At 48.7% G+C, this 72,089-nt stretch overlaps 1 protein-coding gene and 1 non-coding gene across 2 annotated transcripts; one reads left to right on the top strand and one right to left on the bottom strand.

The window, feature by feature from the left end:
- Positions 1 to 376: 376 nt before the first annotated feature.
- Positions 377 to 469, bottom strand: TRNAI-UAU (transfer RNA isoleucine (anticodon UAU)). The gene is given in 2 exon segments: positions 377 to 412; positions 432 to 469. It is a non-coding gene; the product is annotated as a tRNA-Ile (tRNA).
- A 13,274-nt stretch (positions 470 to 13,743) lies between these two features.
- Positions 13,744 to 39,918, top strand: SLC15A5 (solute carrier family 15 member 5). The gene is made up of 9 exons (XM_075603007.1): positions 13,744 to 14,250; positions 17,796 to 18,018; positions 22,266 to 22,435; positions 28,305 to 28,525; positions 30,937 to 31,123; positions 34,740 to 34,928; positions 37,202 to 37,333; positions 38,176 to 38,284; positions 39,558 to 39,918. The coding sequence occupies exons 1-9, from the start codon at positions 13,764 to 13,766 to the stop codon at positions 39,703 to 39,705; spliced, it is 1,866 nt and encodes a 621-aa protein (XP_075459122.1). The 5' UTR covers positions 13,744 to 13,763; the 3' UTR covers positions 39,706 to 39,918.
- The last annotated feature ends 32,171 nt before the right edge of the window (positions 39,919 to 72,089 follow it).

Raw genomic sequence — 72,089 nt, forward strand, 5'->3', positions numbered from 1 at the left:
ACAATATAAGTAAACTCAATGTCTTATAAAGAAATTGATACAGATTGTGTTGAATAAAGGTGTACCCCACTAGTTGATTAATTAAGCTATCCCTATCACATAAGAGATGAGGACACATAAACGTGTTGATTGCATAAACATAGGAAAAGCTGGTATAACCTTCATGAAGTAATAGATATAATACAGAACAGAGAACATGTCACAAAGATATAAAAACTACAATGTATATGAGAATAAACAAGGATATACATCCAATTGGTTTGGCAAAAAAAGTGTTTTAAAAGAAAAGAAAAGAAGGGAAGAATGAAAGAAAGATAAAACAAGTCCTGTTGGTATGATCTGTGAACTGTAAACGTAACCACGAGAGGATAAGGTATGCTCCAGGTGAGGCTTGAACTTACAACCTCGGCATAGTTTAGCACATACTGACATATAAGTACCGCGCGCTAACCGATTGCGCCACTGGAGCACATACAAAATCATCTCTTAGAAAGCAAATAATATAAAATGATCATATCAATAGAATATATTATTTGATCATTTGTATATGTTATTATATGATGTGATTCCACAGTTCAAAGGTAACACTGAAACCTCAAAAAAGTCTTGTAATTTGAAAGATTAATCAAACTTAGCCGACTATGCCTGTGACTTCCAGGATTCGGCAGCACACGGAGGGGGAGGGGGATCCCTTATCACTGTAGATGAGCGGTCTGGATTTCCTTAGCCAGCGGGACTTTCAGCCTTGAAGTGGGTCTGCACTAGGAGGTAAGAAGATTTATTGCAACACTGTCCCTCCAGGACCTCACATGGCTCCCCCACGGACGTCCAATCTTTCCTACCCATGATCCTTCCTCCATAACCTCAGTGGAGTGAACGCACTCCAGAGCAGGACAGTGCTGTGTTTCATTGATAACTAACTCATCGAGGATTTTGAGCACTTACCGAACAATTTAGCAAGGTTGCTATTCAGAAAGCTCAGGTGACCTGCCACACTCGGACGGGAAGTGCATCTCCCCGAGCTTCAGCTCAAACACTCCAAAAACATCTTCCATTTTTTTTTAAAGGATGTGACATCATCTTAAAGGGATGATGTCACATCCTTTTTTTTTAAAATGGCTGCCATCACATGGTATTTCAACCAATCAGATTGTGAGATATATAACACGTGGTACACCCCCAATCCAATTGGTTGAAGTACCATGTGAAGGCTGCCATTTTTTTAAAAGGCTGTTACATCATCCCTTTAAGATGATGTCACATCCTTTAAAAAAAATTGAAGATGTCACATGGTACTTCAACCAATCTGATTGGGGATGTACCATGTGATGCCTCACATGATATATCTCACAATCCGATTGGTTCCTGTACCATGTGGTGGCAGCCATTTTGTTTGAAGGATGTGACATACCTCCCTTGAAGATGATGTCACATCCTTAAAAAAATTTAAAAATAACTCTTTCACATGGTACAGCATCCAATCGGAGTGGGGCCGTACCACCTGACCCTCAAATGTGAAGTCACAAGCCGTGCGGCGGGAACATGACAAACAGTGCGGCGGGAACATGACAAACCGTGCGGCCGGAACATGCCAAACCGTGCGGCGGGAACACGCCAAACCGTGCGGCGGGAACATGCCAAACCGTGCGGCGGGAACATGCCAAACCGTGCGGCGGGAACACGCCAAACCGTGCGGCGGGAACATGCCAAACCGTGCGGCGGGAACATGCCAAACCGTGCGGCGGGAACATGCCAAACCGTTCAGCGGGAACACGCCAAACCGTGCGGCGGGAACATGCCAAACCGTGCGGCGGGAACATGCCAAACCGTGCGGCGGGAACATGCCAAACCGTGCGGCGGGAACATGCCAAACCGTGCGGCGGGAACACGCCAAACCGTGCGGCGGGAACATGACAAACCGTGCGGCGGGAACATGCCAAACCGTGCGGCGGGAACATGCCAAACCGTGCGGCGGGAACATGCCAAACCGTGCGGCGGGAACACGCCAAACCGTGCGGCGGGAACACGCCAAACCGTGCGGCGGGAACATGCCAAACCGTGCGGCGGGAACATGCCAAACCGTGCGGCGGGAACACGCCAAACCGTGCGGCGGGAACATGCCAAACCGTGCGGCGGGAACATGCCAAACCGTGCGGCGGGAACATGACAAACCGTGCGGCGGGAACATGCCAAACCGTGCAGCGGGAACATGCCAAACGGTGCGGCGGGAACATGCCAAACCGTGCGGCGGGAACATGCCAAACCGTTCTGCGGGAACATGCCAAACCGTGCGGCGGGAACATGCCAAATCGTGCGGCGGGAACATGCCAAACCGTGCGGCGGGAACGTGACAAACCGTGCGGCGGGAACATGCCAAACCGTGCGGCGGGAACATGCCAAACCGTGCGGCGGGAACATGCCAAACCGTGCGGCGGGAACATGCCAAACCGTGAGGGGGGAAAATGCCAAACCGTGCGGAGGGAACATGCCAAACCGTGCGGCGGGAACATGCCAAACCGTGCGGCGGGAACATGCCAAACCGTGGGGGGGGAAAATGCCAAACCGTGCGGCGGGAACATGCCAAACCGTGCGGCGGGAACACGCCAAACCGTGCGGCGGGAACATGCCAAACCGTGCGGCGGGAACATGCCAAACCGTGCGGCGGGAACATGCCAAACCGTGGGGGGGGAACATGCCAAACCGTGCGGCGGGAACATGCCAAACCGTGCGGCGGGAACACGCCAAACCGTGCGGCGGGAACATGCCAAACCGTGCGGCGGGAACATGCCAAACCGTGCGGCGGGAACACGGCAAACCGGGAACATGCCAAACCGTGCGGCGGGAACATGCCAAACCGTGCGGCGGGAACATGCCAAACCGGGAACATGCCAAACGGTGCGGCGGGAACATGCCAAACCGTGCGGCGGGAACATGCCAAACCGGGAACATGCCAAACCGTGCGGCGGGAACATGCCAAACCGTGCGGCGGGAACATGCCAAACCGTGCGGCGGGAACATGCCAAACCGGGAACATGCCAAACCGTGCGGCGGGAACATGCCAAACCGTGCGGCGGGAACATGCCAAACCGTGCGGCGGGAACATGACAAACCGTGCGGCGGGAACATGCCAAACCGTGCGGCGGGAACATGCCAAACTGTGCGGCGGGAACATGCCAAACCGTGCGGCGGGAACACGCCAAACCGTGCGGCGGGAACACGCCAAACCGTGCGGCGGGAACATGCCAAACCGTGCGGCGGGAACATGCCAAACCGTGCGGCGGGAACATGCCAAACCGTTCGGCGGGAACATGACAAACCGTGGGGGGGGAACGTGACAAACCGTGCGGCGGGAACATGCCAAACCGTGCGGCGGGAACATGCCAAACCGTGCGGCGGGAACATGCCAAACCGTGCGGCGGGAACATGCCAAACCGTGCGGCGGGAACATGCCAAACCGTGCGGCGGGAACACGCCAAACCGTGCGGCGGGAACATGCCAAACCGTTCGGCGGGAACATGCCAAACCGTGCGGCGGGAACACGGCAAACCGGGAACATGCCAAACCGTGCGGCGGGAACATGCCAAACTGTGCGGCGGGAACATGCCAAACCGTGCGGCGGGAACAAGCCAAACCGTGCGGCGGGAACATGCCAAACCGTGCGGCGGGAACACGCCAAACCGTGCGGCGGGAACATGCCAAACCGTGCGGCGGGAACACGCCAAACCGTGCGGCGGGAACATGCCAAACCGTGCGGCGGGAACACGCCAAACCGTGCGGCGGGAACACGCCAAACCGTGCGGCGGGAACATGCCAAATCGTGCGGCGGGAACACGCCAAACCGTGCGGCGGGAACATGCCAAACCGTGCGGCGGGAACACGCCAAACCGTGCGGCGGGAACATGCCAAACCGTGCGGCGGGAACACGCCAAACCGTGCGGCGGGAACATGCCAAACCGTGCGGCGGGAACATGCCAAACCGTGCGGCGGGAACATGACAAACCATTCGGCGGGAACATGCCAAACCGTGCGGCGGGAACATGCCAAACCGTGCGGCGGGAACACGCCAAACCGTGCGGCGGGAACATGCCAAACCGTGCGGCGGGAACAAGACAAACCGTGCGGCGGGAACATGCCAAACCGTGCGGCGGGAACATGCCAAACCGTTCGGCGGGAACATGCCAAACCGTCGGTGGGAACAAGACAAACCGTGCGGCGGGAAAACGCCAAACCGTGCAGCGGGAACACGCCAAACCGTGCGGCGGGAACATGCCAAACCGTGCGGCGGGAACATGCCAAACCGTGCGGCGGGAACACGCCAAACCATGCGGCGGGAACATGACAAACCGTGCGGCGGGAACATGACAAACCGTGCGGCGGGAACATGCCAAACCGTGCGGCGGGAACATGCCAAACCGTGCGGCGGGAACATGCCAAACCGTTCGGCGGGAACATGCCAAACCGTGGGGGGGGAACGTGACAAACCGTGCGGCGGGAACATGACAAACCGTGCGGCGGGAACATGCCAAACCGTGGGGGGGGAACATGCCAAATCGTGCGGCGGGAACATGCCAAACCGTGCGGCGGGAACATGCCAAACCGTGCGGCGGGAACATGCCAAACCGTGCGGGGGGAAAGTGCCAAACCGTGCGGCGGGAACACGCCAAACCGTGCGGCGGGAACATGCCAAACCGTGCGGCGGGAACATGCCAAACCGTGCGGCGGGAACACGCCAAACCATGCGGCGGGAACATGACAAACCGTGCGGCGGGAACATGACAAACCGTGCGGCGGGAACATGCCAAACCGTGCGGCGGGAACATGCCAAACCGTGCGGCGGGAACATGCCAAACCGTTCGGCGGGAACATGCCAAACCGTGGGGGGGGAACGTGACAAACCGTGCGGCGGGAACATGACAAACCGTGCGGCGGGAACATGCCAAACCGTGGGGGGGGAACATGCCAAATCGTGCGGCGGGAACATGCCAAACCGTGCGGCGGGAACATGCCAAACCGTGCGGCGGGAACATGCCAAACCGTGCGGGGGGAACGTGCCAAACCGTGCGGCGGGAACACGCCAAACCGTGCGGCGGGAACACGCCAAACCGTGCGGCGGGAACACGCCAAACCGTGCGGCGGGAACACGCCAAACCGTGCGGCGGGAATACGCCAAACCGTGCGGCGGGAACATGCCAAACCGTGCAGCGGGAACATGCCAAACCGTGCGGCGGGAACATGCCAAACCGTGCGGCTGGAACACGCCAAACCGTGCGGCGGGAATACGCCAAACCGTGCGGCGGGAACATGCCAAACCGTGCGGCGGGAACACGCCAAACCGTGCGGCGGGAACATGACACAAACCGTGCGGCGGGAACATGACACAAACCGTGCGGCGGGAACATGCCAAACCGTGCGGCGGGAACACGCCAAACCGTGCGGCGGGAACATGACACAAACCGTGCGGCGGGAACATGCCAAACCGTGCGGCGGGAACATGCCAAACCGTGCGGCGGGAACATGCCAAACCGTGCGGCGGGAACATGCCAAACCGTGCGGCGGGAACATGCCAAACCGTGCGGCGGGAACATGCCAAACCGTGCGGCGGGAACGTGACAAACCGTGCGGCGGGAACATGCCAAACCGTGCGGCGGGAACATGCCAAACCGTGGGGGGGGAACATGCCAAACCGTGCGGCGGGAACATGCCAAACCGTGCGGCGGGAACACGCCAAACCGTGCGGCGGGAACATGCCAAACCGTGCGGCGGGAACATGCCAAACCGTGCGGCGGGAACACGGCAAACCGGGAACATGCCAAACCATGCGGCGGGAACATGCCAAACCGTGCGGCGGGAACATGCCAAACCGTGCGGCGGGAACATGCCAAACCGTGCGGCGGGAACATGCCAAACCGTGCGGCGGGAACATGCCAAACCGTGCGGCGGGAACATGCCAAACCGTGCGGCGGGAACATGCCAAACCGTGCGGCGGGAACATGCCAAACCGTGCGGCGGGAACATGCCAAACCGGGAACATGCCAAACGGTGCGGCGGGAACATGCCAAACGGTGCGGCGGGAACATGCCAAACCGGGAACATGCCAAACCGTGCGGCGGGAACATGCCAAACCGGGAACACGCCAAACCGTGCGGCGGGAACATGCCAAACCGTGCGGCGGGAACATGCCAAACCGGGAACATGCCAAACCGTGCGGCGGGAACATGCCAAACCGTGCGGCGGGAACATGCCAAACCGTGCGGCGGGAACATGACAAACCGTGCGGCGGGAACACGCCAAACCGTGCGGCGGGAACATGCCAAACTGTGCGGCGGGAACATGCCAAACCGTGCGGCGGGAACATGCCAAACCGTGCGGCGGGAACATGCCAAACCGTGCGGCGGGAACATGCCAAACAGTGCGGCGGGAACACGCCAAACCGTGCGGCGGGAACATGCCAAACCGTGCGGCGGGAACATGCCAAACCGTGCGGCGGGAACACGCCAAACCGTGCGGCGGGAACACGCCAAACCGTGCGGCGGGAACACGCCAAACCGTGCGGCGGGAACATGCCAAACCGTGCGGCGGGAACATGCCAAATCGTGCGGCGGGAACACGCCAAACCGTGCGGCGGGAACACGCCAAACCGTGCGGCGGGAACATGCCAAACCGTGCGGCGGGAACACGCCAAACCGTGCGGCGGGAACATGCCAAACCGTGCGGCGGGAACATGCCAAACCGTTCGGCGGGAACATGCCAAACCGTGCGGCGGGAACACGCCAAACCGTGCGGCGGGAACACGCCAAACCGTGCGGCGGGAATACGCCAAACCGTGCGGCGGGAACACGCCAAACCGTGCGGCGGGAACATGCCAAACCGTGCGGCGGGAACACGCCAAACCGTGCGGCGGGAACATGACACAAACCGTGCGGCGGGAACATGCCAAACCGTGCGGCGGGAACACGCCAAACCGTGCGGCGGGAACATGCCAAACCGTGCGGCGGGAACACGCCAAACCGTGCGGCGGGAACATGCCAAACCGTGCGGCGGGAACATGCCAAACCGTGCGGCGGGAACATGCCAAACCGGGAACATGCCAAACCGTGCGGTGGGAACATGCCAAACCGTGCGGCGGGAACACGCCAAACCGTGCGGCGGGAACATGCCAAACCGTGCGGCGGGAACATGCCAAACCGTGCGGCGGGAACATGACAAACCGTGCGGCGGGAACACGCCAAACCGTGCGGCGGGAACACGCCAAACCGTGCGGCGGGAACACGCCAAACCGTGCGGCGGGAACATGCCAAACCGTGCGGCGGGAACATGACAAACTGTTCGGCGGGAACATGCCAAACCGTGCGGCGGGAACATGCCAAACCGTGCGGCGGGAACATGCCAAACCGTGCAGCGGGAACACGCCAAACCGTGCGGCGGGAACATGCCAAACCGAGCGGTGGGAACATGCCAAACCGTGCGGCGGGAACATGCCAAACCGTGCGGCGGGAACATGCCAAACCGTGCGGCGGGAACACGCCAAACCGTGCGGCGGGAACATGCCAAACCGTGCGGCGGGAACATGCCAAACCGTGCGGCGGGAACATGCCAAACCGTGGGGGGGGAACATGCCAAATCGTGCGGCGGGAACATGACAAATCGTGCGGCGGGAACATGACAAACTGTGCGGCAGGAACATGCCAAACCGTGCGGCGGGAACACGCTATACCGTGCGGCGGGAACATGCCAAACCATGCGGCGGGAACATGCCAAACCGGGAACATGCCAAACCGTGCGGTGGGAACATGCCAAACCGTGCGGCGGGAACATGCCAAACCGTGGGGGGGGAACATGCCAAATCGTGCGGCGGGAACATGACAAACCGTGCGGCGGGAACACGCCAAACCGTGCGGCGGGAACACGCCAAACCGTGCGGCGGGAACATGCCAAACCGTGCGGCGGGAACATGCCAAACCGTGCGGCGGGAACATGACAAACCGTGCGGCGGGAACATGCCAAACCATGCGGCGGGAACATGCCAAACCGTGCGGCGGGAACATGCCAAACCGTGCGGCGGGAACATGCCAAACCGTGCGGCGGGAACATGCCAAACCGTGCGGCGGGAACATGCCAAACCGTGCGGCGGGAACATGCCAAACCGTGGGGTGGGAACATGCCAAACCGTGCGGCGGGAACATGCCAAACCGTGCGGCGGGAACATGACAAACCGTGCGGCGGGAACACGCCAAACCGTGCGGCGGGAACATGCCAAACCGTGCGGCGGGAACATGCCAAACCGTGCGGCGGGAACATGCCAAACCGTGCGGCGGGAACATGCCAAACCGGGAACATGCCAAACCGTGCGGTGGGAACATGCCAAACCGTGCGGCGGGAACATGCCAAACCGTGCGGCGGGAACATGACACAAACCGTGCGGCGGGAACATGCCAAACCGTGCGGCGGGAACATGCCAAACCGTGCGGCGGGAACATGACACAAACCGTGCGGCGGGAACATGCCAAACCGTGCGGCGGGAACATGACACAAACCGTGCGGCGGGAACATGCCAAACCGTGCGGCGGGAACATGCCAAACCGTGCGGCGGGAACACGCCAAACCGTGCGGCGGGAACATGACAAACCGTGCGGCGGGAACACGCCAAACCGTGCGGCGGGAACATGACACAAACCGTGCGGCGGGAACATGCCAAACCGTGCGGCGGGAACATGACACAAACCGTGCGGCGGGAACATGCCAAACCGTGCGGCGGGAACATGCCAAACCGTGCGGCGGGAACACGCCAAACCGTGCGGCGGGAACATGCCAAACCATGCGGCGGGAACATGCCAAACCGTGCGGCGGGAACATGCCAAACCGTGCGGCGGGAACATGCCAAACCGTGCGGCGGGAACATGCCAAACCGTGGGGTGGGAACATGCCAAACCGTGCGGCGGGAACACGCCAAACCGTGCGGCGGGAACATGACAAACCGTGCGGCGGGAACACGCCAAACCGTGCGGCGGGAACATGCCAAACCGTGCGGCGGGAACATGCCAAACCGTGCGGCGGGAACATGCCAAACCGGGAACATGCCAAACCGTGCGGTGGGAACATGCCAAACCGTGCGGCGGGAACATGCCAAACCGTGCGGCGGGAACATGACACAAACCGTGCGGCGGGAACATGCCAAACCGTGCGGCGGGAACATGCCAAACCGTGCGGCGGGAACATGACACAAACCGTGCGGCGGGAACATGCCAAACCGTGCGGCGGGAACATGACACAAACCGTGCGGTGGGAACATGCCAAACCGTGCGGCGGGAACATGCCAAACCGTGCGGCGGGAACACGCCAAACCGTGCGGCGGGAACATGACAAACCGTGCGGCGGGAACACGCCAAACCGTGCGGCGGGAACATGACACAAACCGTGCGGCGGGAACATGCCAAACCGTGCGGCGGGAACATGACACAAACCGTGCGGCGGGAACATGCCAAACCGTGCGGCGGGAACATGCCAAACCGTGCGGCGGGAACATGCCAAACCGTGCGGCGGGAACATGCCAAACCGTGCGGCGGGAACATGCCAAACCGTGCGGCGGGAACATGCCAAACCGTGCGGCGGGAACATGCCAAACCGTGCGGCGGGAACATGCCAAACCGTGGGGGGGGGAACATGCCAAACCGTGCGGCGGGAACATGCCAAACCGTGCGGCGGGAACATGCCAAACCGTGCGGCGGGAACACGCCAAACCGTGCGGGGGGAACGTGCCAAACCGTGCGGCGGGAACGTGCCAAACCGTGCGGCGGGAACACGCCAAACCGTGCGGCGGGAACATGACAAACCGTGCGGCGGGAACACGCCAAACCGTGCGGCGGGAACATGCCAAACCGTGCGGCGGGAACATGACAAACCGTGCGGCGGGAACACGCCAAACCGTGCGGCGGGAACATGCCAAACCGTGCGGCGGGAACATGCCAAACCGTGCGGCGGGAACATGCCAAACCGTGCGGCGGGAACATGCCAAACCGGGAACATGCCAAACCGTGCGGCGGGAACATGCCAAACCGTGCGGCGGGAACATGCCAAACCGTGCGGCGGGAACATGACACAAACCGTGCGGCGGGAACATGCCAAACCGTGCGGCGGGAACATGCCAAACCGTGCGGCGGGAACATGACACAAACCGTGCGGCGGGAACATGCCAAACCGTGCGGCGGGAACATGACACAAACCGTGCGGCGGGAACATGCCAAACCGTGCGGCGGGAACATGCCAAACCGTGCGGCGGGAACACGCCAAACCGTGCGGCGGGAACATGACAAACCGTGCGGCGGGAACACGTCAAACCGTGCGGCGGGAACATGACACAAACCGTGCGGCGGGAACATGCCAAACCGTGCGGCGGGAACATGCCAAACCGTGCGGCGGGAACACGCCAAACCGTGCGGCGGGAACATGCCAAACCATGCGGCGGGAACATGCCAAACCGTGCGGCGGGAACATGCCAAACCGTGCGGCGGGAACATGCCAAACCGTGCGGCGGGAACATGCCAAACCGTGGGGTGGGAACATGCCAAACCGTGCGGCGGGAACACGCCAAACCGTGCGGCGGGAACATGACAAACCGTGCGGCGGGAACACGCCAAACCGTGCGGCGGGAACATGCCAAACCGTGCGGCGGGAACATGCCAAACCGTGCGGCGGGAACATGCCAAACCGTGCGGCGGGAACATGCCAAACCGGGAACATGCCAAACCGTGCGGTGGGAACATGCCAAACCGTGCGGCGGGAACATGCCAAACCGTGCGGCGGGAACATGACACAAACCGTGCGGCGGGAACATGCCAAACCGTGCGGCGGGAACATGCCAAACCGTGCGGCGGGAACATGACACAAACCGTGCGGCGGGAACATGCCAAACCGTGCGGCGGGAACATGACACAAACCGTGCGGCGGGAACATGCCAAACCGTGCGGCGGGAACATGCCAAACCGTGCGGCGGGAACACGCCAAACCTTGCGGCGGGAACATGACAAACCGTGCGGCGGGAACACGCCAAACCGTGCGGCGGGAACATGACACAAACCGTGCGGCGGGAACATGCCAAACCGTGCGGCGGGAACATGACACAAACCGTGCGGCGGGAACATGCCAAACCGTGCGGCGGGAACATGCCAAACCGTGCGGCGGGAACATGCCAAACCGTGCGGCGGGAACATGCCAAACCGTGCGGCGGGAACATGCCAAACCGTGCGGCGGGAACATGCCAAACCGTGCGGCGGGAACATGCCAAACCGTGCGGCGGGAACATGCCAAACCGTGCGGCGGGAACATGCCAAACCGTGGGGGGGGAACATGCCAAACCGTGCGGCGGGAACATGCCAAACCGTGCGGCGGGAACATGCCAAACCGTGCGGCGGGAACACGCCAAACCGTGCGGGGGGAACGTGCCAAACCGTGCGGCGGGAACGTGCCAAACCGTGCGGCGGGAACACGCCAAACCGTGCGGCGGGAACATGACAAACCGTGCGGCGGGAACACGCCAAACCGTGCGGCGGGAACATGCCAAACCGTGCGGCGGGAACATGACAAACCGTGCGGCGGGAACACGCCAAATCGTGCGGCGGGAACACGCCAAACCGTGCGGCGGGAACATGCCAAACCGTGCGGCGGGAACACGCCAAACCGTGCGGCGGGAACATGCCAAACCGTGCGGCGGGATCATGCAAACCGTGCGGCGGGAACACGCCAAACCGTGCGGTGGGAACACGCCAAACCGTGCAGCGGGAACATGCCAAACCGTGCGGCGGGAACATGCCAAACCGTGCGGCGGGAACATGCCAAACCGTGCGGCGGGAACATGCCAAACCGTTCGGCGGGAACATGCCAAACCGTGCGGCGGGAACACGCCAAACCGTGCGGCGGGAACACGCCAAACCGGGAACATGCCAAACCGTGCGGCGGGAACATGCCAAACCGTGCGGCGGGAACATGCCAAACCGTGCCGCGGGAACATGCCAAACCGTGCGGCGGGAACATGCCAAACCGTGCGTCGGGAACATGCCAAACCGTGCGGCGGGAACATGCCAAACCGTGCGGCGGGAACATGCCAAACCGTGCGGCGGGAACATGACAAACCGTTCGGCGGGAACATGCCAAACCGTGCGGCGGGAACACGCCAAACCGTGCGGCGGGAACATGCCAAACCGTGCGGCGGGAACATGCCAAACCGTGCGGCGGGAACATGCCAAACCGTGCGGCGGGAACACGCCAAACCATGCGGCGGGAACATGCCAAACCGTGCGGCGGGAACACGCCAAACCGTGCGGCGGGAACACGCCAAACCGGGAACATGCCAAACCGTGCGGCGGGAACATGACAAACCGTTCGGCGGGAACATGCCAAACCGTGCGGCGGGAACACGCCAAACCGTGCGGCGGGAACATGCCAAACCGTGCGGCGGGAACATGCCAAACCGTGCGGCGGGAACATGCCAAACCGTGCGGCGGGAACACGCCAAACCATGCGGCGGGAACATGCCAAACCGTGCGGCGGGAACACGCCAAACCGTGCGGCGGGAACACGCCAAACCGGGAACATGCCAAACCGTTCGAGATAGCAGCAAATTTATCAAACATACTAGAATAGGCCCCAATGTATCTTATGTCCACCAAATCAAAGACCATTGAAGTACATTGCAAACAATTATTAATTATTCCTATATTAATACTGATAAGAGAAACTTGTAGAAACTCAAATATGCTCCTATATATGATGACCCGAGGCTATACAAACTCCCTGCAATCTAATGTCTGTTTGTAAAGCACGGTGTATATAAGTGTAGGGACATCCACCTTTAAGACACATTTGCTTAAAGAAGCATATGAATAGCACTGTGGATATTCTGAACACATGATACATAAAGCTTGGCCCCCTGCAGAGGCACTTACCAGATCTCCCTCCTACTGTCTCTGTACGTTCTCCCTACCTACCAATTAGACTGTAAGCTCCTCGGGGCAGGGACTCCTCTTCCGAAATGTTACTTTTATGCCTGTAGCACTTACTCCCATGATCTGTTATTTATATTATCTGTTATTTATTTGATTACCACGTGTATTACTACTGTGAAGCGCTATGTACATTAATGGCGCTATATAAATAAAGACATACAATACAATACATCCACAAGTCTGCACACTTTTGCCAACAGCATTGCACAGCGTGATGCCTATTGCTGACGTATGATGTTCTGCTCACATGACACTGGAGCTCTTGGTGGTAAGAATGGTCTGGAGCAGTTTTGACTACTAAGTTAAAGAGGAACACGGTTACATTTTGATCAGAGACCGCTGCTTTCAAACAGCCTGCTTAGGTACGGGTAAAATACCCAAGTGTATGATTGTAACCTTTTCTTCATCATTTGTGTCTAGTCCACAACTTGGGCCTAGAAAACGACTAATTTGTGTTATATTTAATGCTGATGGGCTATTGAGAGTGAGGCTGTCGTTAATATTAAATGCTTTTAAACATATCTTGGCTTATAAAACCAACATTAAAAAGGTTTCACACGTACTTATTTTAATTTACTACAACTTCTAGATATATTTCTAAATGTGTCTGCAAATGATTGCTCTATTTTGTTAGCCCAACTAATTAAACACACGAGTTGTATTTAGGTTACTTAAGACTGAATACTGTTATGTCTTAAATACTTTGAACAAAAATCTATTTCAGCCGCACCGATGTGTGACTTGCGGTGGGAAATAGTATCAGTGATGTGTGGAATTCATGGCAGGAATTCTCATGCCTTGATAACTGCATTGGAAAAGGCAACACAATCACAAGTGAAATGCTCACAGATACAATGCTACTGCTTGAGGACATTTAAAATGCCTGGGATGGACCTAAAATACTTTCCAACACAGCAACTTTTGGACCAGTCTGTTGAAAGAGAAAGTACAAAATATTTCAGGGAAGACACACATCCAACGTCATCTGGATCCCACTCCAGGAAAAAACTACAAGTAGGGATCTGCCTGCTGCTGGTCGAGCTCTGTGAGAGATTCACCTTCTTCGGCACAGTCTGCAATATGATCCTGTTTTGCACAATCAAACTTGGTTATCAGAACTACCAGGCTGCTATTGTGAATTTGTCTTTCGTCGGTACATCTACATTAATGCCTGTGCTGGTGGGCTGGTTTGCTGAATTCTACATGGGAAGAACCAAAGTGGTATATATCTGTACATTGCTGCATTTTGTAGGTATGTGTTTAGTTTTTCTGATGTTGAGAAGATGACACACACTTTAAAATGGTAAATTACTATTCGCACCACTAACCAGAAAAGAGTCATTTAAATGGAAAAAATCTGTTGCTTTGTTCTCTTCTTAATGTTGGTCTGATGTTATGTATGAAGAAGACTTCTGTTAGGTGTCCTGATGTTAGGTATGAAGAAGACTTCTGTTAGGTGTCCTGATGTTATGTATGAAGAAGGATTCTGTTAGGTGTCCTGATGTTATGTATGAAGAAGACTTCTGTTAGGTGTCCTGATGTTATGTATGAAGAAGGATTCTGTTAGGTGTCCGGATGTTATGTATGAAGAAGACATCTATTAGGTGTCCTGATGTTATGTATGAAGAAGGCTTCTGTTAGGTGTCCTGATGTTATGTATGAAGAAGACTTCTGTTAGGTGTCCGGATGTTATGTATGAAGAAGACTTCTGTTAGGTGTCCTGATGTTATGTATGAAGAATACTTCTGTTAGGTGTCCGGATGTTATGTATGAAGAAGACATCTGTTAGGTATCCTGCTGTTATGTATGAAGAAGACATCTTTTAGGTATCTAGATGTGCTATATTTAAGAGTTTTTCTCCCATGTTAACAAGAACTCAGCTATGGGGACCACTCATATTCCAAAAATAAACCGATTATAGTTGCAAACTGTGGAGTGTTATTTTGAATAATGTCTATTTAAAGATATTTCTGGCAAAACAGATTTTCTATACAGCTAACTGCAATAATTAGTTGACAACTATTGTAAAGATCTAACAATAATATGGCTCAGTGAGTAAAGAGTGAAAACAATGACCTGAGTGTGAATCCGGGGACGTGAGGAGGGATGGGGGAGCCTGGTTCAACTCCCAGCACCAGCTCCTTGTGACCTTGGACAAGTCACTTTATCTCCCTGTGCCTCTGGCTTCAAAAATTGATTGTAAGCTCATCTGTGCAGGAATGGGACTGTAAAAATCCTATGTGCTGCATACCGCGCACTATGCTGTCATTGTGACGCGCTTCGTGTCCCATTGGGAGAAAAGCGCTACATGAAATAAAGTTAATATTATTTATCTTTAGTCTTCCAGAAGTCTGTATTCTGCTCAAATGGATATTAAGTCACGTCTATTATTCAAGAAATAACACAAACTATATTAGTAGGGATGGGATTTTTGTGGGATTATTTCTGGATATTCATATTTGTGCATATCTTGATACCCATTCTGGGGACTGTGCCTTATCTGTCTACCCCATTCAGCAATCTTTTACGGTCATTTCGATTTATCACAACGGCTGCATGGATTTTTATATATCACCATCCTGGCTCAAAACCGTGCGCCGTTTAGTATAATTGACTCATGACCTGTGTATTTTTTGTATACATCGTCAACACTAGCCAAAAGAATATATATATTTATTCTGCTAAAATACATTTAGAATTGACCCCCTAAGGCACTTTGGGGTATGGGCATCGGGTGTGGAACGGGTTTCCGCATTCAAGTCAATAGGAGTTAAAGGGCAGATCGGGTGCGATCCCCGATACCAATGCTTGATGCATGGGCCCCTTTGTGGGGCATATTACTAGCATGTTCCAGAGGCAACACTGGGGCAAAAGCAAGGTAAAAGAATTGGGCCGGATTTATCAAACTAAAAACTTCAGTTATTCTTTATATGATTCCTTGTCTCTTATAAATATGGAGCTGGTTAGAATTTTTTGCGCAAAATCCGTGATTGTGCAGAAACTGCCACAATGACTTATTATCATTTATTTGCAAGGCGCCAGCATATTGTGCAGTGCAGGACACATGGATATAAATGACATAACAAGTGAGGACGCGCATGCACAAACATACAGGAGGTACTGGCTAGAGACGGGGGAACCGATCCAAATCCCTTTCCTGGAATTTTCCGAGTTTGCCATTCAAAATCCGTTCCCGCGGTGTAAAATCTGCCGATGGATTGTTACAGCTTCAATCCGCACTGATTAATCGCCATTGGATACAATCCGCTGACTGATTTTAAGAATCCAGTCCGAGGATTTGGCGATCTGCGTCTGGATGGCTGAATCTGCGGATTGGATTCTTAAAATCCGTCAGCGGATCGCGGAATCCGCGGATGGATTGACGGTGTAAAAAATATATCTTCAAAAGGCGAATCACCATTTTTGAGACTGATCGGCAGAAATTCGAGGATCAAAGGAACCGGACGATCCAAATCCGCCAAAAAAAAACTCCCATCTCTAGTAATGAGCGCCCTGATCCTGAGAGCTTACAATCTAAAGGGAATAAGGGGCAATGTTGAAACAAAAGGTAAAGTGGCTGCTCGTTGTGGCACGGAGTATGGTCCAGACTCACAGCTGATCCCATTAAGATTTGGGGGAGAGGATGTATGGGGGTGTTAGTGTGGAGATTGGTCCAGATACACAGTTTGTCCCAATAGTGCTGGAGGGGGCGAGATGGATGTTAGGGGTAAGGCGAGTTGGCTTCCATGAAAAGGTGAGTTTTCAGGGAGTTTTTTTTTTTTCAATTTTTTTTTTTTATTGTTTTAGAGAGACATAACAAATATATAGTCTTGGAATACATGTGATGTTTTAACAGTGTCACTTGTCCATACAACAAAGGGCATTAACAGTCGTCATCATTACTGAAATAAAATAGTTGCTATAACACTGTTTTTGAATAAGTGTGGTCTGTCTTCCTATTTCCGGTTGTGTTAGGGAAGCAGCCGCTTCCGTGTGCGTCTCTCATGAGCTTAACAAAGGAAAGAGAAGAACGTAGAAAAGAAGAAAAAGAAGGGTGGCCTGATGGTGCGCAGTGCTGGGGGAGAGTCTGATGGTGCGCGGTGCTGGGGGAGAGTCTGATGGTGCGCAGAGTTGGGGGAGAGTCTGATGGTGCGCGGTGCTGGGGGAGAGTCTGATGGTGCGCGATGCTGGGGGAGAGTCTGATGGTGCGCAGTGTTGGGGGAGAGACTGATGGTGGGGAATTCCAGAGAGAGGGGGCAGCGTGGGAGAAGTCTTGTAGGCAGGAGTGAGAGGAGGTAAGAAGGCAGGGGGAGAGGCGGATGTCGTGGGCAGAACGTAGAGGGATGTATTTGGTTATGAGGGCTGAGATGTAAGGTGAGACTGTGTCATTGAGAGCTTTGTAAGTCAGAACTTGGGTTTTAAATGGACTTCTAGAGGATCTGGGAAGCCAGTTTTGGGATTTGCACAGTACAGCAGCAGAAGTGGAGCGGTGACTGAGGTAGATAAGTCTGGCAGTATTATTTTGGATGGATTGGAGTTGGGACAGCAGGCAAGGGAAATACCAAGTACTGTAGGAGAAGGTTGCAGTAGTCAAGGTGGGACAGGATGATGCAATCCCTCTGATCAGGACATTTCCCTGGTAGAGGGAATATGGAGAGATACAATTAGTGATGTTGTAATAGTCTAGTAAAAATAACTCCCCTCCTCTTATGCTTACAAGGAAAACCCCTTTAAAGTCTAAATGTCTTTTTATGCAATATTTGTAACATGATTTCTCCTTCTTTGTACTTCCCTCAGGAACTGCAATGCTGCCGGTTGTCGCCTTTCCTTTTGAAGATTTTTATATAGACACACACCATATTGCTCACACTCTTGCCAAGAGGGAACAGACCCTACTTTTCTATATTGGGTTACTGCTGGCTTCTCTGGGAACCGGGGGAATCAGGGCCATCGTGTGCCCGTTAAGTGCCTATCGTCTTCAAGGTTACAGGCAAAAGGAGCTGACGTCATTTTTCAACTGGTTAGTAGATCAGTAAAGACAAATTGTTTGGGTTTCATGTGCCAGTAACGCAGAGATGTTCATAAAGGTCCTAATCGTCAGCCTTTCCAAACTCTTTAATTAAAATCGGCACCGAGTCAGAAATAAGGATTATAATGTTTTAGTTCTTGTGGCATTGTTTAAAGCAACCATTAGAATTGACCTACTGTAACTCTTTTAATAGTTTCAATTAATTGCTAGCGGGAAATAAGTGTTCTATTATTGTGTTAATTAGGTTATTCTTTTACGGAATTACACAAATTAGGATATGACTTCATTATTTTTTTTGCATTAAAGCGTATTTTTGAAATATGAATATATTTCTAGTTCAATAACAAAAGCCAATTGTCTGGGCAGCCATCAGTGTATAACTTTCTGCCCTGCTGTTAATTACATAAAACAATTATTAAATAATGAATGCAGGAATCGTTTTAGAAGTAACTCTTTTTAAAATCTAAAGGGAATTACATAAAGAGACTTTCATGATTTAATACAATAAAATAAATGAGATTCTCACAAAATCCTTCCAAGGTTAATTGAAAAAAAAAAAAACTGTTTACTCCTACACATGGCTCGGCCTGAACTCGTTAAACTAGAATAAAGGTACTGTAGTGTTTCCATACCACATGTTCCAGATGCAGAACACTGTTATATAACCCTGGGATGCACAAACGTTTTCCTCTGCGTCCCCCTGCCTGCTCTTCCCACCTGCTCGCGCTCCCTCCCCCTCCTTACCTTGTCTCCAGCGTTCTGACGTCACGGCGACATGTGACGTCACGTTGCTTTGGCAACACAGCAGCATGTGACCCCATGTCATCATTTGACGCGGTGTTGCCATGGCGCCGGAGAAAAGCGAAGGGAATATACAGAGGTCTTGTGCACGGTTCGCGGCATTTCATTTAAAGGCTTTGGGGAAGCGTACGGGGCCTCTGTAAGCACCGTGCCCCCGCCCCCAGAAAACCTTGTGCCCCCCAGGTTGTGCGCCCTCAATATAATCCATACTTTAGGAATATAGATCCGTTTCAATGATACAGGCAATGTTTTTACAAATGCAAAAATCCACATAACTGGTATAGAATGTTTCTTTAATGACCAGTGTGCAGCGTTCTAAGTGTAAGCTCCTTGCACCAGCTTTGTTAGTGTTGCTATTTTTTTGTTCTCCTTCCATCCCATTGTAATGTGGAATACGTAATAATAATAATAATAATAATAATAATAATAATAATAATAATAATAAGGGGCAATCCAAGTTGGTGTGTTTTTTGCCATTTTTTTTGCAAATGTTTTAAATAGCCGGGGGTCTCTGGAGCTGGACCCCATTAATTTCAGCTCGGGGGACCCCCTGCTTCCGGAGATACTTATCTGTACATTAGGTGCCGGTCGCCGCTCTCCTTGGCTGCCAGGGATCACACTGCGCCGTGATGTCATCGGTGCGGCGGCTTCCTATTGGCCCATGTGGTGGGAGCTTTAAACTTTAAAGCCCGGCTTGCTGAGCCCGAACAGCTACCGGCACCTACTTTGGAAGTAAGTATCTCTGGAATCAGGGGGACCCCGGAGCTGAAATTAACGGGGTTCCGCTCCGGAGACCCCCTGCTGCAATGCCATATAAAGAAATATTGAGAGGGTTTTTTGCTTTTGTTTTGGATTGCTCCTTAAAACTCTTCCCTAGAAATAAAACAACAAACGTTGATTACTTTATCGCTACTGAAGGGTGAATTCTATATGCTCCAAAGCAGCCAGAGAAAAGCCTCGTTTATTCAGTGAGGATTCTCTTCCGAACAGGGCCGGAACGGCTGCTTCGGTGCATATAGAATTCACCCCTAAATATCACTATAATATTGATGCTCAGGTTTGGGTCTTTCAGATTTGATTTTTCTAAAATGTTTCTTAAAAAGTGTGGTTATAATCTAATCTAACGTCGCTTTAAGATATTTACAGAATGTTCATTATAACCCTAGTTAATGTTTTTATTATTTAAGTCAGCATTAAATATATAAAATAAATGCAGCAGCTCCTTACATTATGTATCCGTCACATTCCTATTATACCTCACAACAGGAGCAGTCTCCCGGAGACTCTCACAGCCGCCACCAGTCTCCGTTCTTTCAAAACTAAAGCTGGCTCGCATTTTAATCTGGTCTGTAACTGTTATATATATTACTGTATCTCTAACTGTGCATGCAATGTCTTGTATATAATGTATAACCCTGCTCACTTAATATACCTCTGTATTTGTAGCCATGTGCCCAGGACATAGGTGAAAACGAGAGGTAACTTTCACTGTATTACTTCCTGGTAACACATTTTATAAATAAATGTAAGGTGCCGATCGTTCAGTTCTCCCGTGATCGATCAGCACAGATCCTGCATCCTAGGACACCCAAAGTGCCTGACAATTTCTAAACAGAGAGGAGAACTCTGGAAAGCTTGTCATAATATCAATTATTAGTCCAAATAAAAAAAGGTACCACCTGATACTGAAGTACTCAGTTACTCTGCGCTATCACCTAATACTGAAGTACTCAGTTACTCTGCACTATCACCTAATACTGAAGTACTCCGTTACTCTGCATTATCACCTAATACTGAAGTACTCCGTTACTCTGCACTATCACCTAATACTGAAGTACTCCGTTACTCTGCACTATCACTTAATACTGAAGTACTCCGTTACTCTGCACTATCACTTAATACTGAAGTACTCCGTTACTCTGCACTATCACCTAATACTGAAGTACTCCGTTACTCTGCACTATCACCTAATACTGAAGTACTTCGTTACTCTGCACTATCACTTAATACTGAAGTACTCCGTTACTCTGCACTATCACTTAATACTGAAGTACTCCGTTACTCTGCACTATCACCTAATACTGAAGTACTCCGTTACTCTGCACTATCACCTAATACTGAAGTACTCCGTTACTCTGCACTATCACTTAATACTGAAGTACTCCGTTACTCTGCACTATCACCTAATACTGAAGTACTCCGTTACTCTGCACTATCACCTAATACTGAAGTACTCCGTTACTCTGCACTATCACTTAATACTGAAGTACTCAGTTACTCTGCACTATCACCTAATTCTGAAGTACTCAGTTACTCTGCACTATCACCTAATTCGGAAGTACTGTTACTCTGCACTATCACCTAATTCTGAAGTACTCAGTTACTCTGCACTATCACCTAATACTGAAGTACTCCGTTACTCTGCATTATCACCTAATACTGAAGTACTCCGTTACTCTGCACTATCACCTAATTCTGAAGTACTGTTAGTCTGCAGCATCGCAAGAGAGGGAGTTGAATGGATTCCTAAATGGCTTCTATAGCATCCTAAGGAAGCCTAGTACATGGAAATCCATTAAAACGGTTATAAAGACGAGTGCGAGGGGAAATGCAATCAGTATTATCTAATACCACGCAAGTGATTTATTAAATAAAACACATACAGGAATTTGAATGAAATGCTGCTTTAAGGTGCAGGGATTACATGGCAATGCGAGGAAGCCCCTATACAGTACCTATTCCATATACAGTACTGTGACGTTCCCCTCTTCTCCAGCACAAGAAGGTTGGCTTCACAGGTCACTGTGTAGAGCAGGGGCGGCCAATTTCAGTCCTCAAGGGTTACCAACAGGTCAGGTTTTCAGGATATCCCTGCTTCAGCACAGGTGGCTCAATCAGTAGCTCACTGCTTCAGCACTTCAACTGAGCCACTGATTGAGCCACGTGTGCTAAAGCAGGGATATCCTGAAAACTTGACCTGTTGGTGGCCCTTGAGGACGGCGTTGGCTACCCCTAGTGTAGAGGTTTTTAGGAGATTTATCTATGAAATCCCCTGCCGTGCCATGTAAGAGGACCGGCTCACCTTCCCTGCGCTGATAGCGTTCACGTGCTCGCGACCGTCCTCACAGTGGTGCGAGCGGAAGCGGAAACGCTTTCACCGCGGGGCCGGAGCGGAGAGCGCAGCCTCCCCCTAGAAAAGGAGCGTTACGTCCCCGACCCACGCGGTGCATTACAAAGACCCCTGGCATGCCAGCCGGGAGGTCATGAGAGCAGTGAAAGGGTTAACCATTCTCTATGCAAAACCATCACGTGTTTGTAAACTGAAGGGAAACTTCCGGAACTCCATCCTTCGGGGACCCTCGTCATTTGCTTGTGTTAAAGACAATACGCCTCTCTCTATATTGTGCATGTAATGAATCCCTCATTGTTTGCTGTAGGTTTTATTGGCTGGTGAACCTGAATTCCTTGGTGGTGTTTGTGGGCATTGCTTACATCCAGCAATCTGTGGCAAAGAACCTGGGATTCCTGATTCCATTCATGTCAGTGGTGATGGCGTTAGTGACAATCCACATGGTGCGCAATGAACTCATATACCAACCGAAGAAAGGTAAGACGTACAGAGGGAACGGATGGAAACACTGGTACAGTATGTATCGGTTTCAAATAAACTTTTACAGTAAAGTGTCTCTATATGTTTTCAACCCCTACATTAATTCACCACCCAGCGCTGTAAACAATAGGTACATTCCTAATTAAAAGGATTTCACCTAGCTCCTGTTATTCACATTTCATTGTGCAAAAGTAGCCAGCCAGAAAACATGCTTTTGTAAAGAATCTTATTGGCTTCCCAAGACAAATCTAACAATGCTAATAGCAAAGAATTGACTGGTAAATTCATATTGGATCTTACAGGTTGCTGTAATCAATGCATAAAATCACTTTTTTTTTTTTATTGTGAGTTATCAATGAATTTTCGCACCGCGTAGATCAGGTTTGCTGGAGGATAAGCTTCCGTCTGCTTCTAACTGGTCATCCAGTCTTTAGTAACTCCAGCTTCCCAGGTTGTATCGCTTTGTATGTGGAGTCAACCAACTCACATTCAGCCTGACATAGAATTAAACGTACTCACAGGAAATCAATCTACTTAGTCCCCGGGCTGCCCTGTGCCCTGTTCTGGGGACAACACTGAATGTGGCCACTCCAAGGGGCGGAGATTCCTCGTGAAACAAATGCAGAGAAGTCGTCCCAAGTTTCCCAAACAAGCAAAGTGCTGGATGGGGGGGGGACTCCAGTACTCAAGACCACCTCCCCCCCACAACTGGTCAGTTTTTCAGGATATCCCCGCTTCAGCACAGGTGGCTTAATCAGTGGTTAAGTCAAAGACTGCATACCCTGTGCTGAAGCAGGGACATCCTGAAGACCTGATCTGTTGGTGGCCCTTGAGGACTGCAGTTGCCCGCCCCTCTAGCCACTGGTCAATGCCACATGGTTAATGTCCACACTATTGCGTACGTGTCCGCTTAAATTGTTTGTCCTCCAAACAGTAGCAGCACGTACAGTATTGCCATTGTAACAGTGACACCATGTACTCCGCAGCCCGGCCCTCACACACGGGCTTGTCCTAATGAAGTTACTGCTTTCCGAGCAGCAGTAATCACACTCTGGGAACAGAAACGAGTAAAGTGCAGATTAACCCTGCCGCAGGAACAGGGCACCCTGAGCCGGCCACGCGTGGAACTGCTTACAACTAAAAGGGAACTCTTACATAATGATCCAGAGAGGGAGTGATTGAAATCTAAATGATGGCGAGACCCTCATTTGGTGGCTGCAGTCCCTGTTTTGTCTTGGTTCGAGTCATAAACAGCTTGTTAGATGATAATTAGACTTTCTCTCACGGCAGGACTCCTGCCAGCGGGAGTTATTCCCCAAAAACCTGTGATAATGCAGGCAGCTCAAGGATTAAAAGGCAATTATGCTTTATGCTTTGTTTCACATGCTTTTAGGCTCACAGTTGGCAAATGCATGTTGTAATATGTTTTTTCACAGCCTATAATAAATATTTAGTAAGAAGGAAAAATGTGCTATATGAAAGACATGATTAGTAATGTATATGACACAGAAAGTGACTTTTTGTTTGTTGGCTATTTACTGTACTCTTCATAACAGAAAAGTCTCAATTCTTTCTCTTTTTTTGGTTACTTTTTTTGCCAGAATTTCAATGCTTGTGGAGCAAAGATACAATTCCAAAGAATGTTTTTGCGTCTTTCACAGGTTTACAAGCCTGCTTATTCATGTCATACAGTGGTTAAACAGCAGTCTCTGGTGATTGCTATATATTTTTTATTTTTATGTATCTATACATATATAGTTATATTTACTTACATTCAGATATATCTTCCTGCCTTATCCAACACTGTTTTTATTTTTAACCTCTGAGGCTCCGTTCAGGAGATATAAGCACTTGAAATGTTTTGTGTGCGAGAGGAGGACATGGAGCTCTTCTCTGTGCCCAGTGCAGTCTAAAGATCGGAAAAACATAAGAAAAAAGAACCCCTAATATAATGCCCTCTGCCACACTATGTAATATCGCTCTCGTTGTTCGTGCCTGAACGAAACGCGCGTCGGTTAGTGATGACGTTACCGTCATCAGGTCTATAGCGACTGAACGCAGGTTGCGGTACGATGCTAGTGAGCTGTATGACGTATACTGTAGAGACCTTTGCAACAGAGCTCGCTAACAAAGTTGTGGGCCCACGAGGCAACCGCTAGCAGCTAGGCTAGTATCCATATGGAGTATCACTAGGAGGGGCTCTGTCTGTTACCTACTGTTACTTGAGACAGGGTAACATAAGTATTAATATGCAGTGGCATTTGAGTATTGCAAGCATTGGCTACTCTTGTACCTCCGTTACGGATGTAACACATCAGACCGGGGATATTTGCTACTGTCACTTGTCACATAGTTTGGGGGAATTGTATTTACCCTGTTAGGTTGCACTCAGCACTCAGCTGTACGAGTCTCGGTCGCTCTCCCCAGAGCCGTGTTTAACACTAACGTGGCTACGTTGTTTAGACTGTGATTCAATCTGGTAGCTACTGCATACAGACTAACACTATTAGTTCATTACTTAATTGGCTGTGCAGTGTCCACCAATAGTGATATCGCTGTCACTTTATTCACATGAAACCTGCAGCCTTTCTTTGTTTCTTTGCAGTTTTTATTGTGTTGTGAAGGGGCTGCGGTATAGCAATAGAATTGCCATTTAGATCTACAGGGCGTATCCCCACAGCACTTATTCACTTTGTATATAAGCACTTACTGATTCACTGTATAACTGTATAGTCACTTACAGTGGTATATCATGGAATTAGGATTATCATTCAGATAATCCATTATACTGCCAATTACAGTATTGTATTTGTTACTAAAGTCCCTCGTGTCATATTGAGGGGACATTTATATGTAGCCAGGTCCCCCCTTGCGCACTCACCCCCTCCTTCTGATACGCGAGCCGCGCGTTGTTTGTAGTTGCGGCCGGTTGCCGGGGACGCGAGCGGGCCGGTTGCCGGGGACGCGAGCGGGCCGGTTGCCGGGGATGCGATCGCGTTGCTGGGGTTTCAGCGGTCCGTGGAGCAGGGCGCCACCATTGAAAGACAGCTCGCGCATGCGCAGTTAGAGCAGGTGCGGGAGAACGCCAGTCAGCTCGTGCATGCGCAGAGGTAAGCCCGCGAAGCCCTAGCCTACCAGGGAAGGTATTGGCCAGGGACTACAGATCCCATGAGCCTTAGGGAACCCCATGTGACGCCAGGGAGCCAATAGGGCTGCAGGAGCTCCCTGCTTGCAGGGAATGGATACATTTCGCGGGGTTTTTGCACACAGCAGCTGGTGACTGGAGCAGCTAGGGGAAGGAGGTAGGGTGCAGGAGTCAGTGACTCTCTGCACTAGGCCAGTAATTCCCCTAGGCCCCAGATAGCCCTGAGTCACACTAGTTGAGTGTTGTAGGGACAGGCCCTAGGTTAGGGACACTGCCCCATTAGCTATTCGCTAGTTAGGGATCCAGCGGACGCTGTGTTTCCCGCAGTGACTGCGGCCTGCTGGCAGCAGACAGATCCTCGCCAAGGTACCGACGGAGCGGAGCTGCGGTGATATTATCCACGCCGGAATTCACCCCACGCGTAGGAGGATATCCCGGCGGATCCAACCCCAGTGGTATAGCAGCACCCGTGGCTGGAGCCCGGGCAGGTAACCCACAAACGCACGTGCACCAACAAGGCCTATCACCAGACATAGTGGCTGCGCAGTCACACACACACATTGGTTTATCACTTGAGAGTGCGAGACATTGGGCTGGGGTTACTGGACACAGGGTGGGATCACTCTTTGGAAGTTGAGCATCCGCCGTGACGCATAAGGTTAGCGTCCGCCGTGACGCATATGGTGTTAGTGTCCGCCGTGGCGCTTAAGGTGTTAGCGTCCGCCGTGACGCATAAAGTGTGGGCACCCGCCGTGGTGCACGTTAACGTTAGCGTTAGCGTCCTGCGAGACGCCGTAGTCAGGTTGCCCTTAGCGAGGGATACCTGTTGCTATGTGTTGATGTTACCCGTTCTCTGTGCATGTTAGTAAAGGCATTAGTTATTATCCAATCTGTAGTATGTGGTTATTGTGTATTGTCCTGCGAGGAACCACTCCCCCTATAGTGGGAGCCATCGCAGGTGGAGGCGCTGTACCGAGTAAGTTGTTGTCCATAGCATTGTATTGCCCCAGTTTCCCTTAGCGGAAGCTCAGCCCTCCTGTGAACCGACAGGTACCGCACCACACACATATGGTAACGTTGCACGTTTCTCCGCTCCCACAGCACAATCTGCGATTGGGGGGGGGGGAAACCCGTTACATATACTTCTCATATCAGCTCAGGTTGCAAACGCTTATTAGGTTTTAAATACTTTTCATGTGTTTAATTAAAAATATAATATATTTGTATCAGTGTGGATGCAGTTTTGCCTTTACAAGCGCTCCATCTTTTCCCAGTGAACCACCACGTTTACAACTAGAGCGACAATACATAGTGAGGAAGAGCGCAATATATTAGGGATTATTTTTTCTTATGTTTTGCCAATGTATTTCACCCCTAGATGCACCCCTCCAGATATCGCGTACCCAGGCTGAGCAGGGGTTATTCCTTTGTTTGTGTACTGCAGTCTAAAGGTCGCCATGGATACTATAGATTAAGAAAATTATTATTTTTAACACTAAAAATCACATCTTTTTTTTAAAGAGAAGGACAAGCCCAGGAGCGGGATACTAACAGTATATGAGTTAAACCCCTATAGGCTTCTGGGGAGGATCACTGCTTTGAGATTCAGAGATACGGATCCCGGTACTGATATATGTAAATGCACACCCCATGGAAAAGCCACTTTTAGCTTCCTATACACTTTATTACATGGATTCCCTCAAGCTTTTGCCTAAAATATTAAAGTATTAAAAGCACATGGGAAAGTTGTTTTGTTTGTTATATGATTGAAAGCGGGTGCTAAGCGTGTAGCGGTTTCCATCCCCGGGGATTCTTGCCAGTGTAGACACCAGGTCGAAAGTTCCCTCCAGGGGCTCACTACGGTCCCCAAATCACGAGGCATCCACGAGATAATAAGAAGCAGCAGCAATAATATCAGTTGCGGATTCCAAGCGATCGACACAGGTAGCCATACTGTTTCCTCCGTGACGAGCACCTGCACATTCACCGGTAATTATCTCAGGACCCGGGGGGTCACCGGCGCTGAATATTACGTGTTCCCTCCCCCGGATGCCACCATTGCTTCCAATTATGTTAGCAAATAATTTTGCATATTTATTGCTGTTTAAATATATGTTGCAGCGGCGGAGATGCAGAATATGTTGCAGCGTCGGAGATATGTTGCAGCGGCGCAGCTGCCAGAGACAGCTGTTTGAGCTCGGTCACTGATCTGTATTATAACAATTGTGCCAGTAGAATGGGGCAGTGTGCTCGGCCCTTTACTATGAAGTAACAATTACGTAAAGTTGTCGGAAATTTGCTATGATCTCCTCTATTTATTTGAATACAGGAATTATCTACAATTTCCATAAAACCTGTATATTTTCTTTTCTTTGCATACATGAAATGCAGTGCCCGGGGAGAAATGACAGGGAAAGTGTGCATGCGTTTTGCTCACAAACTCCAACATTTTGCAAGTTTATTGAAAAAAAATTGGAAAATAAATCGTGTTTTGATTCGAATTTCGCTCAGGTTAGAAAATTCCTTGTGATGTTCGACTCAAACGTCCGAACGAATTTAGAAATAAAGATTGTAAACCCACGAATCCGGCCCATCTTTCCTAGTATTATACGTTTCAATTTTGAGTAGAATGTGGTAATTGATTGCACTAATTTAGCCACTTGAGACCTCTCAGAAAACGGTGCCTGCTCCTATCCTGACATACTGATTTCTGTTTTGCAGGACGCTCTCTGCTTATAACTTTCGGTGTGATTACAAATGCAGTAAGAATGTGTTGCATTCATTATCGTCACCTCGGAGGACGTGTCACCACCTGGCTCGACCGTGCCAAAGAAAATAACGGTGGTTGGTACAGTGAGGCCCACGTAGAGAACGTGAAGGCTCTCGTCAGGCTCTTCCCATTCTTTACTTTCCAGTTTCTTTATAGAACCTGCATCACACAGGTGCGTAACCAGCGCCTCCGTGCGTAACCAGCGCCTCCGTGCGTAACCGGCGCCTCCGTGCGTAACCGGCGCCTCCGTGCGTAACCGGCGCCTCCGTGCGTAACCGGCGCCTCCGTGCGTAACCAGCGCCTCCGTGCGTAACCAGCGCCGCCGTGCGTAACCAGCGCCTCCGTGCGTAACCAGCGCCTCCGTGCGTAACCAGCGCCTCCTGTCTTTGCTTTAGCTTGAACTTTTGATTTTACATATTTCTTAATTCCCTTGTGGTTTCTAAGGGCGACAAGTTAGTAGGAACTTAGGGGCTGGTTCTATAATCAGGCTGAAGATAATAATTCACTTGAATGGGAGATTTCAGTTGATAGCTTCGTGGACTTTACAGAATCAGCCCCTAATGGTTAAATATATTGCGTTATTGAGGTCAGGAAGACCTCAATAGACCATAGAAAATTCAATGGCAAATTAAAATAATTTGTATAATTTATTTAGCTCAGGACTATTTATTAACTACCTATATCAGGTGTAGCCAACTCCAGTCCTCAAGAGCCAACAACAGGTCAGGTTTTCAGGATATCCCTGCTTCAGCACAGGTAGTGCAGAGACATCTGGTTGGCGGTGATAAATGTTCACATATGCCTATATTTTACTAACCCTTGTGAGTGATATTCTTCCCCCTCCCTTTCCTGTCCCATCAATAAATGTACTTTTTTACGCTATGGGGCGTGCGCTCTCTCTTCTCTTTTTTTCTATATATATATATATATATATATATATATATATATATATATATATACACACACACACACACACACACACATATATATATATATATATATATATATATATATATATATATATATATATATATATATAATCAAAGGCTCCTTACCAGGCAGACCAGAGAATCCAGGGAATCCTAAAAACAGGACCTTTATCAAGGGAGTGCTATAAAGGTCCTGTTTTTAGGACCGAAACGTTGGTGTTTTGTGCCTGCTTCACTAATACAATTCTTTTTGCTAACAAGTGTGCTGTCTCTTCCTTGCTGTGCCTGCTTTGGATTCCCTGGATTCTCTGGTCTGCCTGGTAAGGAGCCTTTGATTGTATTCATTCATATGGGACTGTCCTCATCTGTATTTGTGTGCCATCTGCTCTGTTACCTATATATATATATATATATATATATATATATATACAGTGGTCGACAAATCACCAAAAAATCTACTCGCCTAACAAAAAAATCTACTCGCCACCTAGTACCACACGTGTGCTGCTTGGGCCAATAGGAGCTCGCCACGATGTTAAATCCACTCTCCCGTAGCGTGCAAATGTATAGGTTTGTCGAACACTGTATATATATATATATATATATATATATAGTGTGTGATATTTTTATTACTGGTTGTATGGTGTCCAATGAGGAGTCATCCCGCCCACACTGGGATCCCTCATATTTATTTATAAAATGTTTTACCAGGAAGTAATACATTGGGAGTTACCTCTCGTTCTCACGTATGTCCTGGGCATAGAACATAGGTGGAGGCGCTGCACGGAGAGATAGAGCTCACCCCAGGCTCCCAGAAGCGGAGGCTCAGGCCTCCTGTGAGCGTCCAGGTACAGCAGCATGCGTAGTCGCCCGTGGTTTTCCTTTGGGGAAAGGGGGCTACAGAAAGAATGAAAAACGTACAAGAGAAAGCCATTAACAATCTCATGTTAACGAATAAGCTCCAATGAGTTCAGAAGATATACAAACTCTGGGCCTCATCATACATACCGTCGTTTTGAAAAGGAGAATATACATGTTCTGTTTTCAATAGCAAACGTCTCTAGAATGCAAAGTGCAGAAACTCTGCCGTTTCCTCCTACTCCCAAAAAGAGTCGTTTGTGATTCGTGTAAAAAATAATAATATCAACTATATTCATCTTCGCTATCACAGCGATTTGTGAACTTGGCTGCAGGAGATTGTAGACGTGTTGCGGGGGCGTGGCAGGGCCTGGCGGACGCGTCACGAAGCTGGTTCGCCCTCATTGGCTGAACCAGCTCACGTGCGCACACGTCCCGCGGCAGCCGCCTGAAAACACAGGTTTTCTTGTATGCCGAGAACGCTGCCGCTTCAACGCGCTCCTTTGCCGGCAGTTGCGCAGGCAGAGGGGTAGCTCCCATTACACAATGCAGCGCAGTGCTTGCCGTGCGCGCACGCAGTGACGCCGGCGCCACAATCCCAGCCTAAGGTAGCTCAGCTGGTTTCAGGATAGAGCCTTTGCTCCTCCTGCTTGTATTCACGACACACTGTAGCAAAGCTAGCTGGGGCTAACATTAGGGGGGAGGGATAGTAATACTGTGTTATTCTAATGCTGTGTGTAGCACTGCAATTTACTTGTACATGTGTATATATATATATTTATGTTTTCAATTGCAGATTCCATCGGGATATTTCATTCAATCCATGAATTCCAACTTGAGTTTCAATGGGTTCCTTCTTCCAATTGCTGCAATGAAAATGATAACAATAATCCCCGTCTTAATCATTGCTCCTGGCGTGGAGTGTATCAACACATACCTCTTTACCAGAATAGGCTACGGGCTGTCCCCATGTGCTTCAATAAGTAAGTTATTCTACCGGATTTGTTAGACGCTGGCACATTTGGCAACAGCCATAATTAATGCGACCAGCGACAGGTGTGATCTAATAAACATTTACATTTAAATGAACATTCATATGAGTTACTGCAGAAAACTGTGATAAAGGGAATGGCCGCAGAAAGTCAATCCCAGAACAAACACCTTCATGTAATCTGTGGATGCAAAGCAGTTTGTGACCTCTACTACTGGGCCAACATAATTAGTGACAATTCCACGCAACTTTTATGTAGAATTTTGCTGGCACAGGTCCCTGCCCCATAGAGCTTACAATCTATGTTCTGGGAGCCTGAGGCACAGGGAGATACAGTGACATGCCCCAGGCCCCACGGAGCGGACACTGGGATTAGAACCAGGCTCCCACGATTCACACTCCGTGTCACCGAGCAGTTCCTCCATCACGACACTTCTCATACACCTGCTTTCAGGATGTAACGTCTGTACACCAGAGAGGATTTTAGTAGTTTGTATGAATAGTGGGTCTTCACATTTTTGGGGTGAGTGAAGATTTACCTTGGAAAGCCTTTGCACCGCATGCAGAAGGACGTGTGTGATTGTAACAGGTATCCAAATTGGAGGCCACAAACATCTTAGATTTGGGCAGTTAGACCCAGATTTACCCAAATGTGCTAAGCCATCGTTGACCTTCTCCAGTCCGACAGGATAGGATATCCCAGGTTCAGCATAGGTGGTGCAGTCTTAAACTGAGCCACCGATTGAGTCATCTGTGCTGAAGCAGGAACAGATTGAGCTGAACCAGGGATATCCTGAAAACCTGACTTGTTGGGGGTTTTGAGGACTGGAGTTGAGAATCGCTGTGCTAAGCAATAAGCATAGCATACCTTAATATTTATTCGTGTCTGAGTTTTAGGCACCTATTTAATAAAGCTATATATATATATATATTATATATATATAAAATTACATTTTAAGTTATGGTGGGTGAAAAAGGCAACAAAAAACCTCCACCGTAAGCATACAGCCAATAAAGAATATCACTTGTGAGCACATTCACATGTCTTAGACAGGTCTGCAACCCTGCCTTTCACCATTATCACCTAGCATACAGTGCTCCCACTGCAGAAAGGGATTCTGTGAAATGACATGCAAATGAGCACACAATGTATCACCTTTTGCCTGGAATATCCATACACATGAAGCCCATATACATACATATTATTTAGGTTATGGTGGGTGAAGAGGTGACTGAAAACCTTCCACCTTATAGTATATAGCAAATAAAAAGATTACTTGTGAGCACATTCACATGTCTTAGACAGGTCTGCAACCCAGAATCCCTTGCTGTAGTGGGAGCACTGTATGCTAGATGATAATGGTGAAAGGCAGGGTTGCAGACCTGTCTAAAACATGTGAATGTGCTCACAAGTAATCTTTTTATTTGCTATATATATATATATATATATATAATATCAAATACAAATATATATATTATATATATATATATATATATATATATATATATATATATATATATATCAAATACAAACATCCCTTGTGAGCACATTCACATGTTTTAGACAGGTCTACATATATAGGTCTATATATATATATATATATATATATATATATATATATATATATATATATATATATATATATATATATGTATATATATATATATATATATATATATATATATATATATTTTTGCTGGCACTGCACTGCTGCACGGAAAGTTCTACTCAAGTCAATCATACTTTACTAAATACCATTAAGGTAATATAAGACACAGCCTCGTTTAGTAAACCTGTCCATATTACGTATTTGTCAAGGCCAATTAGGGTCATCAATTAATAAATAATTTTCAGCCACCCTGGAAAAAATATGCACTGCGTCCGGCATTCAAACCAATTTTCTAAATACAGTGCATTATTTCTTTACATAATGTGGTCTTTTTCTTTGCAAAATAAATGTTTATATTATAATTAATATTTCTTCTTCTAGTAGCATTAATTGAATTTAACACCCCATGGCATTCAGCCGTTATGACTGAAACAGAAACGTGTAATCTGACTACAGTTAACCTAATTAATATTGTTTCTGAGTCGCACAAAAAAAACAGAAGTGAGATACACAGCAGGTATTAATTATCCTGGTTCTTAAATAACAATAATATGGAAATTAAAAATCTCCCTAGAGGGACTAAAGACATTAAACTAACACAAGCGAAGATGAAAAGATATGCAGTGCTGCTTTACAGAACAAAACACTGGGTTAGAACATAGCAAATCTTACCCAGCGCATCACATCTAAGACAGATATTGTACATTACCGATAGCCCGGTTCATGCACTTCTATATGTATTTATATCCGGGAACATAAAAAGTGCATCAACCATCTAATAAAACAGTTTTCTCTTGGGACAGTGCAACTAATATAACTATTATGCATCCATTAGCAACCTAAATAACCGAATACTTTCTCCTTTCAGCCTTAGAAAGACATGCGGTTACCCGCACTGCACTGTGGGAGTTATTGCATTATTGCTTTACGTGTGTGATTCAGTGAGATAGCACAGTTACTATAGAACAGTTACTATGTAATAGTTACTACAGCACAGTAACTATGTAATAGTTACTATGTAACATTTACTATAGCAGTTACTATGTAACATTTACTGTAGCAGTTACTATGTAACATTTACTATAGCACAGTTACTAAGTAACAATTACTATGTAACATTTACTATAGCACAGTAACTATGAAACAGTTACTATGTAACATTTACTATAGCAGTTACTATGTAACATTTACTATAGCACAGTTACTAAGTAACAATTACTAAGTAACATTTACTATAGCACAGTAACTATGTAACAGTTACTATGTACCCAATCCATTACTCTGGAGAAGATTTGAACGGAGCGGAAATTTCCTCCAGCACGGGGAAGATGGCTTCACAGCACTGCAGCACGGAGCCAAAAGAATTGCATACATAGACCAGTGGATGGCCCTTATTCAATATGCCGTGAAGCCGCTTCTTCATGTTGGGAGGTCTCTTAGCTCCTTTCAAATGAAGGAGCTCAGAAGCTTCTCTGACACAGAGAACAAGCCTCCTCCCAGCACATTGAAAAGGCCCAAATCTTCAAGCTTTTGTGTCTGAAGATACTCTGCAGTCATTTCTTTATTGATACGTTTATCTGTAGATGTGACAATATAAATGGGAAATGCTGCACACAATGAATATATTAAACAATGATACACATACCGGTGTCCTGGTCCAGGGATCTGTGTATTCCCATTAATATGGATGAATTGAAGACGCAGGGCACTGAGGATTTGAACAAAGCTAATTTATTGCCAGTGACAATAAATCCACTGGCAATAAATTAGCTTTGTTCAAATCCGCAGTGCCCTGCGTCTTCAATTCAGCCACCTCCGTAGACGTGAACATCTCAATCAAATCCGAACGCACTTTATTCACAGTTTATACCACTGAATAGCCAAACCCTTTTATCTTCTTTTTTTTAATGAAAAATAATCTGAAACAACAATGTGAGATATGATTTTAAATGAATATTATTGTGTGTCCACTGATATATAACCATGTTTCCTGTTTAGTTTCTGGCCACCTCTGCGCTGCTCTGTCTTTGCTGGTAGCTGGCTTCTATGAAATCCGCAGGAAGGAGTTCCCCATGGTGGAACAGACTCTTTCTGGAAAAGTGATTCTGGTTTCGTCCATGCCTTGTTTCCAACTAGCACCGCAGTACGTTCTGCTCGGAATGGCAGAAGCCATGGTGGCGCCTTCTTGTAAGAGTTCTTTAACCCGCTCATTGTATGCACAATCAGAAACATGTATGTATGTTTTGTATGTAACTCTAAGGTGATGTGCTCTGAAAATCCTATACTCTGTTCATTCACGAGTGTTGGATTCATTGGCATGGTTCAGAGAGGGATCCAAATATGCCCATATAACCAATTGCACCAAATATGCCCATGTAACCAACTGCACCAAATATGCCCATATAACCAACTGCACCAAATATGCCCATATAACCAACTGCACCAAATATGCCCATATAACCAACTGCACCAAATATGCCCATATAACCAACTGCACCAAATATACCCATATAACAAACTGCACCAAATATACCCATATAACCAACTGCACCAAATATACCCATATAACCAACTGCACCAAATATACCCATATAACCAACTGCACCAAATATGCCCATATAACCAACTGCACCAAATATGCCCATATAACCAACTGCACCAAATATGCCCATATAACCAACTGCACCAAATATGCCCATATAACAACTGCACCAAATATACCCATATAACAAACTGCACCAAATATACCCATATAACCAACTGCACCAAATATACCCATATAACCAACTGCACCAAATATACCCATATAACAAACTGCACCAAATATACCCATATAACCAACTGCACCAAATATACCCATATAACAAACTGCACCAAATATACCCATATAACAAACTGCACCAAATATGCCCATGTAGCCAAGACACTATGCCACCCAGATAACCTGCACAATCCCATTTTATTCCTTAAACTTGGGATGTATTATTAATAAAGCATACAAGAGAAAAGTGACGACCTATGTTAACCCCTCTGTTGCCACTTGCCCCGTGGTAGTTTTAAGCGTTTTTGGCTTATTATTATTTTAGTTTCTTACTAAATGAAATCTTGTTCTTAAAGCAGCAATCCCCACAAAATAGATGACTTTTGTTTAACCCCCTCACTCACCCGGGTTCCTAAAATAGTTTGTTTTGTTTGTGCTGGTTTTGACGCACACAAAAACGAGAAATGTGGCCATACGTAGAAATTCACGGTGTTATCTCCGAGATGATGGTTCCATGTGGACATTACCAGGAATCACCAAGTGTCCTATGTACTTTGCATGACTGCTCCAAGTAAAATGGAAAGCTTCCACTGTGCTGAAATACCCCAAATTCTCATTGCAAGTGGAGAGGTTGAAAACCAGTAGCATTTTCATGGCTTGTGGCTTGCGTCGGCCTATACGTACTTCTGCTGTTCTGTGGCCTTGGTTTGAAAGAAGATATCAATTTTGTGGGCTGTACCCGTACACTAAACACAAGCTACATATGAGCACAATGTCAAGCAGAGGCGGCTAACACAAGATAATATTCTGCACCTAACTGTAAGAAACATTTGGAAGCAATACGAGTCAAACGTTTTAACGAAATATGTATTTATTTTTGCATTTGCTTCAAAGTTTCATTGCAGCATTGTCCATTACTTATATACTATATGATCATACACCTATGGATGGGCAGTGCTTATAGGGAGAAATGGCAGTAATAAGAGGAGAGCAATGGTCTTCAAATCGCATTCACTTATGCTGTGGCAATCTTAATGTCAAAGAATTCATGCCAAATGGGGTGCTTTATGCCAATATTGAGATCCGCACCCACAGCAAGATACAGTATTCGCTATTACAGTCATTTACTAGTTTGCTCGGGCCTCATGTCACAGACTGCTTTTAAGCTTGAAAGGTTAGATATGTGTTTCTGAGGCAAACTATGTTTCAGGGGTTCGGTTTCACCTTTGTAAGTTCACATTCGGTATAACACGTGGAGACACGTTACAATTATGAGTTCCGAAATAAAAATATACAATTTGGGGTGCAATGTACCTCTTCCTCTAGCTTCTCCTTGACTTTGCCTGACAAGCAGTATATAACAGGACATTATGTGTTTGAAGCACTGAGTACACTTTTGGCGCTATATAAATAAAGACATACAATATCATTCAAATGAGCATCTTATGACTTACAGTGGGGTACCCAACTCCAGTGCTCAAGCACACACAACAGGACAGGTTTTGAGGATAGCCCAGCTTCAGCACAGGCGGCTCAATCAGAGGCTCAGTCGAAGACTGGCCTCTGATTTAGCCACCTGTGGTGAAGCAGGGATATCCTGAAAACCCGACCTGTTGGTGGGGGGCTTGAGGACGGGAGTTGAGTGCTCCTGACCGTATGGCGGTTTCTAACACTGTTCCCTTAAAACATATGTCTGCAGGTTCAGTTATAACATTCAGACTCGCACCAAGTCCGGTTCGAGGGATCTCAATGCACTTTCTGACCCTTTTCAATGCGGTTGGCTGCTTCATGGGAGCGTTTCTGGTTGAAGCTGTTTTCTTAGCATCACAAGGTAAGAACCCAAACAACTGACACATCCTGGTCTAAAAACTACACAAAACACGCAGAACGTTGCATAACACGTTGTGTGTTTCAGGGAAGCTGTTAAAAACTTTTGAAAGTCGCCATTTACCCTTTTTACTTCAAGGAGAGTTCGTTTGCAAAATGTAGATGCATCGATAACCCTACTCCAACTCAGATTAAAGACACATTATAATACACAAAAGGCTTTTCAGTGGTGAAATATATTGTTATGGCCTCCAAGCCGACATGCTTTTTCAGAGCATTTTCTGTTTTTCTGTGTGTTTAAGGTCTTTACCTTGACTCGTGCTGCTGATGTTTAAATACTAGCTTATTGTTGATGTGTTTACCTTATTTCCCAGTTGAACAAACAATAAGAATATCCGATACAGGCAGAATTGCAACTTCCACCTCCCCGCTGCAATCTTTCCACATTTTTAAGATAAGGTTTTTGAATGACACTTCTTATTGTTTTAAAATAACTCTGTCTCAGAGTAATATTATATATATATATATATATATATATATATATATATATATATACACACAGAGAATTAAATAATTTACTATGTTTTGTTTTGTTTTTTGCCGTCCTCTGAATGAATATTACTGTATATAGAAATATAGGATGGGTATCTCAGTCGAATAAATTTAACACAGGTTGAACATGATGGACATATGTCTTTTTTCATGCACTGCAGTACGTACCTATGTACTGTATATGTTTGCTGGCAGTGATATAAGAGCCACACGCTGTAGGTGATAGCTGGCAGATGTGAATTAGGGAACAACGCTAGTCCCTGGATGAAATCTGCACTTCTTTTTTTTTTTCAGGCGATTGGTATCCGGGATTCTTAGCAGATGGCCACTTGGAAAGATTTTTTTTCTTTTTGGCATCATTAATGCTGCTTAATACCCTGGGGTTCTGGAGACTTTCACACAAGTAAGTGGAAGGATCGGAGTTAAGTGGGTGTTGTTTCTTTGTTCCTCTTGCTTTATTTGTAAAGTCTGTAAAATACCTGGTTCCATATCACCGACACTCTGCCCGCTGTAAATAAAACGCAGTGTGACATATTTTTTACACAGTGCTTAGGAACCATCTGCATAGTCTGGTTTATTCATGGAATTCCCCGCGGAATTCTGCACAAGAGAAATCTCACGTGAAATTACATGTACACGCGGAGATATAAAAATGTTACTTCAGATGAATTTATAATTGTCTATTTTTTTTACATCCATCACCATATTATACTTATTTGTGGCATTCGTACACTGCTATTATAACCCTTCCCCATACTACACCGTCTACTAAGCTCTCCCTACTGAGCGTTATCGGAGAAGCTCTGTATAAAACCGGTCTCTGATAAGTCTCTTTAAATCCAGCTCGGAAAACAGCTCAGTGCTTCCTGGTGGGGTGGAATCACTTAGAATGAACAGCAGAGGATGCCATGTGGACACTTTACTGCAGGCTTTGGCCTTTGTTGGATACAAAAGGAAAATAAAATTAAGTACAAAAACGTAAGGTTGTTTATCTGCTTTAAAGAGGCAATCCAAGCGGGGTCACATTATGGCGGAGTTTCAAAGCTCCCGCGTCCTGTGAGCCAATAGGAACCTGGGATGTTATCCGGTGCGGCTCCTATTGGCTCATGTGACACGGGAGCTTTAAAAACAAGAGATACTTGACGGCGGTATCTCCGGAAACAGGGGTTCCCAAAACTGACATGAATGGGGTTAGGTTCCAAAGACTCCCTGCTTCAGCTCAGGAGACCCCCTTCTTCAATCCTATGTTTAAAATAAAAGCGCAAAAACAAATCACCCGCTTGGATTCCTCCTTTAAAGGGCACCACGTGATCTCACTGTCGGGATAGGTCACACTTTTTGGGGGGATTGTACTTTTAAGGAGTAGAAGAGGAAAAACACGGTATGCTCGTTTCATTTTCAGTCATTTTGCACTTTTATATCATTGCATCAAATTGATTTCCACAGCTATTTAGCTGAAATTATTAATATACTTCTCATTACAAAGCACATTACACTGTAAATGCACCAGACTGCATATACCACAAAGGCATTTATATTGTCAAAAATTACATTAAAAATGTAACGCTGAACCTCAAATAAATAAATGTATACCACTCTCTAATCCTAATCAGTGATAGAAATAGTCATACATTTATTTTCACCCATTTTAATATTTCTGACACTTCTGTTTGCAGGTACAATGATTTGGATCAAGATATGGACCAAGGATTTAAAGGAAGCCTCCTGGAAGAAAAGTTACTGCAACATGAAAAATCCCTAAAGTTTTATGAAAGTGTTCTTGAATGGTCTTCACCTTTCTGTCCTGTGGAGACAGCATTATAATTGTGTTTAGGAATAGGTGCTGCTGGCATTACCTGCTCACTCCTAGCCAAAATGTGGCTACTTTTGGCATTGTGAATTTACTGTGAACTGCTCAATCATTTTTATTTACTTCCTATAATATATATTTGTATTCTGATATTTTTCCAGATGAAAAAATGATCCATTTTTATTTATGTAAACTATATGTAATAATAATATATAGCAAATACAAGTATTACAAATACAATTGTTGTCTATTTTATTAGGTTTATTTAGCAAAATAATATAGAAATTCACCCAGCAATATCTTTGGCCTTGAAACGTTTTATCAGTGGGAGGCCCAGTATTTCAGCCGTAGCCGGCATTGCGAGGCAAGGTTGAAATCAGCCAAGTTGCACTTTGTACGTATCTGTCTAGTGAAGGCGCGAGAAACATACGGCACATTGAGATTGGAATTGGACAAAGGAAAGAAGTGGGGAGAGGAACATGTCTTCGTTAATGCACACATGACTACTACACGGCTTCATTTTGAGCCTAAAATCGTAAACAGCGGAGAGCAACACATTTGTGTCGGCACAAAACCACTAATTGATAATTTCCCTCATTTTATTGACAGTTCAGGAAAGCAAACACGGAGTTTGATGGGTCTTAATTCTTCTTCCAGAGAAATGTGCAACTCCAACATTTTGAGACTCTCCCATACTTCTCCATTTGACGATCATTAATTACTGTATCGTTAAATCACCCCACGTTTGTATTTTCTTTTGATTACCTGAACCCAAAGCTGACCCACATCCCCCCACTTCCTGGGATCGTTGTATTTTTGGTGCTGTTCTTTCACATAAAAAAGTTAAACTATAGCCATGGGGTCACCAATTTCATGATTCCTATTCCTATTGGCCACAGAAATTAGTCTGAACCCTGCAGTCATTTTATGTCCAACAGATAAGTATTTGTAACTATATTTAAACACAGAGATGGAAGGGGATGGGCAAGAGAGAGGAGATGGGGGAAGAGAGATGGGGTAGTGGACAGAGAGGGGGTGGTGGAGAAAGAGAGGATGGGGAGAGAGGAGGAATGGATGCGAGAGAGAGAAGGGATGTGGGAGAGGGGGTGGGGAGACAGGGAATGGGGGGAGTTGGAGGATGGGATCGGGAGTTGGAGGATGGGGGGGGAGAGAGAGAGACACCAGGTGGAGGTTATTTTGTTGGGAGGAGGTTGTTTGGCCAGGAGGGAGAATGGGAGGGACATGCTTTGGACAGGAGGGAGAGCTGAAGGTCCGTTGTTTGGTCAGGAGGGAAAGTGGGTGGGTGGTTTGGCCGTTCGTGTGAGAGGATGTTTGGGGAGAGAGGAGATGGGGAAGGGATGGGTGGAAAGAGAGAGAGGGGATGGGGGGAAAGAGGCAGATGGGGTGGATAGTGGGGGGTGGGGTGGGAGAGATGGGATGGGGTGATAGAGAGGGGACCGACAGAGAGAGATGGGTGGAAAGAGATAAAGAGGGATGGTGGGGATAGTGGGGATGGGGGGGGGAGCTCGAGAGGGGATGGGTGAGAGAGAAGAGAGGGGATGGGGATAGAGAAGGGACTGATGGGGAGAGATATGGGTGGAAAGAGAGAGAGTGATGGTGGTGATGGGGGGGAGCTCAAGAGGGGATGGGGGAGAGAGAAGAGAGAGGGCATGGGGAGAGAGATAGGATGGGTGAGAGAGGGGGCATTTGGGGAGAGAGGCGGTGGGGGGGAGAGGGGATAGGGAAGAGAGCTATGGGTGCGGTGAGAGAGAAGGGGTAGGGGAGAGAGAGCGAGGTTATGGGGAGACAGAGAGGGAATGGGAAGGAGAGAGAGAGAAACACCCGTGACATTTACATATTTCTATTAAGGAAAGCTCCAGAAAAAAGTGTATGTGTAGGTGACAGGTATGTGTAGGTGACAGGTATGTGTGGGTGACAGGGACTATGTGAGACAGTCAAGCCTTAGGCTACTTTCATTTTGTCCTTCCGCCCCGCTGGCGATGCGCCCCGAGTCTTACAGTCACAATTAAGAATTGGCTCCCAATATATTTTGGCTTTGTCGGGCCTCCAACAGAAAGAGACCTTTGAGGCCAGAGTGATCGGTATGATAGTTTGTTTTCAATCACCTGCTTATCAGCGAATAAATATGTCACTGCCATTAGTGCAATTTGTCCCGAAGTGTTCAAATAAAAAGAAATTGTGCTTTGCAAACAATTACTTGGAAGCAGCATGAGAGACTTGCAATTTGTTTAAAAAATCCTAGAGTAAACTTTCTGCTTGCACCCCCTGTCTGCTCTCCCCATCCCCCACCACCGCTCGTGCCCCCCCCCCCCCCCCACCTTTACCGGCTCCGTGGCATGACGGCGTCATATGATGTCACGACATCATGTGACGTCACATTGCCATGGCAATGCGTTGCCATTTGAATGACGTCACGTTGTCATGGCGACGGCTGAGACTAGGTAAGAGAGACTTACAGAGGCCTCGAGCCTCCACCGGCATTTCATTTAAATGTTATAGGGAAGAGCACGGGGGCTCTGTATAGGCTGCACCCCCCAGAAAACTTGCACCCCCCAGTTTGTGTCCCCCCCCTAGAGCATTGTATTCCTGCTGCCTAAACCCTGTAGCGTAACAGTGTATTCTAAGGCTAAGGCCCCGGTCTCTCCGCTGTAACGCGCGCCCGCGCTTTTGGCGGCGCGTTCAGCCGATTCCCCGGTCTGCAGCTCACTGCAGGAGGAGAGACCGGGGGGGGCGTTGTGACGATAGTGAGGGTTTGGCCCGGGATTAACGGGGTTACTCCCCAAGGGCCCCCTCTAACCTCGCCAGGGAGACAAGGGGTTAACTGGGCTGAGGTCCAGAAATGTGATTTAACCCTTGTTATAACATGAAAATGCTTATTCCCCTGTATAAAATGTATTGTTGCTGGGTCAGTGTCTGCATAACCCACCCACTGGGACTTAAGGGGTTAATCTTATATGCAGTGCTGAATAAACAGTTACCTGAAAACTGGTAATTTGGGAACGGAGTAAGCCAGGACCCTGAGCCTTGGGGTACAGCCTCCGGGTCACCCCCCAAGTACACACATATTAAAAATATAACTTTGTCATAAGAGGAACATATATTTTTGATAAAGTGACTTTTTGCAGTTTTTGAAATATACAGGCAGAATGCTAATGGTGTGCTAATGCTAATGTACAGGCAGAATGCCTGCCCTTTTGTAATGCATGAGGAACCAAATGGTCTTGACACCTTAAAGCTGGGTTACCTCTGTATGCTAAATAGGACATCCTGCTAGAATTTAGCCTGGCTTCACAAGGGTATTGCTATGCGAGACCCAGGAATGGAAGTGTTTGTTATTCACACCTTCCAGCAAAAGGTATCCTGCTTCAAAGGGTTTATTGATGGGGGTAGGGGTGGAGCAACCCAAGCAGGATATCAAAATGAGTAACCTTATTCAATATATAAGAATACTATGAGATGTCCTTGGCTGAACATGCTAAGACCTACATATTTGTATTCGTGGGACTTCCCCGCCACCAACCGTTACAAACACTTAATATCTGGCCCTTAGTGGCTGCCAGATATTAATATCTCTATTAATTTTCATATTACACTGTAATGTTTGGTATCTCTGCGAGCGTCAGGTGGGACGGAATGTATTAATATATCTCACCTGACTGTATGTATTACTGAACTCAAGTTATGCAATGATTTGCAGTAAATATGACATTTTGGTTGAGTTCTGAGAAACTGCAACCCCCTGCTATGATAATGAGCAGGAATGCCAGAATTTACATCGCGTGGTCATCAAAGGCTAAATTGCTAATTGCTTATGCTTGGCCCAACTGACCAAAAGGAACTAGCCAGAGTAAGTGTAACTTTTCACACTGGACCCTGGAAGTCCAAATGAGCTTCAAAAGCTTCAAAGGGACTTTTGCTAGACGGCACGGCGCCGTATCTGGGAAAGAGGGGGTTAAAATGATATATGAGTCAGAACCACCCTTTACCCATTGTTCTTCATGTTGGTCATGTTTTGCAAGTTCTTCAAGTGTTAAGTCTGTTCTATACCATCTTGTTTGCTGAGAGAAACGCTATGCACTGTCTTCCTGCCAGAGGTCTTTTCATGTCTTTGGTGTCTTGATGATTATGAAGAGTGCTGTATGAACTGCCAGTCCAGCTGTGACTGCTTCATCATTTCCATTTTACGTAAGTGTCTATATTTTGCCTGTTATTTGTATAATCTGTTGTGTTCACCTTTATCAAGGAATAAATTATATTTTATCATATCTAAGTCTCGTCCCAGTTCAAACCCAGGTATATATATATTTATATATAGTTTTGGTGTAAATTACAGCCTGTCACAAGCTACCGTGACAGGCGTGGCAAAGGAGTGACGGGGGCGTGGCCATGAAGTCACCCGGCAGGTTCGCCCCTAAATTGGCTGAACCGCCGGGGAGCGTGCCGTATCGCTCAACGCGAGTCCTGCTCTCAATTCTATTGAGAGCAGGAGTAGCTCTCGCGCGAGCGCTGCGGCCCCCCCTCGCAGCGGGCCCAGCGCCATTGCGGGGAGGGCTCTCGTGCGCGCAGCGTCCGCCACAGCGGACGCTGTAGTAGGCAGCGGGGGAAAGGCCTAACCCCGGTCAGTGTATTGTAACCCCGGTCAGTGTATTGTAACCCCGGTCAGTGTATTGTAACCCCGGTCAGTGTTGCTCTCCCTGCAGATGTTGGAGGATGGGGACACGAAATGACAGCTGTGATTCCTCCAGCGTTTGTGCTGAAGGTCGGGGTTCTGGAGAGATGATCGGAATGTAGCCTTGCTCTCCCGGAGAGCCTGCGCGATTCTGCGCACGCTTACAGCATGCGCCTGGCTGCTCGCTTTTAGTTTGCAAATGCTGCATTTCTCTGTCTCTGTGGAAATCTATCGCAGGTACAGAAAGTGAGTGATTGCTGCAATTTGGGGTGTCGGAATAACCGGGGTCTCCTGTGCGTCCTTCTTTTCTTTCCCAAAATCTGCTCTCTTTTCCAGAAACCTCTCTTTCAAAAAGACTTAAGAACGGAGTGCCAGTCCTGTTACATAACGCTTCCAGCTGCTCTGATTCTTCAGTATTGGCAGTCTGAGTGGCTGCATCTTTAAATTGTTTCGCAGTATCACAAAGTAAGATCTCATTTGCTCTTACGGGTTTTAAGTAAGTGCTACAAGTTAGTGATGGGTTCCTTCTTGAACAGGGGTGGGCAACTCCCGTCCTCAAGGGACACCAACAGGTCAGGTTTTCAGGATACCCCTGCTTCAGCACAGATGGTGCAGTTGAAGGCTGAGCCGCTTGTGCTGAAGCAGGGGAATCCTGAAAACCTGACCTGTTGGTGGCCCTTGAGGATTGGAGTTGCCCATCCGCTGTTCTAGAATCAATACTATTAAACTGATAACCACAAATAAAATATTTGGATCCCTGTTCTAGCTTTGCAGGGTTGCTGGCTGATATAGCATAGGCTGCAAATTGATAACTCCACCAAGACTGAGAATCCACAGCTGACAGGGACTTCCCAAAGTGTGCTCCAAACTCTCTTGCATGTGGATTTGAATGGTTCAGTGGAAGCCCATTGATATTGATCTGTAAAGGTCTGTAGTAGGACCTGAGTACCGGAATGTCTTTCCATGGGCTCGGTTCTGCCTTCTCTTGGGAGGTCCCCGCTCGGATAAGGTTTGCTTTGCACAGGTCTCTTGGAGTATGGATTAATTTGTTGCTGTCAATTTCCAGGGTGTTTTTCCTTAAAATAGCCAGTGACTGCCCAGTTATATAAAGGTTATGTGCGTCTGGCACAGGCGGCGGCATGGCGAGGTTCCTTCCGGTCAGTCTTTGTCTCCGTACTTTGGGGTATTTTAGATGGCCGGGGTCGGTTTCTGTCACGGAGCTTTCTGTAATATTACAAGTAATATGTTTTTGATTTGTTGGAAGTCGATTGGTTCTCTGTAAATTTTCCATATGGCAATACGACTCCATCTGAAAATTATATTTAAAAAAACGATGTGATATATTATCCCAGCATATGTAGCCCCCTTTCCCCGTAACTGTGGAAACTATGTATGCTGAGTGCCTGTGTGGCGTACAGGAGGCCTGATCCTCCGCCACTGGGAGCCTCGCGTGATCGCGTTCTATCTGGTGACTGCGCCCCCACCTGGGAGGGATCCTAGCGCAGCTGGATAACCCCTCACAGGACCCAATGCAGTCAGGGAATATGTACACATATAACTAAACAGCACAGTAACAATACAAGGCCCCCCAATGCAATACCCACATAATATATATCACCCCAGTGGAACCCCCAAAGTACTGAGGTGCACTTATCCACCTTACTGTCCATAGACAAGGCCCACCCAAACTGTCCTGGAACAGGTTTGTTGCTCCTGTTCCCCCCCCCCCCTTCTCTTGCAGCTTCTGCCTGTCAGCTTTAGGCCGAGTCCATAGAAGGACAGGCCGCGCTGAGCCGTGCGGAGGCTCCGCGCTGAGCCCCTGCATCCTCAATGAGGATGCCTTGAGAGGGGGCTCACGCGAGCGTCCGCAGGCGTGCTGAGGCGCTGGATTTTTCAGCCAACAGCCAAGCTGTTTTTCAGAGCGCTGTCGGCTGAAAACATCCAATCAGCGCGGAGCAGCGTCAACGTCACGGCGCCGTGACATTGACGTCGGTGCGTCGTGGGCGATTGGCCCAACGATGTCACTGCCCCGCCTCCCTCAGTCTCCCCCTGCCTCCAATCGTGCCAGCTGGCTCGCCTGCATGGGCATGAAATAGCGCAGATTTCAGCAGGCGAGCCTCAGCGTCAGCGCGGCTCCGAACTGCTCACCCCTCTATGGCCCCAGCCTTATTCAGTTGCATCCCTATCTGCTCTGAAGACTGGCAGCGTCTGTGTGTTAGGCCCGGGCCATAGAGGGGTGAGGCGATCCGAGCCGCGCTGACGCTGAGGCTCTCCTGCTGAAATCTGGGCGATTTCATGCCCATACAGGCGAGCCAGCGGGCGCGATCGGAGCCGGGGGGAGGTGGTTGGAGGCGGGGCAGTGACGTCGCTGGGCCAATCGCCCACGACGCACTGACGTCGACGTCACGGCGCCGACATCACGGCGCCGTGACGTCGACACTGCTGTGATTGGAGGTTTTCAGCCGACAGCGCGCTGAAAAATAGCTTGGCGCTCGGCTGAAACCTCCATCTCGTTAGCACGCCTGCGGACGCTCGCGTGAGCCCCTCTCAAGGCATCCTCATTGAGGATGCAGGGGCTCAGCGCGGAGCGTCCGCACGCCTCAGCACGGCCTGTCCGTCTATGGACTCGGCCTTAGACACATTGTTTCAATCCCTGCTCTATCCACAGCCAGTGGCTTGCTATAGCAACCTCTCAACCCTTTTATGTGAAAAGTGGCTATTCTACTCTCCTCTGTGTCTGCTGACAATATAGTTCAGTCCCATCACCTTTCTTCCATGACATTTGCTCCTCACTTCCTTATCCACCAAGGACAGAGTGAGTACCTGCCATGCTAATACCCCTGGCAAGGCCTTTCCGTTTTTACACACGTCATTCCCTTGAAACAAGCACTCCTCATAGAGAAGCACTCTCTACTACACCACTTCACCTACAAGAACCCTTTGTTTCTCTACTTCTGCAATAAAGATAGAAAAGACAAAATGACTTGTTGTGCTTTGGAAGAGGGAAGGCATGAGTTCAGCTATCTGGGTCGATTCACATCCTACCCGTGACCCTGGTTCCAGAATACAAACAGTGTATGGAGTAGCGCTAACCCCTGTGTGTGGCCGTTGGTGCTCGTTGGGTACCTGACACATCTACATCTTTTACACGATTGGTTATAAGGGATCTGAGATATAACAGTATCTTAACTACACCTACTCACTCAGGATAAACACAGGCTGCCCATACACAATTAAAGGGTTAAATTAAGTTTAATAAGAAGGTATATTTAAATACTGCTATATTAGTACTTTCACCACAACTCTCCGTTCTTTTAATTTGTTTTATTTAGCTTTTTGTCCTGCACCTGTGGTTTTTCCAAACAGTTTTATATAAATTATCTAATAAATATTAAGTTTTAACTAGGGTGACTTTTCTCGAAGTGCCACAATATAGGGATTCTTTCTTTCTCCAATTTGTCAATACCCCATTCCCTGTGAACACCACCCTCCCCTTACTGTTTGGTTCTCTTCTGCCTCTATATATGTTTGAGCAGGGTAGCATCTGCAGTATCTACTATATGCAGGTTTCTCTCTATATACACGTTGGGTACCTTCCTGGTCTTAGGCCAGACCAGTTCTACTTGGATGGTGGTTCCACAGAACCACAATGTGGTCCCACGACATGGTCTGGTCCCAGACCGCAGGCCACGCACACCGCGTGGCATCCGTCATCGATGCAATTATGCTTGCTATTGGGGAAGCGTCCCTATCTAGGGGCCACAAGCTGAGGTGAGTCGGGGCCTAGCTGGTATCTATGGGGGATCTCTGGCCTAGTTCAGGGGCCACTGGCACTGTGAACACATCCTCGCCCCTTGCTGTCCCTGCTCAAACTGACGCGCGGTTCCTAGTCCGCCAAAGCTGTCTCTTTTCTCCCCTCGGGATTCCGACAGCCCTATTGGCTGCGGTCTCCCATGTGGCAAGCAGCCCCTGGGGCTGCTGGGACATGTAGTCCAGTGCAGAGCCTGTCTAATGGCTGCCGCACAACTCTTGCCACTGCGCATGCGCACCTGCTCCATTGCGCATTCGCGAGATTTAACATGGCGGCGCCCTGCATTGGCGATCCGCTCCAAAGCTCCAAACAAGCCGCAGCCTCCCCCGCACCCACTACGGAGGTGAGTGGGGACCTGGCTACACACACAACCAGCGATAATGTGTACACTTCGCCAGACTGTACTCCCTAACCTCAGTAGTAAACTCAAAAGCAGAATCATACGTGAAGGGACTTGGTGATTGTGTATGCAGTGGGAAGTTAAACGACCCTGTATTAATATGATTTGTTTTCTCTTTGGGCACTGATACAGACGTATATGTCTCTTTTCCCCTATTCTTTGTCAGGGTCCTGAATGCCGATCAGTATTGACGGGTGAGAGAGGTAGCAGGTACATCTGACATCTCCATCCTGGGCGATGCTGAGACTATGGTTACAAAACCAGGTTAGAAAACAAAAGGAATCCCTTTAAAAGCCGTAATACTTTTGTGTTTGATAGAATTATTTGCGCTGGTTTTGCCTTAATACCGTCGTTGGGATACATTACAAAGTAACCCTCTCCCTTATGTCTTATTTAATATATTTAAATTCACTCACATGAATTGGCTTTAAGGTGTCTTCAGCATGGAAGATGTCTAATGGCATTGGACAACTTGGTAAATATGGGCCTGTACGTTCCAATCATATGATAGGATTTATGGCGCGCTACTAAGTACATTTAGGCCGCTTTGTCCTCTGTACGTGGGGGCAAGGAGGCTCTCAATGTATTGGTGGTTTCTTATGACATCGCTGTACAACTGTGTTTGTCCCGGTGGTTAATGTGCAATGTCAGGAGCACTCATGGTACTGCATTCCTGCCACGGGTGCACACAAAATCAAGTCGCCAGGAAGGAAACTTGTATAATGCAAACAAAAGAAGAAGTATCCAGGCTCTCCAAGGGTCTTAGTAAAGAAAAAAGACGTTTATTAGGACAGGATCGACATTTCAGTCCAACCTTGGACCATAATAAACCTTAACAGAGGTCAAAGTTTGGAGTGAAACGTCAATCCTGTCCTAATAAGCATCTCTTTTCTTTAGCAAGACAACGGGTGTGCCTGGACACTTCGTTTGCTTGTCTCTGTGGTTATAGTCTGCCCGGATTCTTGATTGTAAGATGCAGGGTATTGAACCCACTGATCCAGCATTTACTGCCACTCAAGTGCCCCAGCGAATCCCGCTGTATGTATATTACGCATTGATGAGCATAATTAACCATTCGTAGAGACAGCGTAGAGTTTGATTGTCCTTCACAACCGCAACACCAACATTACATATTAATAATGCCTCCTTTCCGACTTGATATTCAGTGCTCATAGTACAACATCACCTTTGAAGATTATTGAAGACATAAAATGAATAATAGCATTATGAAAAATATATTATGATGTCCAGCTTGATAGTTGTCAATAGCTTTGATTTTTAGCATACAGGGATTTTCAAATATTTATAACTTGGCAGACGTGGGTTTTATCGGCTCAAGTTGTGAGGAAGAAAAATCTGAACATACAAGTTTGACAAGATGAAGAATTTCTCCATGTCAGAAAACATTGCTGCACGCAACCCAAAAAACTGTCAGGAGAGGAGAAGGCAAAGAAGGTTACAGGCGGAATAAAACACAGGATATGCTTATTGAGATATAAGCTTAGCAAGCACACGATAGAACCTTATAGTGTGTGTAGATGTGAGGGTTGCTTAGGATAGAAGAAGAAACTCAGGCTCTTTGCTTTTGATCAGAAAATGTGGCGTAATCTATTTTATACGGAAAACAAAGTTAATGACAAACAATCACACATTAGAAAGATGTGCAAATGTCTACACGTGTGCTTAACAAAATATTTCACAAACATCTTCTAAATTTCACATTTTCGTAGACTTTCATGAAACGTCACAAGGCTCAAAATTTTCACCAGTTTTCCCGAAAATGGCAGTACAGAATGGGTCATGCGTGCTGAATTTAGGGTCACGTGGCGAGCAAATCGACGTAGAGCTTTGCAAACTATGAAAAATGTCACAAAATTAAAGGGAAAATGTCAACTAGTTTGGAAACTTTAGCTGAAATTAAAACTTATTTACACATTGGATCCACATTCAGAGAATCGCAAGACAGAGAAAGAAGGGGGATGCCTTTTCCCCGTGTAGTAAAGCTATAAGTTATAAGTGAGCGCTGGATCCCCTCAAAGAAATGATCCAAAAATTCCCACCAAGGTTCAGTGAAGTTGACATTCTGATTCTTCCTGTTCCCCCTCTTCTTTATGTAAACTGCCCCCTCCTAATAATCAGAAACAAATCCCGCTCTGGACTGCGTGACAAACACTAGAGATGGGGGATTGTTTTGCGAATTTGTATACGCCTTGAATCCGGCAGAACCTTTTATCCGCAGATCACTCTCCAAAAGTCAAATCCACAATTGCGGGGGTTTATCTACAGACAAATCTGTTCCCGGATGGATTTTTGACAATCCACAAATGGATTCAGAATCTGTCATGGGAGACAGATGGAGACAGAGGGAGACAGAGGGGGACAGAGGGGGACAGGGGGAGACAGAAGGAGACAGGGGGAGACAGGGGGAGACAGAGGGAGACAGAGGGAGACAGGGGGAGACAGGGGGAGACAGAGGGAGACAGAGGGAGACAGAGGGAGACAGAGGGAGACAGAGGGAGACAGAGGGAGACAGAGAGAGACAGGGGGAGACAGAAGGAGACAGAAGGAGACAGAGGGAGACAGGGGGAGACAGAGGGAGACAGAGGGAGACAGAGGGAGACAGAGGGAGACAGGGGGAGACAGGGGGAGACAGAGGGAGACAGAGGGAGACAGAGAGAGACAGGGGGAGACAGAAGGAGACAGGGGGAGACAGGGGGAGACAGAGGGAGAAAAGGAGGAGGGAGCTACTAAAGGTGTATGCACTCATTTTGGTGCAACATGAGAGATATGCAGAAAAATGGCTACAATATAACAGAACAGGGACAAAAATATTCCCTGTGTCATCTGCCAGATTGCCAGGCATATACTGAATTGAAATACTATATTTTATAGTAAATAAAACTCTACTAACCGCAGGAAGCGTTTCCACGCGCTTTCCGCAGCGCACAAAGTGTCATTGGGTTGACAAGTCTAAGGTCACAATCCATATGCGATTTGTCAAAAATCTGTCCGCGTTGCAGTCAATGGCGACTTCCAATGAATCCGCCCGTTTCGTGAGGCATGCGACTTCCAATGAACCCGCCCGTATCGTGAGGCATGCGACTTCCAATGAACCCGCCCGTATCGTGAGGCATGCGACTTCCAATGAACCCGCCCGTATTGTGAAGCATGCGACTTCCAATGAACCCGCCCGTTTCGTGAGGCATGCGACTTCCAATGAACCCGCCCGTATCGTGAGGCATGCGACTTCCAATGTACCCGCCCGTATTGTGAACATGCGACTTCCAATGAACCCGCCCGTATCGTGAGGCATGCGACTTCCAATGAACCCGCCCGTATCGTGAGGCATGCGACTTCCAATGAACCCGCCCGTATTGTGAAGCATGCGACTTCCAATGAACCCGCCCGTATCGTGAGGCATGCGACTTCCAATGTACCCGCCCGTATTGTGAACATGCGACTTCCAATGAACCCGCCCGTATCGTGAGGCATGCGACTTCCAATGAATCCACCCGTTTCGTGAGGCATGCGACTTCCAATGAACCCGCCCGTATTGTGAAGCATGCGACTTCCAATGAACCCGCCCGTATCGTGAGGCATGCGACTTCCAATGAACCCGCCCGTATCGTGAGGCATGCGACTTCCAATGTACCCGCCCGTATTGTGAAGCATGCGACTTCCAATGAATCCGCCCGTATCGTGAGGCATGCGACTTCCAATGAACCCGCCCGTTTCGTGAGGCATGCGACTTCCAATGAACCCGCCCGTATCGTGAGGCATGCGACTTCCAATGTACCCGCCCGTATTGTGAACATGCGACTTCCAATGAACCCGCCCGTATCGTGAGGCATGCGACTTCCAATGAACCCGCCCGTATCGTGAGGCATGCGACTTCCAATGAACCCGCCCGTATTGTGAAGCATGCGACTTCCAATGAACCCGCCCGTATCGTGAGGCATGCGACTTCCAATGTACCCGCCCGTATTGTGAACATGCGACTTCCAATGAACCCGCCCGTATCGTGAGGCATGCGACTTCCAATGAATCCACCCGTTTCGTGAGGCATGCGACTTCCAATGAACCCGCCCGTATTGTGAAGCATGCGACTTCCAATGAACCCGCCCGTATCGTGAGGCATGCGACTTCCAATGAACCCGCCCGTATTGTGAAGCATGCGACTTCCAATGAATCCGCCCGTATCGTGAGGCATGCGACTTCCAATGAACCCGCCCGTATCGTGAAGCATGCGAATTTTGGTGGCAGAACGTATTTCGGCAAAATAATCCACAGAATTTCAGGAGCCGAATTTTGACAGTTTCGCCACATAGTATATTTCTTTGTAACAGTCTGATGCAAAACATGGGAAATTCTGCATCTCCACAGGGGGCGCATTACTGCACCCGCCACAAGAACCAAAACCCAAGGCACATACTGTACACGTTTCATTGCTCTAGTGTAGTCTACTACATTGAATGCATTAAACTGACTGACGGGATAATTTAGAAACACACTACAGGCATACCCCGCTTTTAGGACACTCACTTTAAGTACACTCGCGAGTAAGTACATATCGCCCAATAGTCAAACGGCAGCTCGCGCATGCGCCTGTCAGCACGTCCTGAACAGCAATACCGGCTCCCTACCTGTACCGAAGCTGTGCGCAAGCGGGGAGACTGTTGAGCCTGTTACACATGCGTTATTTACATCAGTTATGCACGTATATGACGATTGCAGTACAGTACATGCATCGATAAGTGGGGAAAAGGTAGTGCTTCACTTTAAGTACATTTTCGCTTTACATACATGCTCTGGTCCCATTGCGTACGTTAATGTGGGGTTTGCCTGTATAAAGAGGAACTTGGGAGCTAAAATTCATACTGTATATCAGGGGTAGGCAAACTTTTCCCGTGCACACCCCTGCCTGCTCTCCTCTGCGGCCCCCTCCCTGCATCAAATGACGCGCTGGGTCATGTGACGTCACGTTGCCATGGTAACGTTATGTCACGTGACCCCACTGCGTCATTTGACGCCGGGTTACCATGATGACGCGTCGCTGGAAGGTAAGTGTATTATAGAGGCCTTGCGCGGTCCCCCGGCATTTAATGTAATGTAAATGCATTGGGGGGAGCGCGGGACCTCTATAACTGCCGCACCCCTCAGAGAAAATCTTGCGCCCCTGCTGTGTGTCACTTTGAATGGTTTAAACCGAGATTTTAGATTTATGACACACTACAATTAACCTTCATAATTACTGCATGATGCAGAGATACAGTATGTGTATGTTTGTATATATATAGTATGTGCAGATATGTTGTAAATATGGGTGTATGTATATGTGTGTATATATATATATATGTATAAATATATATCATCATCATGAATTTCAGCCCATGTTGACCCCCTGCTGGATGAAGGCCTCGCCAATTATCTTCCAGTACACGTTGCTCCAACACATTTTCTGATTTCATCGTCCCGTCTTACTTCTTGTCGTCTTGGTCTGATATCCCTTGGAATTCGGTAAAGTACCATTCCTGTCCAAAGATGCTGTGAAAGGCTGTGGTGACACGGTGTCTCCCTGCCGCACTGCATTGCTGATCCTGGTGACACGGTGTCTCCATGCCGCACTGCATTGCTGATCCTGGTGACACGGTGTCTCCCTTCCGCACTGCATTGCTGATCCTGGTGACTCGGTGTCTCCCTGCCGCACTGCATTGCTGATCCTGGTGACATGGTGTCTCCCTGCCGCACTCCCATACTGATCCTGGTGACACGGTGTCTCCCTGCTGCACTGCATTGCTGATCCTGGTGACACGGTGTCTCCCTGCCGCACTGCATTGCTGATCCTGGTGACACGGTGTCTCCCTTCCGCACTGTATTGCTGATCCTGGTGACACGGTGTCTCCCTGCCGCACTGCATTGCTGATCCTGGTGACACGGTGTCTCCCTGCTGCACTCCCTTACTGATCCTGGTGACACGGTGTCTCCCTGCCGCACTGCATTGCTGATCCTGGTGACACAGTGTCTCCCTGCCGCACTGCATTGCTGATCCTGGTGACACGGTGTCTCCCTGCCGCACTGCATTGCTGATCCTGGTGACACAGTGTCTCCCTTCCGCACTGCATTGCTGATCCTGGTGACATGGTGTCTCCCTGCCGCACTGCATTGCTGATCCTGGTGACATGGTGTCTCCCTGCCGCACTCCCTTACTGATCTTGGTGACACAGTGTCTCCCTGCCACACGCATTGCTGATCCTGGTGACACAGTGTCTCCCTGCCGCACTCCCTTACTGATCCTGGTGACACGGTGTCTCCCTGCCGCACTCCCTTACTGATCCTGGTGACACGGTGTCTCCCTGCCGCACTGCATTGCTGATCCTGGTGACACAGTGTCTCCCTGCCGCACTGCATTGCTGATCCTGGTGACACGGTGTCTCCCTGCCGCACTGCATTGCTGATCCTGGTGACATGGTGTCTCCCTGCCGCACTGCATTGCTGATCCTGGTGACATGGTGTCTCCCTGCCGCACTGCATTGCTGATCCTGGTGACATGGTGTCTCCCTGCCGCACTCCCTTACTGATCTTGGTGACACAGTGTCTCCCTGCCACACGCATTGCTGATCCTGGTGACACAGTGTCTCCCTGCCGCACTCCCTTACTGATCCTGGTGACACGGTGTCTCCCTGCCGCACTCCCTTACTGATCCTGGTGACACGGTGTCTCCCTGCCGCACTGCATTGCTGATCCTGGTGACACAGTGTCTCCCTGCCGCACTGCATTGCTGATCCTGGTGACACAGTGTCTCCCTTCCGCACTGCATTGCTGATCCTGGTGACATGGTGTCTCCCTGCCGCACTGCATTGCTGATCCTGGTGACATGGTGTCTCCCTGCCGCACTCCCTTACTGATCCTGGTGACACAGTGTCTCCCTGCCACACGCATTGCTGATCCTGGTGACACAGTGTCTCCCTGCCGCACTCCCTTACTGATCCTGGTGACACAGTGTCTCCCTGCCGCACTCCCTCGCTGATCCCGGTGACACAGTGTCTCCCTGCCGCACCCCTTGTTGATCCTGGTGACACGGTGTCTCCCTTCCGCACTGCATTGCTGATCCTGGTGACACGGTGTCTCCCTGCCGCACTGCATTGCTGATCCTGGTGACACGGTGTCTCCCTGCTGCACTGCATTGCTGATCCTGGTGACACGGTGTCTCCTTGCTGCACCCCTTACTGATCCTGGTGACACGGTGTCTCCCTGCCGCACTCCCTTACTGATCCTGGTGACACGGTGCCTCCCTGCAGCACTCCCGTACTGATCCTGGTGACAAGGTGTCTCCCTGCTGCACTCTTTCCTGATCCTGGTGACACGGTGTCTCCCTGCCGCACTCCCTTACTGATCCTGGTGACACGGTGTCTCCCTGCTGCACCCCTTACTGATCCTGGTGACATGGTGTCTCACTGCTGCACTCCCTTGCTGATCCTGGTGACATGGTGTCTCCCTGCCGCTCCCCTTGCTGATCCTGGTGACATGGTGTCTCACTGCTGCACTCCCTTGCTGATCCTGGTGACATGGTGTCTCCCTGCCGCACTCCCTTGCTGATCCTGGTGACACGGTGTCTCCCTGCCGCACTCCCTTGCTGATCCTGATGACACAGCGTCTCCCTGCCGCACTCCCTTGCTGATCCTGGTGACACGGTGTCTCCCTGCTGCACTCCTTCCTGATCCTGGTGACACGGTGTCTCCCTGCTGCACCCCTCTCTGATCCTGGTGACACGGTGTCTCCCTGCCGCACTCTTTCCTGATCCTGGTGACACGGTGTCTCCCTGCTGCACTCTTTCCTGATCCTGGTGACACGGTGCCTCCCTGCCGCACTCCCTTGCTGATCCTGATGACACAGTGTCTCCCTGCCGCTCCCCTTGCTGATCCTGGTGACACGGTGTCTCCCTGCTGCACTCTTTCCTGATCCTGGTGACACGGTGTCTCCCTGCTGCACACCCTCGCTGATCCTGGTGACACAGTGTCTCCCTGCCGCACTCCCTTGCTGATCCTGGTGACACAGTGTCTCCCTGCCGCACTCCCTTGCTGATCCTGGTGACATGGTGTCTCCCTGCCGCACTCCCTTGCTGATCCTGGTGACACGGTGTCTCCCTGCTGCACACCCTCGCTGATCCTGGTGACACAGTGTCTCCCTGCCGCACTCCCTTGCTGATCCTGGTGACACAGTGTCTCCCTGCCGCACTCCCTTGCTGATCCTGGTGACACGGTGCCTCCCTGCCGCACTCCTTACTTATCCTTATCTTGCTTGTATCTTCATGTAATCTAATCATTGATGTGACATTCTCATCAATGTTCTTTATAATATCAGTGTACGCTTCTGCAAAACTTTGTCTTTAAAACCACTCAGGTGTGGACATAATGAAATGCGGTTTCATAATCTACGAATCCTAAACTGAGTGCTAGATCGTAATAATAATTACTTCTGGAAATTACTTCTTGTATGACTTGGATGTGGTCTATTGTGTTTTGTCCACTGCGAAATCCCACTTGTTCTTTAGGATGGACAAAGTCCAGAGTCTGCTGCAGGCATGAGTAGTAAGTATCTGTGTAAAAATCTTGTAAGTGATTGGAAGTCCACTGATCGGTCTGAAGTTCTGGACGCTTTTCCTTTCGTGTGGTTGAGGGTAACTGCGGCACTGCCCATTGTTCTTTAATTCTCCTGTTCTCCAAGCAGCCAGGATTAACGGCAGCGCTATATTTATTTATTTATTTATTTATAAAATATTTTACCAGGAAGTAATACATTGAGAGTTACCTCTCATTTTCAAGTATGTCCTGGGCACAGAGTAAAACAATAATACATGGTTACAAGTACAGTTACGTAAATGAACAGGGTATACATTATATACAAGACATTGCGTGCACAGTTAAAGAAAATATATATTATGGGCGTATGAAACAGTTACAGACCAGGTTAAAATGTGAGACAGCCTTAGATTTGAGAGAACTTAAACTCGTGGTGGATGTGAGGGTCTCTGGTGGGTTGTTATAGTTTTGGGGTGCACGGTAGGAGAAGGAGGAGCGGCCGGATACTTTGTTGAGCCTTGGGACCATGAACATTCTTTTGGAGTCTGATCTCAGGTGATAGGTGCTGCAGTGGTAGGGGTGAGGAGCTTGTTCAGGTAGCTGGGTAGCTTGCCCATGAAGAATTTAAAGGCAAGACAGGAGAGGTGAACTTTGCGCCTAGACTCTAGTGTTGACCAATCTAGTTCTTTGAGCATTTCGCAGTGATGTGTGTTGTAGTTGCATTGGAGAACAAAACGACAAATTGAATTGTAGAGGGTGTCAAGTTTGCTAAGGTGGGTTTGAGGAGCCGAGCCATATACTATGTCTCCATAGTCAATAATTGGCATTAGCATCTGCTGTGCGATACGCTTTCTGACCAGGAGACTTAGGGAGGATTTGTTCCTGTAAAGTACCCCTAGTTTGGCATAGGTCTTGGTTGTCAGGGTATCAATGTGCATCCCGAATGTTAAGTGGGAGTCAAACCATAAGCCCAGGTATTTAAAACTAGTGACAGGTGTTAGTGTGGTGTTAGCGTTGATTCTAATCAGGAGCTCAGTCACTGGAAGCTTTACAAATTTAGTCTTGGTCCCAAATACCATTGTTACAGTCTTGTCAGTGTTTAAAAACAGTTTGTTTTGGGAAATCCAATTTTCGAGTCTCAAAAAGTCAGACTGAAGTATGTGTTGAAGGTCAGAGAGGCTATGGCTGTGTACATATAGGATTGTATCATCTGCATACATGTGTATTGAGGCTTCCTTACAAGCTGTGGGAAGATCATTTATGAACACTGAGAAGAGGGGGCCCAGAACAGAGCCTTCCGGGACACCACAGGTGATATCCAGGGGGTTGGAGTTAGAGCCTGAGATGGACACATGTTGGGATCTTCCTGATAGGTAGGACTGCAACCAGTTTAAAGCATGCTTCCCTATTCCAGAGCTCTGGAGTTTGTTAAGCAGGATAGCATGATCAACTGTGTCAAAAGCCTTTGCAAAATCTAGGAATACTGCACCAGTGAGTTGTCCCCGTTCCATTCCACACTGGTTCATTGCAAACTTTTAGCAGGGTAGTTATGGTGGAGTGTTTGGGACGAAAGCCAGATTGGAATTGGCTAGGGAAATTTGTCTTGGTATAGAAATCGCTTAATTGGGAGTGGACACATTTTTCCATGACTTTGGATAGAATTGGGAGAAGTGAGATTGGCCTGTAGTTTGAGACAGTGTTTTTGTCCCCACTTTTGAAGATTGGGACAACTCTGGCAGTTTTCCAGGTCTTAGGGATATGGCCTGCAGACAGAATAGAGTTGACTATGGACGCAATTGGTTTGGCAATGGCTGGGGCACCAAGTCGTAGGAACCTAGATTGTAGTAAGTCGGGTCCACATTGGCTGCTTAGTTTTAGTTTGAGGAGCGCTTGTGTAATCTCCTCTTCAGATACTGGGCCAAATTGAAAATTGTGGGCAGTGTTGGGAGGGCGTGGGACTATAGGGATACTCCCAGGATGAGATTCAGGTTTGTAGTTTGGGCTGCGTTTCGCTAATAAGTTAGTGGCACACCCCACAAAGTAATCATTGAATGCATTTGCAATGTCAGTGGGGTTTGTCAGAGTAATATCCCCCTTAGTGATAATACTTGGTTGTTGATGGTTAGGAGGCTGGAATATATTGTTGATAACCTTCCAGAAGTTAGCTGGGTTTGATGTATTTTGGTGGAGATTGTCAGAGTAATATTGTGCTTTTGCATGCCTTGTTTGCCTTGTGCACATGTTCCGCATGCATCTGTAGTGATTGAGATCTTTGGTAGTGCCAGTAACTTTGTAGCTTTTCCACAAGGCATCCCTGAACTCGTAGAGTGCTATAAGATCAGGTGTAACCCATGGAAGGTGGGCCCCCCGTACCCTTATTTTGCGTAGTGGAGCATGGGTATCGCAGAGTTTTAAGAACTCAGATTGGAAATAGTCGAGCGCAGAATCAGGGTCGGGAAATAAATCGATTCTGTGCCATGGGCAGTTGGTAAGGTCATCCAGAAACTGTTGTGGGTTAAAGTTTTTAAATGTTCTAGTGAGGAGAACTTTAGGGCTTGAATGGGGCGGTTTAATTTTCCTTACACAGTACACTATTGCATGGTCACTGAAAATATCAGGAAGGATGCCAGAGGATTGGATTCTGCTGGGGTTTGAGGAGAGAATCCAGGATAGCAAGGAATGGTTATGCGATTTCAGGTTTATTCGTGTGGGTTGGGAAATGAGTTGCGATAGATTAAGTGACTTGAGTTATATCTGGATTTTGTGGTTTTTAGGGTCAAGCCAATTGAAGTTGAAATCCCCAAGAACTAGCAGCTCACTCTTCTCATTCAGAGTGGAAATGGAGCCAAGAAATTGGGTGATATCAGTCAGGGATTGTAGAGGGGCTTTAGGGGAGCGGTAGATGCGAGCGAGCAAGATGGGCTTAGAAAAGGGGAGGCAGATTTTGCCAACTAGAATTTCAAAAGAGGATGGGTTTGGTGGGCAATTTAACAGTGTAAATTGTAATGTGTCTGCAATATAAAATAACACCCCTCCTCCTCTCTTTGACCTATCTCTCCTAAAAATGGAGTATCCCTGAATGGCGATATTTGCATCAGGGGTTTTAGGGGATAGCCATGTTTCTGTAAGAATGATGGCTTTGGGTTTATGCATAAGGCACCATGCCCTTAGTTCATCCAGTTTGGGCAGCAGGCTCCGGATATTTATATGGGCGACAGATAGGCCTTTTTGGAATTTAAAGGTGGAATTCTCAGGGGCATGGGACAGAGCTGAAATGGGAGGACCTGGGTTAGGTTCAATATCACCTGCTAAGGAGAGTAACAGTACGAGTAGGAATTTGGGTAGTTGTTTGGACGTTGTAAATTTGTGGTGTTTGCCATTAGAGTGAGCAGTGGTTGATGTGCTGCTTTTTAGAGTTCTCCGCCAACATTCAGTAGTTAGTGCAAGGCTTTTGAGTAGTCCAGGGTGTATGGTGATGTTGGGTGTGGGCCAGGATGGAGGAGTTTGTAGTGTATAGAGGGAGTAACATCTCCATGAGGCCAGGAGAAAGAAAAAAGTTAAAATATATAGCAGGTTCATGATGCTAGAGGTAGGCAGTGCTGCAAGGAGCTGTTGTGAGCAAAGTGAGTGTGTGTGTGCAGACTAACCAGCAGGGGTGAGCCTGTTCCTTGTCAAATGTTTTGCTGCATTGCAATGCTAGAGTCAAATCAGGGTTTCAGTGTATTGTGCAGTCAGTTTTGGGAGATGCTGCAGTGAAAGAAGTTGTGGGGGCTTAAAATATGCAGGTTAACAAGAATGGGATCATAGTGTGATCTGAATAGCTTACCGTTTGTTGTCGTGAGTAAAAAAAATTGCAGAAAGATGCAGTCCCCAGTCACCTCTAGTCAAACTATAGTCTAACTATATTTATCACTTAAAAAGCTCACTTTGAATGCCTCACTATCTAATGCCAATTGCAGTTCCTGCATATTGCAGGAGAGGTGTTTGTTTTATACAGCTAAAACAGTCACATGACCCTCCCCCTCCCCAATCAATCAGCTTGTTCCAGTTGGTCAATTAACAGCACAGGAGTTAAGAGGGGGAAAAAAAACCCTTTTGCAATTCAAACATACTAACTTCTATCAACGTTTAAGGCCGCAGAGTAAATCTTTTAAACAGGACTTGCACATCAAGGGACATACTTCTATCAAGCGCTCAGCAATACCTGATTATAACGTCTGTAATTGGAATCATTAATTGATATTGTGTAATTGTTTACTCCTTTCCTCACTGTGTTTATCTTCCCACTGTAATCGAGAACGTAGCTGAAAACTAAACGTACAACTCAATGTATACCTTACCTGGTCACTTATTTTAAATAACTTATTAAGCATCATCCATTGCACACCTTTGCAGGAGATGTAAAGACTTGTTTCGTCGACTTATTTTGGTCCATTCTAATCACCGTTAGTCAGTGATGCCTGAAAGACATTAAGGAAAAAAGATGGACAAGTGCAAGTCAATTGATGAGTGAACTTCTTCTTTGCAATTAGAGATGCTAAGAATAAATTGTTCTCCGGCTCAAACTGTCCATCTGTTGTTCAAATTACTAGTAATCAATCTGCCAAAAGTTAGGTTTAATGTGAGAAGAATCTTTTAAATACTTTTTAATGACTTCATTCTTATTCATCAGGCAAAGTTCTTTCGGCTTCCCACATAATTGCATAATAAAATAATAGTTTGGTTTTACTTCAAGGATATAACCAGTGCTAGACGGAGCATAAAATGTGGCACGTTGTACAACCGGAAAGTCATTCAGAATGTATATGGCAGTAAGTAATTCCACTAGGACACGGGAGGCCAATGCCAGTCCTCAAGGGCCACCAACGGGTCAGATTGTCAGGATATCCCTGCTTCAGCACAGGTGGCTCAGTCAACTGTGCTGAAGCAGGGATATCCTGAAAACCCTTGAGGACTGGAGTTGGCCACCCCTGCTACAGGAGAACGGGCACCATCATGAAAGTCGTTCAGATGTATTTATTTGCCACTCCATAAGCACCCACTAATATCACACGGCTTACAAGCCTTCCACTGTTTACTGCACTGCACTGCACTGCAGAGATACTGTAATTTACATCCACAAATCCTATCAATAAATACAGCATGTTCTTTATATATATTTACTCGACCTCTCTGCAGCATTTGACACCGTGGACCACCCTCTTCTCCTTCACATTCTCCATACTCTTGGTATTCGTAACAAAGCTCTATCCTGGATCTCCTCTTACCTCTCCCATTGTACTTTCAGTGTCTCTTCTGCGAACACCTCCTCCTCCTCTATCGATCTCTCTGTGGTGGTACCCCAGGAACCTGTCCTGGGACCTCTCCTCTTTTCTCTGTACACACATTCTCTAGGTGACCTAATCACATCTCTTGGGTTCAAATATCACCTCTATGCTGATGACACACAAATTAACCTTTCAACCCCTGACCTTACACCTGCTGTACTGACCAAAGTTTCTGAATGTCTCTCTGCTATATCATCCTGGATGGCCCTCCGTCGCCTTAAACTCAACATGTCAAAAACAGAGCTCCTCATACTTCCTCCCAAACCTGGCCCCACTACCTCCTTCCACATTACTGTTGGAAGTCCTGTCATACAACCAGTAGCGCAAGCACGCTGCCTAGGGGTCACACGTGACTCCTCTCTCACATTCAAAATGTATCTAAAACCTGTCACTTTTCCCTCCGCAATATTACAAAGATACGCCCTTTCCTCTGTTGCTCCACTGCTAAAACTCTGACACAGACCCTCATTCTCTCCCGTCTCGATTACTGTAACCTCCTGCTGTCCAGCCTTCCTGCCTCTCACCTGTCTCCCCTACAATGTATCCTAAACGCTGCTGCCAGAATCACTCTACTCTTTCCTAAATCAGTCTCCGTGCCTCCCCTGCTGAAATCCCTCTCCTGGCTTCCTATCAAATCCCGCATCTCGCACACAATTCTCCTCCTCACTTTTAAAGCTTTACAATCTTCTGCCCCTCCTTACATCTCAGCCCTAATTTCTCGCTATGCACCATCCCGACTCTTCCGTTCTTCTCAAGGATGTCTTCTCTCTACCCCATTTGTATCTAAAGCCCTCTCCCGCTTTAAACCCTTGTCACCGACTGCCCCGCACCTCTGGAATGTCCTCTCTATCCACCTTTAAGACCCACCTTAGAACACACCTGTTTTTCAAAGCATATGAGTAGCTCCGTGGATAATACTATACACCTGATACATAAAGCTTGGCCCCTTGCAGACGCACTTACCAGAATGTCCTCCTACTGTCTCTGTACGTTCTCCCTACCTACCAATTAGATTGTAAGCTCCCTGGAGCAGTGACTCTTCTTCCTAAATGTTCATTTTTAAGTCTGAAGCACTTATTCCCATGTTCTGTTATTTGTTTTATTTGTTATTTATATGATTGTCACGTGTATTACTGCTGTGAAGCGCTATTAATGGCGCAATATAAATAAAGACATACATACATAAATACAGTATATATATATATATATATATATATATATAGATATATATATATATATATATATCTATATATATATATATAGATATATATATATTTTTTTTTTTTACCCAAATTGTGATAGTGTTTAAACCCCCAAGTATTGGCAATAAACTATTCTTCATCTAACACAAAAAAAACAGATTTCTTTTTTCTTGAGTGATGCAGCAAGAAAATATTTCATAATTATCCCAAATCTATATATGTCTTTAAACAGCTGTAGATCTATAATAGAAAAAAGAAGATAGAACGGATCTCTGCAATCAGACCAAAAACTGGAACTCTGGGACCCGACTCGCAAAAATATAAAGGCTTTATTCAAACAACCACGGTTCAAAACAAAACCTCCCACACGTTTCACACCACTAGGCTACTTTCTCAAGGAGTAAAGGAAAAGGGTTGTAAACGCGTGTTTGTTTGAATAAAGCCTTTATACTTGTTCGGGTTGGGTCCCAGAATTCCAGTTTCTGGTCGGGTTGCAGTGCTCCGTTCTTTTTTCTGATATCTTCTGCCACTCGGTAGCATGCATACAGGGACGGTCTTCATTCCACTGGACTCCAACTGCATTGATCAGCAGCGATTTAGGAGGTCACCAGCACCACCGACCCAGAGACTCACAAGGAGGTAAGCAGATTATAATTGCTCTCCATATTTGTTAGGAATGTGAGCACACAGCGTCTCAGGCGGAACTCACGGCTCTCTCCTTACACTGCTCACTACAACCTTCCACTACAACCACGCAAGCCCCCTTCAGCTTCATCACTTACCCCTCGGCATGGTGGGACGCTCCACGAGGTTCTTCCTCCTCGCTCTGCGCCGCAGCCGTCAGCGCGGAATCGCCGCCCCGCACGCACGTGCGCACCCCACGTTGCTTCCTCTCATGCACACGTTGGACTTACAGTGCACACACAAAAGCCCTTGAACTTATCCCCACTCAGGCTCCGCCCCCAAACACCACATGGTTACAATCTGGCTCTTGCTGAGTGTCACCTGAGCTCTAAGAACAGCAGCCAATGCACTGAAGCTCCCTGGGCTCCTCAAGGCATGCCCCCTATCCTGGTTGGCTGTTCCAGCTTTATATACCCTCTCTGTTCTGTGCTTCCTCGCTCGTCATAGTTTTTGTATGGGTGTTTCACAGTGCTTGTTCTTTGATTCTCTCGGTTTAGACGCGGCTTGGCAGACTACCCCCTTTGGCTCTCGACTTCGGATTGTTCCTGTTTAAGTACCTTCTGGCTCCCTTCGACCTCGGCACTCATCTCGATTCCTCCATACATCTCCTACCCCTGATCTCGGCAACGGCAACGACCATTCTTCTGGGAAAACGGTATCGGCAAGTATTCTCGCAATACACCCCATCTGGCCTGGCACCATCTAATACCACAACCCGGACACGTCCCTCGCTCTGTCGGTGTGTGTATTCATACCTGCCACCTCAGTTCTAGGGATAGGTCTGGTCTGCGGGCTACTCGGGCTTAACATTATGACGAGCCCACAAGACGCAAACCAGGACGAACTGAGGCAAGCAATCTCTACGCTGATACAGCAAAACCAGGCCATGGCTGATCAGATTGTGGCCCTAACACGCCAAATGGCTAAACTTTCGGCTCTGGTACCGGAAGCACCTGTTCCTCTTTCTCCTCCACAGGCTGCAGAACCAGTCAGACCCAGCAGTCAGGACGTGAAGATACCGCCTCCCAAGCCGTATGCTGGCAACCCGCAGGAGTGCAGAGGTTTCCTTAACCAGTGTGAGGTTCAATTTGAAATGGCACCCCTTCAGTACGACACCGGCCAGAAGAAGGTAGCCTACGTGTACAACCTACTGACGGGCAGCGCGCTGACATGGGCCTTGCCAGTCTGGGAGTTGCGCCCGGACCTGACACAAGACTGCCTAGCCTTCAAGGGTGAGTTCCGACAAGTATTTGATTCCCCTGCACGCCGGGAGATGGCGTCTGTTTCCCTCCTCCAGATAACTCAGGGGCGAAGATCGGTGACACAGTATGCAGTGGAATTTCGCACGCTCGCCGCCGAGACGAACTGGGGACAAGAGCTGCTCGTCTCCGTCTTCTGGCAAGGTCTCTCGTACTCCATCAAGGACGAGCTTGCTCGGCAACCCAGGCCAGACCAATTGGAGGCGCTCATTGACTTGGCCGTACGTATTGATCAACGCATCCAGGTACGACGCTCGGAGCGTCAGAATGCCCGGCCACTAACCTTCCAAGCACCCTTCCCCAACTCTCCTCTGGTTCCTAGACCACCTCCTTCACAGCAGCTGGCACTGGAGCCTCCCGAGCCAATGCAATTAGGGGTGCAACAGATCCGGAATCCACTACGACAACACCGCTACGCCGGCGGACTCTGTTTCTACTGTGGATCCCCTGAACATCTGGTCCATGCATGCCCTTTGCGTCCGGGAAATGGGAACACTCAGTGAGTATGGAGGGGCTCTCATTGGGTGTTATCTCTCCTCGTCCCCTCCCCAAGGAGGCACTGCCTAAGAAACTTACGATTCCTATCTCTCTCGCAGGCGCTGAGTTTCGCACATCTACTGCTGCCTTTATCGACTCCGGTGCTGGAGGAAACTTTGTAGACCTCGATTTCGCTAAACAGAACCGGATACCTTTGGTGAAGAAGGCCCAACCTATTGCCTTGGTTGGGATTGATGGTCGTTCGCTGTCTCCACCCTTAATCTCGCTACAGACCGTACCTCTCCTGCTATCTACCTACTCCCACAGCGAGACCCTGGTACTTGACGCCATCCAGGCCCCAGGTACGCCAGTAACCCTCGGCCTACCTTGGTTGCAGAAGAACAACCCTCCAATTGACTGGGTCTCACCTACCCCCATCACCTGGAAACCGAGGTCAGGGAAGTCTCCCAAACTCTTGGCTAACACAATGACTCAGGACTCCATTCTTCCCCCTGTGTATCACCCTTTCCGTGAGGTCTTTAACAAGGTCCGCTCAGAACAATTGCCTCCTCATCGGTCCTATGATTGCCCCATCAATTTGGTCCCAGGATACACCTTGCCCAAGTCCAAGACTTACCCATTGTCGATACCTGAGTCTCAAGCCATGGAAGACTACATAAAGGAGAATCTTGAGAAAGGATTCATACGGCCCTCCAGTTCCCCGGCGGGAGCAGGGTTCTTCTTCGTGAAGAAAAAGGATGGTACTCTGAGGCCATGTATTGCTTACCAGGGCTTGAACTGTATCACCATCAAGAACCGCTATCCTCTCCCCTTGATCACGGAACTCTTCGATAAACTGCGTGGGGCTAAGATATTTTCCAAATTGGATCTCCGTGGGGCTTACAACTTGGTCCTCATCAGGCAGGGCGACGAGTGAAGACGGCCTTCAACACCCGCTGTGGGCATTATGAGTACCTCATCATGCCTTTTGGTTTATGTAACGCCCCGGCTGTCTTTCAGGACTTTATTAATGACGTATTTCGGTAGGTGCTCAACATCTTTGTTATTGTCTATTTAGATGACATTTTGATCTTCTCCAAAAATCTTCATGATCACATTCATAACACCTCATATGTCCTCTCACGTCTACTTAAACATCACCTGTATGCCAAACTAGAGAAGTGTACCTTCCATCAACGCTCTACCCAATTTCTGGGCTACATTATTTCGGACGAAGGCTTTTTGATGGATCCAGGTAAACTCCAGGCAGTTACGGAATGGCCCAGACCAGAGACTCTCAAGGCTATCCAGCGCTTTTTAGGATTTGCGAACTACTATCGGAAGTTCATTCGCAATATCTCCACTCTAGTGGCCCCCATCACGGCATTGACTAGGAAAGGGGCTGATCCTTCTGCCTGGTCCGCCGAAGCAATCTCCGCCTTCCAGGCCCTTAAAGAGGCATTCGTCACGGCACCGATCCTGCGCCACCCCAACACAGATCTTCCCTTTGTCATAGAAGTTGACGCATCGGACTGCGGTGCAGGGGCTGTACTATCACAGAGGTACTCGCCCAAGGATAAACTTCACCCTTGTGCATTTTTCTCTAAGAAATTTTCCTCCGCCGAGAGGAATTATGACGTCGGCAACAGAGAGTTATTGGCCGTTAAAATGGCACTACAAGAGTGGAGACATCTGTTGGAAGGGTCAAGGGAGCCATTTTCTATTTTAACGGACCACAAAAATTTACTTTATATCGAAGGTGCACGTCGCCTCGGTCCTCGACAAGCTCGCTGTGCGCTTTTTTTTTCTCGCTTCAACTATCATCTATCCTATATCCCGGGAACGAAGAACGTGAAGGCAGATGCGTTGTCCAGACAATACTCCTCGGAAGACAGGCCTGAGGCAGCTTTGGAACCTATCCTACCTCCCGAGAGAATTTTGGCTACTTCCACCTTCAAATCGCTAGACAAGATCAAAAGGGACCAGCAACAGATCCCTTCAAACACGGCGATCCCCTCTAACAGGCTCTTCGTCTCGCCCAGATTCATTCCAGAGGTCCTAGATTGGGGACACTCTTCTAAAACTGCAGTTCACCCAGGTTTCAGAAGGACGTTAGACTTAATTCGTCGGAACTTTTGGTGGCCCAGTATGTCTAAAGACATTGCGGAATACACTCGCGCTTGTCCTGTATGCACCCAGAACAAGACACTTCCACAGAGACCTCAGGGACTTCTCCTCCCATTGCCAGTGCCTGCTCGTCCATGGTCCCATATCTCCATGGATTTCATAGTCGACCTCCCTAGGTCTAGGGGCTTCAACACCATTTTAGTTGTCGTAGACAGGTTTTCGAAGATGGCCCACTTCCTCCCCCTCAAGGGACTGCCCTCCTCTCCCGCCCTAGCAGACATTTTCTCCGAGCATATCTTTAGGATCCATGGCATTCCGTCTTCCATTGTCTCTGACAGAGGATCCCAGTTCGTCTCCAAGTTCTGGAGGACCTTCACTAAGAGACTGGGAATTGTCTCTTCCTTCTCCTCTGCATACCACCCCCAGTCCAATGGACAGACGGAGAGAACTAACCAGTCGCTGGAGAAATACCTCAGATGTTTCATCTCCGATTCCCAGGATGATTGGTCCCAACTCCTCCCGTGGGCAGAGTACGCGGTCAATTCGGCCCGAAGTGAATCCACCCGAGAATCTCCATTTTTTGTCAATTATGGGTTTCACCCTCCCTGCCTACCCATTTCTAATCTGGCTTCTGGGGTACCGGCGGTAGACGAACGGATTTCCACTCTCCAAGACATTTGGTCCAAGGTACAAAAGTCTCTCCTTAAGGCCGCCGATACTGCTAGACTTCAGGCCAATCGCCACCGTCGGCCGGCACCCAACTACAAGCCAGGGGATTTAGTATGGCTCTCGTCAAGAAACATCCGCTTGAGAGTCCCTTCCCCTAAACTGGCACCTAGGTTTTTGGGACCCTTTCCCGTCGTGGAGCAGATTAACCCAGTGGCGTTTCGCCTTAAACTACCACCCTCCATGAGGATTCCAGACGTTTTTCATACCTCGCTATTAAAACCCCACATTGCCAATCATTTCTTTCCTAAACAGACCAGCAAGCCAGATCCAGTCACGGTACTCAATAACAAGGAATACGAGGTACAAGCCTTCCTGGACTCCCGCATCTCCAGGGGGCAGCTTCAGTTTTTGGTCCACTGGAGGGGTTTCGGACCCGAGGAGAGGTCTTGGGTTCCGGTCAAAGACATCCATGCACCCAGCCTCCTGAAGACTATTAGGAGGAAATTTCCAGACAAGCCGTTTTTGGATCGTCCTGAGGCCGATCCTGAAGAGGGGGGTACTGTTAGGAATGTGAGCACACAGCGTCTCAGGCGGAGCTCACGGCTCTCTCCTTACACTGCTCAGACCCTTCCACTACAACCACGCAAGCCCCCTTCAGCTTCATCACTTACCCCTCGGCATGGTGGGACGCTCCACGAGGTTCTTCCTCCTCGCTCTGCGCCGCAGCCGTCGGCGCGGAATCGCCGCCCCGCACGCACGTGCGCACCCCACGTTGCTTCCTCTCATGCACACGTTGGACTTACAGTGCACACACAAAAGCCCTTGAACTTATCCCCACTCAGGCTCAGCCCCCAAACACCGCATGGTTACAATCTGGCTCTTGCTGAGTGTCACCTGAGCTCTAAGAACAGCAGCCAATGCACTGAAGCTCCCTGGGCTCCTCCAAGCACGCCCCCTCTCCTGGTTGGCTGTTCCAGCTTTATATACCCTCTCTGTTCTGTGCTTCCTCGCTCGTCATAGTTTTTGTATGGGTGTTTCACAGTGCTTGTTCTTTGATTCTCTCGGTTTAGACGCGGCTTGGCAGACTACCCCCTTTGGCTCTCGACTTCGGATTGTTCCTGTTTAAGTACCTTCTGGCTCCCTTCGACCTCGGCACTCATCTCGATTCCTCCATACATCTCCTACCCCTGATCTCGGCAACGGCAACGACCATTCTTCTGGGAAAACGGTATCGGCAAGTATTCTCGCAATACACCCCATCTGGCCTGGCACCATCTAATACCACAACCCGGACACGTCCCTCGCTCTGTCGGTGTGTGTATTCATACCTGCCACCTCAGTTCTAGGGACAGGTCTGGTCTGCGGGCTACTCCGGCGTAACAATATTACATATGTCCTGGCTAGGTGCCTCTCTGAAGGATGACTTTATGGCCACACGTCTGAATATTTACATCGCTATATACTCCGTTCTATGGAGCGGAGCTTCACTCCTTTGAGCAAAGGGCAGTGTTATTTTGTTTCTGTAGATCTATAATTTCCTGATGTCCTGATTCTGATTCCCCATTTTGTACCAGCAGGGCCACCGAGCGATTTCCTGGGGCCCTGGGGACAAATACAATTACCCCCTCCACAAATACAATTACCCCCCCATACACACAAATACAATTACCACCCCCCACACAGAAATACAATTTACCCCCTCCATAAATATAATTACCCCCCATAAACACACAAATACAATTACCCCCCATACACACAAATACAATTACCACCCTGCCCCACAGAGAAATACAATTACCCCCCTCCATAAATACAATTACCCCCCCACACGCAAATATAATTACCACCCCCCTCACAAATACAATTACCACCACCACCCTCCCACATATACAGTACAATTACCAACCACCACCCTCCCTACAAATACATTTACCACCCCCCTCCCAGCCCCACGAATACAGTTACCATTTACCTCCGGTTGCTGCTATCGTCGGGCCCCGGCTTCTGCCTCCTCTTCCCACGCTGGGCCTCTCTCTCCCGCCGGTGCATGCCAGAAGCTGAGTCTGACTTCCAAGTGCACCCAGCTTCCGGCATGCACCGGCGGGAGAGAGGCCGGCGTGGGAAGAGGCAGCAGCTGAGGAGAGCCAGGGCCCAGCTGTGGCAACTCTGGATTCTGTCACCAGGCCCCGGCTCTCCACAGCTGCTTCCTCTTCCCACGCCGGTCTCTCTCCCACTGGTGCGTGCCGGAAGCTGGGTGCAGCTGGAAGTCAGGCTCAGCTTCCTGTGCACACCGGCGGGAGAGAGGCCAGGCATGGGAAGAGGCCGCAGCTGGGGAGAGCTGGAAGTCAGGCTCAGCTTCCTGTGCACACCGGCGGGAGAGAGGCCAGGCATGGGAAGAGGCAGCAGCTGGGGGGAGCTGCAAGTCAGGCTCAGCTTCCTGTGCACACCGGCGGGAGAGAGGCCAGGCATGGAAAGAGGCAGCAGCTGGGGAGAGCTGGAAGTCAGGCTCAGCTTCCTGTGCGCACCAGCGGGAGAGAGGCCAGGCATGGGAAGAGGCCGCAGCTGGGGAGAGCTGGAAGTCAGGCTCAGCTTCCTGTGCACAGCGGCGGGAGAGAGGCCAGGCATGGGAAGAGGCAGCAGCTGGGGGGAGCTGCAAGTCAGGCTCAGCTTCCTGTGCACACCGGCGGGAGAGAGGCCAGGCATGGGAAGAGGCCGCAGCTGGGGGGAGCTGAAAGTCAGGCTCAGCTTCCTGTGCACACCGGCGGGAGAGAGGCCAGGCATGGGAAGAGGCCGAAGCTGGGGAGAGCTGGAAGTCAGGCTCAGCTTCCTGTGCACACCGGCGGGAGAGAGGCCAGGCATGGGAAGAGGCAGCAGCTGGGGAGAGCTGGAAGTCAGGCTCAGCTTCCTGTGCACACCGGCGGGAGAGAGGCAAGGCATGGGAAGAGGCCGCAGCTGGGGAGAGCTGGAAGTCAGGCTCAGCTTCCTGTGCACACCGGCGGGAGAGAGGCCAGGCATGGGAAGAGGCAGCAGCTGGGGAGAGCTGGAAGTCAGGCTCAGCTTCCTGTGCACAGCGGCGGGAGAGAGGCCAGGCATGGGAAGAGGCAGCAGCTGGGGAGAGCTGGAAGTCAGGCTCAGCTTCCTGTGCACACCGGCGGGTGGGAGGCCAGGCATGG

This window comes from Ascaphus truei, chromosome 5 (assembly GCF_040206685.1).
Source record: "Ascaphus truei isolate aAscTru1 chromosome 5, aAscTru1.hap1, whole genome shotgun sequence".
NCBI lineage: Eukaryota > Metazoa > Chordata > Amphibia > Anura > Ascaphidae > Ascaphus > Ascaphus truei.

Coding starts and splice junctions, on each gene's coding strand:
- SLC15A5 (XM_075603007.1), top strand. CDS start 13,764: ATGTGTGGAATTCATGGCAGGAATTCTCATGCCTTGATAACTGCATTG. Junction 31,124..34,739: donor GTCCCCATGTGCTTCAATAA/GTAAGTTATTCT, acceptor TTTCCTGTTTAG/TTTCTGGCCACCTCTGCGCT. Junction 34,929..37,201: donor AGCCATGGTGGCGCCTTCTT/GTAAGAGTTCTT, acceptor ATATGTCTGCAG/GTTCAGTTATAACATTCAGA.